Raw genomic sequence first — 72089 nt, 5'->3', positions numbered from 1 at the left:
TATCAGCCTGGAAACTGAAAACCATCTTCTCTTACTTTGGACCAAAAATTCCCCTAAAACATCCCGCAAAGAATGCTCGTGAGGATTAGATGAGGTAAGGGCTGTGCAGTGCTCGGCCAAGGGCCCGGGATGTGACTCTATTAAACACAGTCTAATTAAATCCATTACTGTCCCTCATTGTCATTTCATCCCTGGCTTTTTTGCCAGTATCTCAGCAAGTCGAACGAGGAACTAAGTTTAGCCTGAGCTGACCGCCTGGGCACTGTGCTTATATGTGTGTATGTGTGTGTGTGTGTGTGTGTGTGTGTGTGTGTGTGTGTGTGTGTGTGTGTGTGTGTGGTGGGGAGATAGGGGGAGGGCGTTGTCTGGGAAAGAGCCCTGTAGATGCCTGCAGGGTCAAGGTGTTTGTCTCTTGAGTCTGGGCAATATCAGACAAGAGAACCAAAGTGTTTCCCACAGTGCTCATCTTGTCAAGTCCACCTCCGGCCTGGCAGGACCTGTCTCGACATGGACTTGGAGGTCCTGCTGCTGAGAATGCTTTGAAGGAGTTTTGACATTTCCCATGTCAAGGCTTCTCTGCTCATCTCTATGCTATCAATCATTAGGCTCTTTTCCTAACAGGGCCAGAAGGAACCCCTCTTTAAATGTGTCGGAAAGTCCTTTTTCATCCAACTCTGCAGACAAACACCTGGAGGATTGTGCGTGTTACTTGTTACGAGCAAATGGAATAGGATATTGATTATTTTATTAATGCAATTTAGAGCTTTGAGAAGAGACTTACCATGAATGAGTTTTCTCTTTTTAAATAAGACAAATGTTTTCCTTCCCCCCCTTTTTTTTTAGAAACCCATATGGATCTGCCTTAAATCTTCTGGAGGTTAAGAATATTTGGGTTTGGATAGCAGAAAGCTATTTCCTACATATTGCTACTTATGAATATATTTTTGCCCATTGGGCTTCTTGCTTGAAAAGACCTGATTTTGTTGGTAGTAAGAAATATCCACTGTTTTTATGCTTGACCTCTGACATCTCAGTGTGCCTTCATCTACTGCAGGTCTGACTCATCCTGTGGGTTAGTATAAGAATATTTTTAAAGAGTAGAAACCACAAAAAGTCTACTTGGGGATAGTTTTGCTATATATCAGTGATACTTGAGGCAGCATCAATAGGAACAGGACAAGCTGCCTACCAGAATACTCCTACAGTCTAATGGCCCCCTCTTTTTCTTATAAAACTCACAAAAGCAATAGGGTTTGTTTTTTGGTTTTTTTTTTTCTTTTAATGGCAGTACCCCTGGAGCTAGGGGTCAAAGCAGACCTGTAGCTACAGGCCTATAGCTGCAGACCTATGCCACAATCACAACACCACCAGAAGCTTGCAGCAAGGCCAAGGATTGAACCCGCATCCTCACTGAACCACATCCTCCCAGACACTGTGTTGGCTCCTTAATCCCCTGAGCCACAGAAGGAACTCCATCAATGGGGTTTTCTTTTGCTTCAAGTGGTTCATTAGTTACACAGGCATCCTTGATATTTAAAATACAATCAAGTGAATTGTAATTTTAACTTATGCAATATGTATGTGAATGAGGATGTGACAATACGTTAGGCATATTTTTTTGTTTTGTTTTGACGGCCACACCTGTAGCACATGGAAGTTCCCAGGGTCAGGAGTCTCAATGGAGCTGCAGCTGCCAGCCTATACCACAGTAACACTGGATCTGAGCCACATCTGCGACCAATACCACAACTTGTGGCAATACCAGATCCTTAACCCACTAAGCGAGGCCAGGGATCAAACCTGCATCCTCATAAGACTACATCATATGGCCTTAACCCACTGAGCTACAACTGAAACTCCTGCCTTTTTTTTTTTTAAAAGGATCTAGTTATAATTTAGTCATCTCTCTTTTTCTAATATGTTAAAGCCAAAGATCCAGTGTCTCAATTCTACTCGTAAAAGTTCTCCCCACTGATGCAATTATTTTGCAGTTCCTATAACGTTGTCTCTTCATCACTCAAAAACAGTAATTATGCATGTGTATTCCATTCAGTGGAAATATTTTTTGAGCTAAGTCTTATGTTTCTTAATGCTAGATAGCCAGGAAATAAAATTGGCTAACCAGAATCATTTAGATACCATCAATCACAGAGATTAAGCAAGGCTAGAGAATTCTATTTTAACATTTTAAAACTGAGTTCCAAATAAATTGTTCAGTCTGCAGCCACAGCCTCCAAAATATGAACTGAATATGAAAACATTTTAACTTTCATGTTTTAATGATAAGAATGTTGTTGGCATTAATATTTGAACATTTCAGCGTACCTAGTTCTCAAAGCTATGTCATGGCAGGCTCAAAATCCACTGGCAGACTATAAATAAAATCTTTCTATAAATATACTTTATGCCAAACTACCAGCAGAATACATTTTTCATCTTCTAAACAGATGGTATAAGAGAAAAATCATGCATGTATATGATTAATCAAATGTGCTTTTGCTGATAGAATTTTCATTACCATTACCAGCATGGGTTTTGTGAAATTTCTGCATGTTATAATTTCTTTTGAGAGTCAGTTTATTTAAGGAAACGATTAATATAAATGAAGATGGAAAGATGAGAGGCCTTAATGTGTTTGGTTACTGGGTCTGAGATTTAAGGGTATTTTTCCTGCAAAAGTATAGCCAGGCAGCTCTTTCAGGCAGGTGGTTAATCCATGTGTTTAGACTTTCACCTTTTCATCCCAGCCCCTACCCCAATCCCTTATTGGTCATCTGTCAGAACTCCCATTCAGTTAAGAAGTTAGCTTTTCTCAAAGTCCTTACCCTCTCCATGCTTATAACCAGTATTCTGAAAGCAGAGAAGAAAGTTTACAGAAAAAAAAAAAAAGCCACAGCAAAGGCTTTTGGCCTATTATAAAACAGCAGAAGATTGCCTATGGTATAGCCACTAAGGAGTGGGGCAGTGCTTCTACATTCAGATCATCAGAGTTAACACGCATCCTACCACCATAGCAAAGAATAGTATTGCCCACCCAAACATGCATTCTTCTTTCTCCTTGTATAAAATACCACAAATTTTTATCTGGACATATTGTCATCTAGAAGAAAATACTATTTCTTCAAGCAACCCTAGTGGCTAGGTGAGGACATGGGACTGGTGCATGGCCTGGAACCAAATTTTAGCTAAGATTTAAGTATATTTTTTTTGCTCTCCTGACTTTAATCCTACTTTTGGATTGCAGTGTATGTGTATGTGATGGCTGGAACTCCAGCAGCCATTTTAGGCCAAGAAGTGACCAAGAGGATAAAAGTGATGCACTCAGATGATATATAGAAATTTAGAAGTGGAGTCCCTGAAATCACTGAGGAGCTAACATAACAGCTCTGGTCTACCTCCTGCTAGTCTTCTTTTATGTAAAAAACAAATAAAGAGCAATATTTTTTATTATACTGGCTATGGGCCTTTGGCAACTTACTAACTTCTCAACACCTCAGTTTCCATACCTACAAAATGGGATAATAATAGCACCTGACTCATAGGATCATTGTGAATGTCAAATGAGATGTTACATGCAAAGTACTTAGATGAGGAATCTATACATAATAAACACTCCACAAATACAAACTATTGCTCTTATTGAGGAAGCCTCACATTTTTATCTAACAGTCAGTTTGAACAATTGAAAAGTAACCTGGGAAGTTCCTTGGCATGTTATTATTTTTAAACACTCTAAAGTGTGAATTTGAATCATGACTTCTGAGGAGAAATGAGTCATCTAGCTAATTGAGGACTCTGGTATCCGCCTCCAGTACAACTTTGCTGTCCTCTGCTCACGCAGCACTCACGGTATGACTGAAATATTGTTTCTTAATCAAAACAACTCCGGGGGAAGAAAAGAGACAAATGCCAGTGCTAGTGACAGAAATGAAGAAAATATTAAGAAGGTTTAGAAGGGAATAAAATGAAATTTCCTAGTTGGAAGATGAACATCAGGGTAATGGTTCTGAACCAGGGCATGAATAGAACCACCACACGCTCTGTGCAGAGGAAGATATAGGTTAGAGAGGTTGTTTCAAATATGAGCATTTTGAAATGGCTTTCAGTGTATCATTTACAGATGTTAAAGACCTGCTATTGCATATGATGCACAAGCAAAGTCCACAGATAATAACAAAATTAAAAATAAAGAACCTTTGGGAAATAGAACCTACAGAATGATGACACTGGGCAGACATTTGCTTTAGAAGAGCTCAAAGAGTGAAGACTGTTTTTATTATATTCATACCCACATTCTCCTCGCAAATACTTAAGACTTTTTATAATAAAAGGCACAGAATTAACAGAGCCATCACTTTTGAGACATAGGGAGAAGAATAATGAAAAGTAGTTGGGAGGGAGGAATAATTGTAATCAGACAACCTGGCTCCCAGTCTGTGATTTCAGTTGGATCAGACATTATGCTTAGAGAAGATCCGCTAGGAACAGGAGGAGTGGCCCTTGAGCTGGCTCTCTCCCACTCACCCCTGCAGATGCTCTAGCCACCCTTTTCACCCATCCCCAAGCCCACAGAGGCTGACCTACTGGTTCATGTTCACAAGCTCCCCCGCCCTCTGATTCCTGGTTGGGTTCAGCCAGTGGGGAGCCCTGGCAAAAGATCAGAGGAAGAGGAGAGATTGAATTCACAGTATTTATGCTCTGATTTCCTCCCTGCAAGTTTGCTTGGAATTTCCTGAATCCCTAGACTGACGCTTATTCCTCCTCCAGAATAGCCTGTTCCATGTGATTCTTGGAGTTCCCTAATATTCTCTCTTTCTTTTAAGTCTAAGATAAGGATGCTACAGTTAACAAAGATAAATATAGAATGGTCAGTTAAAAGTGAATGTCAGACAAACAATGAACTTTTTTTCACTTTCATACAGCTGATTTATTTTTTATTAAAGTATAGTTGATTTATAATGTTTCTTCAAATTCTGTTGTACAGCAAGGTGACCCAATCACAATGAACTCTGAAATATAAATATGCCTCATGCAATATTTGGTATCATCCTTACACTAAGATTATTCCAATAGAACAGAGCATCCTGTATTTTGTCTGGCAGCCCTACCCTAGGGATACAGCCAGCTGCTAACCCAGGGCTCCTGCTGGTTTCCCTACATCCTGCCCACGTCTTTGGAATGAGTCCCTTTGTCTATAAGCCATCCTTGAATTATTCTGGTATGAGTGTGCCATCTGTTTTTCCTCAGGATCCTAATACAGCCATCATATGCCTTCGTCTCTCCCTGACAAGGTTATTTCTTCTCAACCACCTCTGTATGTTTTTCCTTTCAGAAGATTTTTCACAAGGATTCTATGGCAGTCAACCCAATGAGACTGAAAGGAGATCCTTACCCTCCAGAAAGGAGATGACACAGAAGTGGCAACACTGACATCTTAGTATGAAACTTAAAAAAGTTTAGATTCTTGTATCACTGTATCTAACCTTAACTTTCTCTGAAAGTAAAGTCTGAGACAAAGGCTTGCTTGCAGGTAGTTTATTTCTGAATGTGACCTCAGGAAGCAGGAGTGCAAGGCAGAGAAAGTGACACAGGGAAAGAAAGCAAGACAGTGTGAGGAAGTGCCATTGAATTGATTATAGGCCACCAGTGTTCGATCCTGAAGGTCCTCAGGAATGAGTCAGCCCATCTATCCAGGGACTCAAGAAAAAAGAATTTATCAATGGCCCCTGACCCCCCAGTGGCCAAGAGTGGCCTCATGCATGCCTGTATTATCAGAGCCTGTTTCTGAGATTTTCCGTGCTGCAAAATCAGAGATACCTCAAGGCCAAAAAAAAAAAAGTACTTGACACAGATTTAAAGGGCAGGGCAGTACTGTTCAGTTGCAACTCCCTGAAGATGGCCAAAGCCTTCACAGAACAAGGAACCTAGGGGATTTTGAAGGGGTGACTAAGATGTTGCACGTGCCCAAAGGAATGCCAGTCTGCTACTGCATGGGAATGAGCTACATGCTTATCCAGAGAAGTGCCAAGACTTTAATGAAGACATTCATAAGCTAATGCTACTGAAGAGACACATTCTTTCTAAGATAAGATGTCTGGAGGAGTTGGCCACAACTGGCAGCAACTTGAAGACAGACAATCTCAAGAACAGAATATGCTTCTCTGGAGCTTAATTGGGAGGAGCCAAGCTGAACTCCTTCTCAAGACCACTACCTGTCTGTTGTGAATGGTTACAGCATTCACGAAATGTCTCCAAGTGGCTAATGGGTAATTCATGGCTTCTCCAGTACAGCTGCAGTTAAGGAAAAATTTATTTCAGTTTGGGCACAATAAGAATTTCAAGACAGAATCTCTGTTAGTCCTGAGTATCTGAACTATTGCTTTGTATGGTAACAGGTGGTTTCTGGGTGGAAACTTGGCAGAGTCTATGCTTCTCTGCCCTGGTGGGCTTCTCATTCTACCCACACAGCCAAGACCACCAACTTCATGTTTCCATGATAAACATGGGGGAAATGGAAAATCATAGCCCATCACCACCATCTATCCCTTGCTTTGCTAAGAACATTTATGAAGATGATTTGAACTCAATCTAAGCCTTTGCCCTTACTCATCCTTGAACCTGAACCACTTTAATGGGCTAATGAAAAGACAAAGCACTCACTAGCGAGGCAAAATATTCAGTGGTTAGATATAGGTACAATTAGAGATCATCACCAAGGTAGTATCATTTATTAATAAGTCACACTCTAACTCCCAGGCCCATCCTATGGCTTGCAATGGGGAATAAACAAGTTCTAGTGTGATTCACTTTCTAGCATAGAATTAAAGGAGGACAGTAAATAACACTCATATTCTACTTTAGGAAATAACTGTTCTCATATAGTGAGCCAGAATTGGGCCCCTAATCATATACTGTGTAAGCTGTATGTTGGTTCAGACTAATATCTTCATGGGTATAACTCAACTCTTCACTTTGTGGCAAATAAAGAAAACTAAGCAGTATTTTCTTCTTCATGTGAAATGTGCTAACAGAAAATACAGCCATAGTCATTTTTAATGGCATCTCTGTTTCTGATAGTTTAGCGTTTCAAGCTTCATTCTTACCCAGACACACACAAAAAAATCCCTGAAAATAATTAAAGTTAGTCTTTTAAATTAAAAAGAGGGGGGGTCTGAAAAAACTGGGGCTTAAAAATACTACAAAATGGTTCTTCTCCACTTTTTTTCACCTCCTTCCAGCGTCAGTCTCACATTAACCACTGTAGTTAGTTGACAAGACTACAGTGATTAAGACTGTGTTTCATCTGCAGTGAATTCCAATTTAATCTCACCTTACCTTTTCACAAATATGTTGGCAATAGAGTTCTCTCTCAAAAACTGTACCTCCTATAAGGTGAATGAAGCATAAGTGAGGGCACCTGCATGGCCTAAGTGCTGAATACACCCTTGAATATGATTGACAGTTCATATCATTTCAAGGCATCCCAAGCATCATACTTCCTCCAAATCCTCTCAGGTCTTATATGCCTTGCAGATCAAACATGAAGGTAAAATATCCAGATAATTTGGCCACTCTGTGACCTGTGCTGCTGTATCTCTTTATAAGCCTAGACCTATGTACTAACAAAAATGGCAGACAAATTTACCAAACTGAAGATAGAAAGGAGTGATTTGGGGGTAAATTACCATCAGACAGAATTGGTAATATTATAAAAGATGTTTTGACTCATTAATAAGTGATGCAACTTGGAAAATGCTGAAGGAAATGTAAGAGATTGATGATGAGTTGGTTTATGCCTAGTGAGGACAGAATGTTGAGCTGAGAAGCAACACCTGACTGCTTCCACCAAAGAGTCTGGCTCCCAGGGACCCAGCAAGTCATTATAGTAGGATGTAAAAGTCGTAGCTATGTACCTTTCCTTCCTGCTTCCTGGTGACAAGAAAGAGACTACAAGTTGGAGGACCAAGAAGGAATTTGCAAATAGGAGTTTACTTGTGACTTCTGGACTCAGCTACAACATGCCCAGAGTTTGGAAGTCATTAGTATTATTCTTATGATAAATAGAGAAGAGGAAAGAATACAAATGCCATGTGTAATATGTAACTGGACATAAATCATAAGAATGTGTCTCCTGGGGCTGGAGGGGTTCTCTGGGTAGTCAATCCCATCTCTCATCCCTCCTACAAGGAAATTCTCCCTTGGCCTTGAACACCAAGTCTCTCTGAGGAGTATTCTGGGGTCTCTTTAGCAGCCCAAGTCCCAGTGTGTTGCTATGGGGTCCTGGGCACTGCCTTCAGAGTAGAAAACACAAATCCCTTACTAGATCCGGAGTTTCTCAGCTAGCATAACTCCTTAAAACTCTAGTGTGCTGTGAATGCAATCAATTCTGGAAAATTCCATTAGCTCAGAACCAGTGCCAGAAATCTTGGCTAGTAATAATTGATAAATCTGAGTCCTAATTTTCAGTTTCTATCTCTTAGCAACAAGCTTTGGTCCTCTGCCCAAGCCCCTAACTCTATTCTATGTGTTCATTTTGGTGTCTGCTTGTAAGACTATATGAGACAATTAACTGAAGCAAAGAGGCAGAGCTAATCCATCTCTGGCCATATCCCATTGGAGGAAGCCTTAGTATAGGGCTAGTTGTTACCTTTATTTAGCAGGAGTGACACAAACAGGAAGTATTCAGAAGAGGTTTTCATATTCTCTGGCCTTTCCCTGGTTCTTTATATGGAGAATGAGACAGATATTTTGGCATCTGCAATTACACAAAATACATGATGATCTGACTGTTAGTGGTCTTGGCTTTCTGGATATCCACATATAAACACTATACTTTCTCTTTTTTCAACCCACCAATGTGACCCTTTCTTTCAGGGCAATAATGAAGCCTGCAAAAGTAACCAATACCCTCCATCATTCTGATAATTCTCTAGCATATTCTCTGAGGCTCCAGGCTTGGAAGGTTCAGAGTCTGAGTCTCAAAATCTCCAAGCTGATCTTTGCTATGCACTGCTTGATCTTCCAGCCCAGGATGGGGAACTCGCCACAGTTCCTTACTCCACCTCAACTCAGGTAATTTCACATTGTGGGGTCCCTCACTGGCAATGACATACTTCTAGATGCCAATTTCTGTGCTGGCCAAACCCCTTTTGCTTCCAAGTAACAGAAATCTAATGCAAACTAGCCTAAGCCAAAAGGAGAATTTACTAGCTCACATAACATGAGTATAGAAAGCTTTGTCACAATCAGATCTGGGGAGCAAAGAGGTTCTTGGATCTCCACCTCTTAGCTCTGCTTCTCTCTGAGAATTGTTTTTATTCTCTTCTAGAAGTTGACCTTCCCCTGTGTGGTGGGGAGGAGAGACTTGGCAATCCCAAAGCCCTAGCATCTGGGAACCAATATCCCAGCAGAGGGAGAGCCAACTTTCTCAAAGCATCCAGGTATCTGTCCCATAAAAGTTATCTGGTTGACCCCTTCTGGTCATATTCCCAACTCATGAACTCATCCCTGTTGCCAGGTGAGTTGCTTACTATAAAGTGACAGGTCTGAGTGGTATATCCTGCCCATGGCTGGGGGTGAAAAAACAGGTGAAAAATGGGTGAAAAAACAGGAATTTGTGACTAGCAGCCCCCATCACCATACAGAATGGGGCAGGAGAGAGTGTCCTGTCTCTGGAATAAGCAGGAAGAGGACACAAGGAAGACAAAAATGACATTAATTCCACTACAATGACCTCCCTGCCTCCCTGGGGCTGAGAGTCCTAAACTCACTCATGCACTACCTTGATGGAAAACCCAAGACTCAGAATCCAAAGTATATCAGCTTCTTTAAAAAAAAAAAATCAAAAGAAAAAATGAGGGAGTTCTCATTGTGGCTCAGAGGTTTAACTACCTGACATAATAACCATGAGGATGCAGATTCGATCCTGGGTCTCACTCAGTGGGTTACGAATCCGGCATTGCCCCCAGCTGAGGCATAGGTCATAGATGTAGCTTGGATCTGGAGGTGCTGTGGCTGTGGTGTAGGCCGGCAGCTGCAGTTCAGATTAGACCCCTAGCCTGGGAATTTCCATATGCTTCAGGTGTGACTATTAAAAAAAAGAAAAAGAAAAGAAAAAATAGTCGTGTTACTCACAAAGATGTCTGATGCAGATATTTACATGTGAAGCCTTTGGGGAGATGATGCCACCAGGGAGCAAGACCTAGGAGTGTCTGGACACATTGCCACTGCAGGCTCTTGCCCTTCTCAGAGGTGGCCTTCTCTCTTAGTGCCAAGTTGGCAAAACACAGGTAATGCATTTCGATCCTTGAGTCCCTCAGGTCACTTTTGCACTGATCTTGTAACTCCTGAGGGGCCCGGGGAACCTGCACCAAGTGAAAGTTTCTATGGGCAGGATCAGATGGAAAGGAATATCACACTGGAGGCAGTATAGACAAAGGAGAGGCTTTACCCTAGCAAAGTTTACTCAAAGCTCATAGTGGGACAGATGACAGATTGCCAGATCAAAGGAGTTGGCAGGTGACAAGACATAGGTAAAGGCAAGTGGTTCAGGACAAAGGACATGAATGACCCACAAGTCTTGAGACCTGCTGTCTTGCGATTCCAGAAACCTCCTGGGAGGTTAGGCTTAAAGATATAGGGAATTGGAGGCAAAAGTAGGACAATGATTATGCATCGAAGTCATTTTCTAAGTGTCCATTTGCTTTGCACGTTAAAGGTTTTCATGCATACTTCATAGAATATGATTTTTAAATGAAGAAAATGTATTTTGCATAACAGTCTAGAATATTCTTGCCTTAAGTTTATATATTGCTTATTTTTAAGCAACTGACACTCTAAATTTCATAGAGGTAATTCTAGTTAGAGCGTAGAGGGCTTTATAGAGCACCTAATCCAGTGGTTTTTACACTCTTTTTTTTCCACTTTAAAAAAAAAAAAAAAAAAAAAAAAAAAAAAAAAAAAACCTTTTTTCCCCCTCAAATAAAGTATCACGAGAAATTCCAATCTGTAAGATAGTGTCATTCATTCAACAAATATCTACATTGCAGACACTGGGATAAGCACTAAAAACGGGGATCAAACAAACTGTCCCTGGTGGAGCCCACTGTCCAAGGAGTCCCCTCTCCTGACTCCCGTGCCCAGCCTGTCACCTCCTGCCACACCTTTGGTTCCCCCTGAGCAGATCCCTGATCTCAGCCAACTCCCTTATTCAGAACTAGGGCACTAAGGTCAGAGGGCAAAGCATTCTTGTGGCATTTTACAACTTAAGTATCAGAAGCTTTAATTACATCCATTACTTTCCTCTTGCTTTAGACTAAAAAAAAAATCACATTATCTACTTTCCTCTTTAAAAAAAAAGGAAGATTCCTCCTACATCTGCCTTCATAATTCTGTTGCTTCAAGTGGAGGCACACAATCCCTTTTTTTTTTTTTTCTTTTTTGTATTCTCTTCACGCTGTCACCTTGCTTCTGGAAGAAAATCTGTGTGGGAGAATGAGAGCAGAGTTAAGCTGGCAGAATGAAGAAAGCAAATAATGGTCCCTGGGGTGTAGCAGAAGACTTGGGGGCAAGAGTAAGAGATGCAGGAATGAAATTACAATAAAATTACCAAGAAAGAAACGCTAAGGGGTGAAGGTCAAGGGAAGAAGAAAAAGCCACTCACTGAGAGTTCTACATGGATAATCAGAACATAGGGCATCAGGAATGGAAGGGCACTGTCAATGAGGGCAAGCTAGAGAGGCTGTGGGATAATGGAAGGAAATATTTGAAATACAGACATGTCCATGGGAACACATTTTCTTCATGGATGGTCTCTTGTCTTGTCATCTTTATGATCAAAGAACAACATTTGCTAATCAAATTTGAGACTGTGACATTTAAATGGAATATGCGGAAATTTTAAATACATTAACTGAGCACCTACCATGTGCCAGTTACTATGGCACACACTGAGGGTCTAAAGGACTAAGAGCTACAGCTCTGCCTCCAAGGAGCTCTCTATCTGCAGAATGGAAGACCCATAAGCAAACAAATATGACATCAATGTTGACCATTACACACTCAGTGCCTACTCTGAGCCAGGCACTCTGCTGGACACCTGGGAATACAGGACAGCAACCCCAGACACATCTTTGCAAGTCCTGATATATTGGTACATGGGAGAGACAGCTAATCAGATAATCACAAAAGCAGTTATGGAATTTCCTCTATTACAGGGCTGTGACAGTGAGATCCAGAAACTAGGAGAGTTCTGCAAGGGGGCATTTGATCAAGTCAGGACTCAGGGAAAGCTCTCCCCAGCAAAAATCTTAAAGAAGACCAGGGATTGACTGGGCAAAGAGAGGTAAAAAGAGTCTTCCAAGCAGAAGAAATAGCTCCATCAAGGTCAGGGAGTGATGGGAGGCAGTTGAGTGCAAGATTGGTGAGGTGGGATGCGATCCATGCAAGAACTTGAAAGCCACACATAGATGTTTTGTCCTTATCCTGAGAGCAATGGGGAGCTGTAAATCCTTTATGAAAATTCTAGGTAAGAAGCACTGTAGGTACAGAGAGGATGGACTTAAGTCTTCCTAAGAGGTGGAGGGGTCTGAAAAAGCTACTGAGAAGATGTGAAACTTCGGTTGGACATTATCCAATGAATGGGTAGTTTTCTAGGTGATATAATTGGGTAAAACCATCCCAAAAAGTGCCAATGGTATGAGGAAAGGAGAAAGGCAATGGGAAACTTGGATACACTTGGGAAACATGGGGCAAGGCACATGATGTTCTGGTTGTGCTGCCATTTGGGGGGTCGTGGGGCTTGAGGGTTGATGAAGTGAGCATTATAAAGGACGGCAAGAAGCCAAACTTGGGCAGTTGAGGCATATGTCAGAAATATGAAGAAAGAAGAAGAGGTCTGAAGGGACAAACAAAACCAGTAGGCCCAAAGAGGCATTGAATGGGAGTCTTATTCGTTTTCTTATTCCTACCAAGAAGTGTCTTCTCTCTTTCCTCTAGGCATCCAGGTAGACAAAATTGACTCAGCAGAATTAGATGTCTGCATTCTGAGAATTTGGCTCTGGCTCTGGGCTAGGGTGGGGGTCAGGGGTAGGATCCTCAGAATGCCAAGTTCCTGGCTAACTACATTCTCATTTCTGTACCCTGTAGATCTTGTCTCATACTCTTTGCCTTGATCCCAATACTTGGTTGCCTGGGTTTTTAATCTAGGGTTCTCTTGATCCTGTGTCACATGGACTCTGGCTTCTTATTTTCATTGTCTATTTTCCTGTTCCTGGTTTGTTGATCTTTCTCCTTGACTTCCCAAATTCCTGGCCTGTCATTTTCTCACTACCAAATCTGACCTCTTTAGATATTTGGGGCCAGTCAGTACCCTCTGGATCCTTTCAATGCTCCCTCTACTACTTCCCCCACTAATTTCCCACTTTGGTTCCTTCTAGTCAATTTTCCCCTTTTTCTTCCAAGGACCCTGCCCTATGGTGCCATGCTTGAACCATATAATATAGGAGCCACCACAAATTCTTACTACTTTCCAGTGATCCCATAGCTACCCTATCCTGTCCTATACTAATCCATTCACCACTGCACCTGAAACATGTCAAATATGAATTGTCACCATGCACTATCATCCAGTTAATGACTAAATCAAAGAAACAGAAAGCTGATGCTGACGTACATAGCTCCACACCAGCTTCATGATTCTGGGAAACTGAGTTAGGCTGAATACTTTCTTTTTAAAATGGGCCCTGTTTCTTTTTTATGAAGTAATATCAGTAACATGCTCATTTTACTGGAAGTGCTCATTGAGGAATTGCTACTATTAAAAATTTTAGCAGTATTAGAAATTTACTAAAATTTTAGTAAATTTTAATATATATTAAAAATATGCTCAACCTACTTAATGTAACTAATGTCGTAAATGTAATGAAAGTACAGAAGAAGGCAATAAATGTGCTCTTTCGTTGTTTTTTCTTCCTGATTATTTGGAGTTGTGAGAAATAAAAATTCTGGTATTTTCTTGCCCCGCCCCCCCAAAAAACAAAAACAAAATAAAAATATATATTCACTTTTTTTGTTTTATATTTCCTGGGATCTTATGGCCACCAGCTAATAAGCCAAACAAGAAGTATATGGCAGATCAGAAGTCGGCAGCTTTTCTATAAAGGGCAAGAGAGTATTTTAGGGTTTGTGAGCCACATGCTCTCTGTCACAAATACTTGATGCTGCCTTAATAGAGCTAAATCAGCTATAGCAAATAGTGAATGTGTGTGGCCTTGTTCCCATGAATTTTTTTTCATATTACTTTTATTATTATTATTTTTGGCCACCCATGGCATATGGCATTCTGGATCCACAAGCCACAGTGTCATTGGCACCACAGCTACAGCGATGCTGGATCCTTAACCCACTGTGCCAGGCTGGGGATCAAACCTGTGTCCCAGTGCAGGTCCATGTTCAATCCTGTTGCACTACAGTAGGTACCCCCCATAAAACATTATTTACCAAAAAACAGGTGACAGTAGCAAGAGTCTGTTGATCTCTGATGTACACGGTGCCCTGTCATATTAACTAATGAATTCATGAATTTATTAATTTTACAAATAGTGATTGAGAACTTACTATGCTGGGTGCTGGGCACACAATGCTAAGACCAAAAAATACACTTCCTGTTCTACAGAGATGACAATTAAGTGGAGGAGATGGACATTAATCAAATAAACATGTGTATAAACATAAAGTGACAAATGTCAGCAGAACTATAAAGAAAAGATATATGGTGCTATTAGACAATTAGACAAAGAAACATCTGTTCACTTGTGTGTTTGGTGGATTTGGGTAGAGAAGTTTCTCGAAGGAAGTGTTGTTTGAACTGAAATCTGAAGGATGAGAATAATTTGGCTAGATTGCGGAATTGTGGAAAGTTTTCCCAGACAAAGGATAGAATATGTACAAAGCCCTGTGATGTGGGAAACATGGAATAGCTAAAGAATTGAGAGAAGACTGGTGTCGTTGAAGCACACACAACATAGGAATACAAGCTTTAAGACATGACTGGGGAGGTTTAATGAGGATTATGGCCATTAACCCAAAAGCATCGGAAGCCAATAACCAGCTTTAAAGCATGATCAGATTTGCATATTGGAAAAAACATTTTTTCACCCGAGGTGTTAAAAATGGCTAGAGGGGGACATACAACATTGCAAGGAGAGAAATTTCCAGTTACAGCTAGATCACTCTTTTTAAAAAGGGAGAATGGGTGGTTTGGTGATTTGTAAGTAAAAATGACTTCTCTGCATCATGGAAAAAACTTTTAAGCTCTTTATGGCCTATGGAAAATTAAGAAAAAAAAAGATTTTTATTTCATCAGTGCCAACGTTTTTATCTTCTTAATGTTTCTCTTTCAGCAGCAAAGTACTAGTGAATTTGCATAAAAGTTTACTCACACACAATTCTGGGGACCTACTGACTCAACTTGTTTTTCAACTTGACTTATTTTCCACACATGAAACATTTCAGTTCAGAGAGCAGCCAGGTTATAATAAAGCCTTCCTCCTGTAGTTTGTGCTAAAATATCATTAACCAAAAAAATTTGGAAGTAAATTAAATATTTTCAAAGATTAAAAACTGATAATCCAACTGTTGATGAGGTTAAAAACAAAAAGAGGAGTTCCTCTTGTGGCTCAGTGGGTTAAGAACCAACATAGTGTTGGTGAGGATCAAGGTTCAATCCCTGGCCTTGCTCAGTGGGTTAAGGATCTGGCATTGCCACAAGCTACAGATCTGCTGTTGCTATGGCTGTAGTGTAGACCAGCAGCTGTAGTTCTGATCAGACCCCTAGCTGGGGAACTTCCATATGCCACAAGTGTGGCCATAAAAAGGAAACAAACAAAAAGAAATGAAGTTAAAAACAAAAGAAATAATATTTTTAGGCTTCTTAAATTATCCATAGTCCTTTTAATAGCACAAAAAAAAACTTACTACTGTCTAGAACCGTAGTTCTCAATGGTGGGAGGTGGGGGTGTCCCTCGGGGGACATTTGGCTATATTTGGAGACATTTTTGGATGTCATAGCTTGGAAGCGAGGGAGGTTGCTACAGGCGTCTCGTGTTGAGAATCCAGGGATGCTGTTAAACATCCATGATACACAGGAGCTCCCCACTTCCCCAAAAAAACAGAGTTATCCATACCTAAATATTAACAATGATATAGATGGAGAAACCCTGGTCTAGAATAATTTTAATCCACAAACTTCCTTCAATTCTATTTGTTCCAGGTGATGCTATAAAATCTTTTCTTCCTTTCTTTTTCTTTCCTTCCTTCCCTCCTTCCTTAACCTGAAATGAGATGACTCAGCTTTTGCAGAAGTCATAAACTATCTCGTGGACACAGGTCATCTTTTCTATCCTGGTGTATCTTGAAATCCACACATGATCAAATTAGTTTCTATCACAGTGACTTGTCTTCTCAGCTTGTCAATCAATCTCATTCACTAGGACTTACTCATCTCCCTGGAGCCATTCCTATCCCCTCTCTGCCACAGCCTTTTAAACATGCAATATAACCTTTATGTTCTATGTATTAAAAAAAACTTCAACGACTTTCCACTAAGAAGGTCAAAATATTTTTGGCCTCTGAGACCCTGTATCATCTCTCTCTGCCCCACAACTTCCTACTTTTTCAATTTCATCTTGTGACAGTCCTGCTGCTCAAGTCAGCAAGGCTGGATTCTTTCAGCTTTGAGTATGCTATGCTCTCATCTGCCTCATAGCCTCTTCCCTGTCTGGAATGCTGTTCCCTTTATTTACTTACTTAACTCTTACTTAATCTTCAAGTCTCAATTTAATCGTGATTTCTCAAGGAAACCTTCTCCAACTCCCAGACTAAGTACATAGCATCAGCACACTTGGGAATATTTAATTAGTTATGTTGTACCTTTTGTTAATGTTAATAGTCTCCACCAGACTATAAAGAAAACCATGAGTGGGTGTTCAAAAAGAACCTTGCATTTCTAGCTGTTCCAAAGACTTCTGATCTTTTATTTATAACCACATGTCGTGGGCCTAATGTTCCCTCTAAGAAGATAGCGGACTTGGGCAAAATTTGCAAATAATCCTGACATCTCACTGTAGCACAACAAGCCATATTTATCCATTTCAATGCAGAGTATTAAGCCTCTAATATTAGCCTGGATGACTGTATTAGATACCTTTTATGACACATCTTGTGTTCTTCTGGACCACTCTTTAGCCATTGTGACAGCAACCAGTTGGTGTAACTGTACCTTAGCTGTTCACATATCTCTAGCTTTCAGCCCAAGGACTGATGTATCACAGGACACCCAGGGGAACTGGTCTGAACTCCAGCATTTGCAGCTTAGAAGTGTAAGGGATTTAGCACCCTATAGGGCAACTCTTTGTCAATGGTTGATGGAGCTAGTCTTCTCCCACCAGTCCTACTGTCTTGGGCCAATCATTCTGGAATACCCTCTAAGTCTTCTTCAGACAGTCTTGGCTGGGTCCTAGCTACCTACAGTAACATATAACATATGTTAAACATATGCCTAAATGTGATTCCTCTCCTTCCCTCTTTTCTCAATCCATCACTCATGCTCTCTGAAACTACTTCCAAAGTAAATTTTCTGCATATAAAACCTTGACTCAGGTCCTTATTTTGTGTGGAAACCAGTCTAAGATAATGACTTTGGGTATTATGGGAAGCATTTGGGAGCAGCCTTTTTTTCCTTTTTTTTTTTTTTTTTTTTTTGGCTTTTTAGGGCCACACTTGCAGCATATGGAAGTTCCCAGGCCATGGGTTGAATCAGAGTTACACCTGCCAGTCTACGCCACAGCAATGCAGAATCTGAGTCATGTCTGCGACATACACCATAGCTAATAGCAAGAGTGGATCCCTGACCCACTAAGCTAAGTCAGGGATCGAACCTTCATCCTCATGGATACTAGTCAGATTCATTTCTGCTGCACCACAAGAGTAACAGCTGTTTAATCACACAGCAAGTGAAATCCACCTAGTTCCAGAAATTTGTGATCCATCTGTGGTAAGCTAAATAATGACCCCCCAAATCCGTCCATGTCCTAATCTCCAGAACCTATGAACAATTTACCTCAACATGATAAAAGTGACTTTTGCATATATGATTAAGATAAAGATGAGTTATCTGCACATAATCCCTTGTAGGGAAATTATATTGGATTACCCAGGTGGTCCCTGAAGGTAATCAAGAGTCCTTATAAGAGAGAAGCAGGAGGGTCAAAGTCAAAGAGGAGGCCATGTGATGTTGGAAGCAGAGATTGGAAAGATGTATTTTGGAGATGGAGGAAGGTACCACAAGGCAAGAAATTCTGGCAGTCACCAGAAACTGGAAAAGGCAAGAAAATGGATTTTCCCCTGAGGCCTACAAAAGGAAGTTTTATTTTAGCCCAATGAAACTGACTTTGGACTTCTGACCTCTGTAATTCTAAGAGGTTTTGATAAATTTGTATTGTTTTAAGACACTAAGTTCATGGTAATTTCTTATAGCAGTGATAGAAAACTAATATTTTACCTCTTTGAAAGTGATACAATTCAATGCCTCTGTCAATAAAAATAATAGTAGCCAATGATCTTTATTAAGCCAAGTGCTTACTGTGAGTCAATTTCTGTGCTAACAAATTATTCTCTATTCTGCCCTAATTTTTGCAGCAACCTTCTAAGGTAGATACCTCTACTGTCCATCATGGTGGATATCATCCCATGACATTCCAATGTACTTCCTCCCTCCGCTATCCTGGAAGGTGGTCCATAGAGACTGCTGCAACTGACTGCCTTGATCTCTGGCTTCTGGTTGGGTTTGGCCAGCCAGAGGCAGCAGAAGAAAGTGTGGAAGGTGGGTAGACAGTGAGTTCTCCAGCCCTCTCCCTCCTAGATTATTGAAGGTTGACTGCATCCCTCTCCTAAGGTCATAGGGCATGACAGGTAACTTCTACATAGAGCTTGCTTGCAAGGTCCTGGCTCCTGTTACTGTGGGGATTGCCCCATCACTGTTGCTTTTCCTGAATCTTGCCCACACTTCTGTAAATAACCTTTCATTAAATGCTCCTTAAATCACCCAGTTTGCCTGCGCCATCTGATTTCTGCTAGGGCCTTCCCTGATATTTCCCTTAACTGTAAAATGAAGAGAGACTTTGAGTTATTCAGTAGTTCAAGAATTTCATCCAAGTACAAAATAATCAAAGAATGAGATGAATGGCAGAGGGTTCATCCACTTTTGCTGAAGTAGAGAACATTGCTGCTGTTCTCTCAAAGTTGAAGAAAACAAATAAATTCAATTGTTAATGTGGGCATTAATGTGGGCAAATATACTATTGATCACAAGTATATTTAATCTGCTTGCGCTTTTATCAGGCTGTCTCGTTTAAATGTCGTGTTCTTATTTCGTAGGTTCACCATCGGATATTTTTAATAATACATGCAAATTTTGTGAAAACATATCATTTTCTATCTTGTTTTGATCATCTTGACACCACATTTTCCTGTTACACAAACATTTTAGAGTGTGGTTTGTCCTCAAAGACCATGCCAATTGAGAGGAAACATTTCTATGAGTTGTCTGGGTTATGTGGGGCCATTTTTGATGAAGTCTGCAATTCTAGCAGCTGTGTCCCAAATTAAGAAGAAGATGGGCATTTCTCCAGAGATGAACCAATTCATCAAGAACCCATTTTGCACATAATATAAAACTTTAATAATTCAGGCCTATTGGGGGCGGAGGAGCTGGCCAGGCTGAAACATGTTGTTTAAAGAAATGCAGTTCAATGGCTTTAAAATGCAAACAAGAACTTGAACTAGGTAAATAGAATGTAGCCAAGCATAGTTCTTAGGAAATCTACTCAAATGAATAGCTAAGAAAGATTTATAATTGGTGTATCAATTATTTCTATGGGATTGGATGTTTTTATGATGCTTGAGGGTGCTTAAAAAGTTTGTTCTCATAAGTAATTTAAACATTCCTCTTGAAATACTGTTTGCACTATTAATTTATTTAGCAAATTAATCACGGGATCATAACATTTTAGAGCTGAAAGAGGCCTCAGAGAAAATCCAGTGCAGCTCTCTTTTTGCAGTTTCTTGCATCATTCTCAGTTCCATGCTCACAGTACAAGGGCCAGCCTTCCACATGCCCCCTCAATCCAGCTTGGACTCCTGAGGCACTGGCCCTTAGCTAGGGATCGAGCTAGGGTAAAGGGATCTGATCTCCCTTTACCTACAAAGAACAATGCTCCTCTCACTCATTCCCCCAAACAGAGACTTTGTTCCTCTATATTCTTTCCTACCTTTTTTTTCTTTTTTTTTTTTTTTGCCAGAAACTCAGTGTCCCCAGGCTTTATGTTCCATTTTCCCCAGTCACTTTCCCTGTGGAAGACTCCGAGGAAGACCAGCTTCTCACTGTCTTGCCTTGCTAATCTTCTCTCAATATGCACTCCCTCTCCAACCCTCTGAAATCTCATCCTCCAAAATGGTTTTTGCCAAGGTCATTAATAAAAGAGCTCAAGATTTATATGACCTGACCATTTCTTGGTAGCATTTGGAATGGTAGATGACTTGAAGCTCTTTCCTCCCTTGGCTTCTAGTACAGTGGCTCCCTCCCTTGTTCACCCCACCACTCTGACTATTTCTTCCCAGTACCTTTTGTTGAAGCTCTGGTTTGCTGTCATCTTCTGGTCTCACGCTACAGTGCTTCCTGAGAAATCGCAATCAACCCACCACTTCGTCAACTACTTAGAGGCTGTTTACTCTCAGATTTAAATCCCTGGGGCAGACCTTTCTCCTGAACTCCTAATTGCCTGCTGAATGCCTTCTGAAGTTCCACAGGCCCTCCAAACTCAACAGATCCAAAACAGAGCCATTTTTTCCCTCAAATGTCCTCCCTACTCGTGTTTATCCCTCTGTGAACAGCACTATCATTGGGAGTTACTAAAACAGTCCATCGAATGTACCTCATTGCTCTCGAGAAAAAATTCAAACTTCTTAGCACAATGTGAAAGGAAGACCTGTGAGATCTTGAGTGACTGCCCACTGCAACAACTTCATCTCTAATAACTCCCTATCAGCCCTCACATCCGCTCCAGCTAGACAGTCCTTCTCATAACCCTCAGACAAACACTGACTCATATTTAGCGTCAGTTCAAGAATTATCTCCTCTATAGACCTTTCTGTCACCAATTGCCCCCCTTCTCTGGAAGATTCAGTCACTCCATGTGTGCCTTGTCTATGACACTTAACAAGGCATTGTCCTAAGATAAGATTCTGAATAAAGTTATTGCCATTGGGAATAGGAAGAAAGAAGAGGAAGTTCAAAGTCACAAAGAAGAAACAATAGTGTTGGGGAAATGAAAGTTGCCTCAATTAGGATGAACTAAGTAACCTTCCTCAAAAACAGGAGATATTCAGAACTTTTCCCTCACTGATACTTTATTGTACAGGATGATTTCCTGAAAGTGAAATGACTCAATGACTCTGTTTACAAAACAAGTTTTCTGTGGGTTTTTCCCCCCCTTTTGGCTACTGAATTCTAGAAACTGACATCTTTGAGTGCTGCTAATCACAACTCTGTTAGTAAGGAGTAAGTAGGGCAAGGATGTAGATAGGGGAGAATAAAGATGCATGTCCTTATCTGATATCTTTAATCTCTTAAGGCTAGACATGGGGGAAGAAACAAGCAGAATGATACAAGATGCCAAGAACTCAGGTTGTAAAAGAGGATTTCACAGAATTAACAGCCCACTGATTGATGGAGGATGGTGTGGTAAGATGAGGCAAAGGATTTGTCTCAGTTAATTTAGTCTCCTTAGAGCTAGGATGGAGTTTCCATGACCCATGTACCTGTGCTCTCTAGCCAAAAATCTAGAAATCAATAAGATCTCCAAAGATTCTGTGAGTCACACCAGTCTTTTTTTTTTTTTTTTTTTTTTCTTTCTTCCAAATGACTTCTAAGACCTCAGATGATATGGCTACAGAAATCAGAGCTCTGGTAGCAAAAACAAATAAGCATTGATATGGCAGTAAGTCCCCCTACCATGTGTATGTGTTGATTTTACTTTATCCTTGAGGATTTAAATGTCCACATGTTTCTATACAACTTGTCTGAACTCCTGAATAAAAATTATGAAGTAGGTCTCTCTCATCTAAAGGTACTTAATAAATGATTTATGGGTTAGAACTATAAATGTAGGAAAATTCTGGGTGTTCCAGTTGGGGAGTAGCAGAAACGAATCCGACTAAGAACCACGAGGTTGTGGCTTCGATCCCTGGCCTCGCTCAGTGGGTTAAGGATCGTGTTGCCATGAGCTGTAGTGTAGGTCACAGACGTGGCTTGTATCTGGCTTGGATCTGTGGCTGTGGTGTAGGCCAGCAGCTGCAGCTCCGATTCAGCCCCTAGCCTGGGAACCTCCATATGCCACAGGTGCACACCCTCTCCCACCAAAAAAATTGTGAAATCTAAGCTGAAGAAGTAAAATCTTCATTATCATGTTCTCAGATGAACTCTTTTGTCAATTTCTTCCATTACGTAGCAAGATAAATTATCTACAATAAATCAACAAAAGCTGGTGGCTCTTTTGGTATTTTACTGAGGAAAAGGGAGAAGGCTTCATATATGATTAACTTTGGTTGAATCGAGAGTTTTCTGAATGATTAAGAAACTAGAACTTGACTAAGCCAGAAACCATGTGGCCTATAACAGAACACCTTCTAAAGAAAAACAACATAAATTTCCAAGTGAAGCAAACAAATGATTTGTGTAACTTCATAATCAGGACAAGAACACGATTTTTGGATAAAATCCCAGTACCGAGGCCACTCCAGGACAAGGGGGTAAAATGTGTTCGCAGTGACTTTGTGGAAAGAGAAAAATTCTTTTTTTGAAGATGAACCCTTTGGTTTATTTTAATAATGTCTCCATTTCACTCGGGTGAATGGAGGAGAGGAGAGTGAGTTTTGAATTGCTTGCATGGCTAATATAAATGATTTGTATTTATATTTTTTAATGAAAAGGAAAAGAACACAATTCTCACTAGTGGAAAGTGTACTAGCATTTTATGGACTCTGGTGTGGGCTAGACACTGTGTGAAAGGTCCTTTCATATACACTCTCACTTTTAGAAATAGTAACAATAATGGAGTTTCCCTCGTGGCTCAGCAGAAACGAATCTGACTAGTATGCAGGTTCGATCCCTGGCCTCCATCAGTGGGCTAAGAATCTGGCATTACTGTGAGCTGTGGTGTAGGTTGCAGACGCAGCTTGGATTCCACATTGCTGTGGCTGTGGTGTAGGCTGGCAGCTATAGCTCCAATTTGACCCCTAGACTGGGAAACTCTATATGCCATGGGTGCAGCCCTAAAAAGACAAAAATAAAATAAATAAAATAAAATAAAATAAAATAAAATAAAATAAAATAAAATAAAATAAAACAAAATAAATAGTAACGATAATGATGAATTCTACTGGCATAGCCACCATTAACTGAAAACTTCAATGTGCCGGAGAGTGCTAAGCATTTTATACAGTTCACCTCATTTTCAAGGTTTCCAAGGTTCAGCCGTCTTGAAGCATATATTAGCACTTTATTCCTTATTGTATTATCTTAAGATAAAATTAATTCAACTTATAAAAGATAACTTCTGTGCCCATTGAATTCCCTCTTCTTCTGTAGTCATAATTAGCTCCCTCATAGATAATGACTTCCACACAGTCTCAGCATCCCCCATGTGAAGACAGCCCATTTTGTATTTTTGAGGAGACAGGTAGCATGTGCATCCTCTGTTACCTTCTTTTTGGGCTCTTAGGCCCATTGGCTTGGGACTATACCACCCGTTTGTAAAACAAAAGCAAAAGAACTCAAAGATCCCAGGCTGTGAGATCACGTTGGAAGACAAATCCAGATTAGGAGAAAGTAGGTTGTTTAAAGTCTGCTAGCCCTTGAGAATTTATCACCATCTAATTATTTATTTTACTGCTCCAGGTTTGGGGCTTCCCATGAATTCCCTCTTTTGAGTCTTTTGTATCATAGTGTGACCTCAATGGTACATTTAGGTGGAGTGACCACAATAGGATTGGACACACCATTTCTCCCTAGCATTTGGATTTTCCCCCATTCCTTTATTAGATAGTATGAAAGACTCATGGTTTTGGAAGAAACCTTTTGGTAGCTTTTTTAAGAGGCCTCTCAAGGTCACATAGCCAGTTAGTAGCAGAGCTGGAGTTAGAGCCCAGGGAGCAGGTATTTTTCTTGGTGAACAAAACATATTATGGATGTACTTCAGAATCAAAAAGTCTAGCTGGGAATCTCCACTCTGCCACTTCTTAGCTTTGGGATCTCTTGTAATTTACTTAATCTCCCCAAGACATTTCCTCATGGAGCTATGAAAATTCAATGAGATAATGTGTGTAAAGTACCCAACATTACACTTCTGTGTAGTCTAAGTGATTGATAAATGTCAATTGCCATCCTTTCCAGGTCAAAGCTTCATGTTTTGGGCTTTGAGAAATTCCTCCATGGAGTTGACCAAAACCCATAGTTTTCCATTGCCTCTTCCACTTCTAGAGCAAGGAGACTAAGGAGACTAGTGGTAACCTGACTGCCCAGGGTAGTGCCCTTTGATGGATAGTAACCTGAGTGTAAGTTATCACAATGTCAGAACAGAATAGGAGACTGTGCCTTGCCGGGCTTTTGTCCTGAAGCCAGAAATCATCTCAATCTCTGTTAAGGCTGTCCTATCCTAAGAAGTTCTGGTAAATTCCAGGGAAGTATTTTGGATGGCAAGTAAAAGTTTACTGTTCCTGCTTGATAGTTCCCAAGGGTGAGAATGAACCCAGAATATAGTCTGAACTCCCTCTTTGGCCCTAAACCCACTACACTCTCAAATGCAACAAACTACTTGTAATTGAATCCTATTACTTGCAGTCATGGTTTTCCCACTACAAAATATTGTCTTAATTTTAACTAGCAAGCTTACTCCTCAAAATCTAACTGAAAACTTTCCATGCTACCCAAATGTCCTAGCTGAACAAACATATAAGCTTGCAGTAAGCTTATTCTAAACTTTTTCTTTTTCCATAGGCTATTGACCCAGGGTACTTTCACATTGTGTTACTTTCCCAGATGTGAGTCTAACTGGATTCTAAAACATATTTTCCTCATCTTACAATCTTTCACCCTGTACTGGAAGACCTACTCTTTGACTACTAACTCCCCTTAAATCTTCTCCAGGCTGTTCCGGAGTCCACCCTAAAATTCCACATTCCCAATATTTTTGCTTCAGCAACTTGGAGGAAAGGAAAAAAAAATGTTGAATTAATTAATTTTGCAGGAGTCTGCTATATGTAAACACTGAGGAAAATTCTGTCACTTTGTAGCTGACCTAATGCAAACTACTTAATATTTCTGAGCTTCATTTTTGCATCTTAAGAATGGTAATAGCACCCATTACCTAGGGTGGTTTTGAGAAATAAGAGAGAAAATGAATATAAAGGGTTTGGTGTAGTGTTTAGGACATATGTGTAATCAACTAATGTCGGCTCTTAATATTATTGTTATTATCATTGTCAGACAACAGAGAATATGATGATATATAAGACACATTCCCCACCCTTAAGGAGCTTCTGGGATACTTGAGATGACAAGACACAACCATGTGATAAGACAACAGCATTAGCAATATCCTAATAAAGTATGCGATGCTATTATTTGTCAGAAGAGTGAGGGAAGGAATACTGTGGACTAAAATAGAACCTTGAAAGACTTCAGATTGATGGAGTAACAAACTAGAATTCGACCGATGAAGTACCCTTAGGTAGATAGTGAGGCGGAAGAGCATTCCACGTAGGACCAACAATCATAAGCAACATCCTGAGACAGGAAGTTGCAAGTGTTTAGAAGGCCATGAGTAGCAGGTTAAGTACAGCATTTATCCAGTGTGGGTCGGAGTCAGATTAAGAAAAGCATTGAGCATAAATGTACATTGTAGACACTTGAGGGTTTTAGCCCCAAAATTATGGAAACTTAACATGGTAGTAGTAGATGGAGTGGGTTTGAGAGGGAGAGACTACAACAGAAAGTGTTAAAATCCCCTAAATTGAAGGTGAAGTGCAGAGATTCAGGTGACCTTGGAGATGAAAGGGAAGCCAGATCTGAAAGGGAAGAATTGTGTCCTGATTGAATAGGCAAAGGCAAAGTAGAGTTGGATGTTATGCAAGAAGAAGGAAGGCACAGAGCACTCTAAGTTTTTTTTGTTTTTTTATTTTGTCTTTTTGCCATTTCTTGGGCCACTCCTGCAGCATATGGAAGTTCCAAGGCTAGGGGTTGAGTCGGTGCTGTAGCCACCGGCCTACACCAGAGCCACAGCAACGTGGGATCCGAGTGAGCCGCGTCTGCAACCTACACTACAGCTCACGGCAACGCTGAATCCTTAACCCACTTAGCAAGGCCAGGGATAGAACCCTCAACCTCATGGTTCTTAGTCGGATTTGTTAACCACTGCGCTACGACGGGAACTCCAGCACTCTAAGTTTTTAACCCCGAGAGGCAGAGAGAATAGGGTCTAGTATCATTCATGAAAAAAGAAAGTCATGCATTCAGTCACTTGTTCAATAATATTAATTCTGCACTCTCTGTGTCAGACCCTGTGCCAGATCACTGGCATCCAGAGATGAACACAGGACTCCTTGCCTTCCAGGAAATGACAGTCTAGTCTGAAGGGAAAAGTAGCTTAGGGGAGAAAGATGGATATTTACTCAGAAGGTGATAGATTTGAGAAAACTTAAATGCCATCTAGAGTACTCCTCCCTCAGCCCCACCTGAAGCAAACTGGAAAGATAAGAAAACTGAAGTCCAAAGAAAATGAAATTCACACCTCTTGTTACTGGCAGATCAAACCCAGAATTGAGCTTAGGATTCTTTTGTTTTTTGAAGGGGAAGTGGTTGGTGAAAGGAAGTGGGAAGGAGGAGTTGTAATCCAGCATGTGACCTTCATGCTCATGTGCTTCCAAAGTAGAGCTGGACTTTGATTTGGACTTGAGCTTGACATGTGGAAGGGTCAGAGCTTGAATAAGAGAGTCTCACTGGGATATGCTGGGAGTAGGAAGAAGGGCTTGGGAATCCTCTTTTCCAGCTCCATTCTCTCAGAAACTTCTTTTTAACAAGTTACAGTCTTAAAATGGCAGGTATTTGCAGGTGTGAGGTGATATCTCATTGTGGTTTTGACTTGCATTTCCCTGGTGATTATTGATGTTAGAAACCTTTTCCTGTATCTTTTGGCTATTCATAAGTCTTTGGTAAAAAGTTTATTCATATTCCTTGCCCTTGTTTTAATCAGATTGTTTGTTTATTTTTTTTTTTTGTATTGTGTTGTCTGACTTCTCTATATATTTTGGATATTAACCCCTTACCAGATATATGATCTGCAAATATTTTCTCCCATTCTATTTGTCGACTTTTCATTTTGTTGATGGTTTCCTTTGCTGGACAGAAGAATTTTAGTTTGATGTGATCCCACTTGTTTGCTTTTGCTTTTATTGCCTTTGCTTCTGATATCAAATCCAAAAAATCCTTTACAAGAGCTATGTCAAGGAGCTTACCCTCTGTTTTTGTCTAGTTTTGTGGTTTCAGGTTTTATGTTCAAATCTTTATGTTCAAATTGCTTGTGGTATAAGATAGTGGTCCAGTTTCATTCTATTGCATATACCTGTCCAGTTTTCCCAGCACCATTTATTAAGAGACCCCATTGTATTTTCTTGGCTCCATTGTCATAAATTAATTGAACATACATTCTTGGACTTGTTTCTGTATTCTGTTCCATTGATTTTTGTGTCTGTTTTTTATGGCAATACTAAACTGTTTTGGTCAGCATAGCTGTGTAATGTAGTTTGAAATCAGGAAGTGTGATGTTGCCCACTTCGTTATTCTCAAGATTGCTTTGGCTATTCAGGGTCTTTTGTAGTTTATACAAATTTTAGGATTATTTGTTCTATGCCTCTGAAAAAGTTATTGGAATATTGATATGGATTACATTACATATGTATATTACTTTGGATAGTATAGACATTTTAACAATATTATATCTTCTAATCCATAAGTATGGAATATCTTTTAATTTATTTGCATCTTCTTAAATTTCTTTCATCATTGTCTCATGGTTTTCAGTGTACAGATCTTTGACCTCCTTGATTAAATATATTCCTAGGTTTTTTTCTTTTTGATGCAATTGTGAATGGAATTGTTTTCTTAATTTCTCTTTCTGATGGTTCAATATTAATGAATAGAAATATAACTGATTTTTGTAAATTGATTTTATATCCTGCAATTTTACTGAACTTGTTTATTAGTTGTAAAAGTTTTTGGTGGAGTTACTAGGGTTTTCTAAATGTAATATCATGTCATCTTCAAATAGAGATAGTTTAACTTCTCTATTTCCAGTTTGGATGCTTTTTATTTCTTTCTCCTCCCTAATTGCTGTGGCTGGAACTTCCATTATTAGGCTGAAACAGAGTGGGCATCTTTGTCTCATTGTTGATCTTGGAGGAAAAGCTTTCATCTTTTCAGCATTGAGTATGATGTTTGCTGTGGGCTTATTGTATATGACTTTTAGTATGTCAGTGTGTGTTCCCTCTACACCCACTTTGTTTAGTGTTTTTATCATGAATAGATGTTGAACTTTGTCGAATGCTTTTTCTGTCTTTATGGAGATGATCATATGATTTTTATTTTTCATTTATTAATGCAGTGTATCACATTGATTTTGTGAATGATGAACCATTTTCTTACATCCTTGGAATAAATCCCATTTGATCATGTTGTATGATCCTTTTAATGTATTGTCAAATACAGTTCGCTAATATTTTGCTGAGGATTTTTACATCTATATTCATCAGGGATAGGAACCTACAACTTTCCTTGTAGTGTCCTTGTTTGATGTTGGTATCAAGGTAATACTGGCCTCATAAAATGAGTTCGGAAGTGTTCTTGCTCTACTATTTTTTTTGGAAGAATTTGAGAAGGATTGATATGAGCTATCCTTTAAGTGAAGCCGTCTGGTCTTGGACTTTTGTTTGTTGTTAGGTTTTTGATTACCGATTCAATCTCCTTACTAGTAATCTGTCTGTTCAGATACTCTATTTCTTCACTATTTAGTCTTAGTAAGCTGCACATTTCTATGAATTTATTTATCGCTTCTAGATTGTCCAATTTGTTGGTGTAATTGTTCATAGCAGTCTCTTAGACTTTGTATTTCTGTGGTATCAATTGTAATTTCTCCTCTTTCACTTATGATTTTATATTTTTGAGTCTTCTTTTTTCTTGTTAGGTCTAGCTAAAAATGTGTCTTTTTTTGATCTTAAAAAAACAACTCTTCAAAAAATGAGTTTCACTGATCTTTTCTATTCTCTTTTAACCTCCGTTTTATTCATTTCCACTCTGATCTTTGTTATTTCCTTCTTTCTACTAATTTTGGCCTTAATGTGCTTTTTTTCTAGTTCCTTGAGTTATAAAACTGGGTATTTGTCTTATTTCTTACTGTATGCATTTACCACTATGAACTTTCCTCTTAGAACCACTTTGCTATATCTCATAATTTTGTTCTGTTTTGTTTCAACTTTTATTTTTCTCAAGATATTTTTTGATTCTCTTTTGATTTTTCTCTATCCCATTGTTTTTTTTTTTTTTTTCAGTAGCATGTTGTTTAATCTCCATATATATATGGATTGTCCAGTTTTTTCTCTTAATTGATTTCTAATTTTATGCCATTCAGGTAGGAATATATGCATGATATGATTTTTAATCTTCTTAAATTTATTAAGATTTGTTCTGTGGCCTAACATATGATCTATCCTGGAGAATATTCCATGCACATTTGAGGAAAATGTGTGTTCTTATTTTTGTATGGAATATTCTATGAATGTTTATTAAGTCCAGCTGCTCTAATGTGTCACTTAAGTTCAATGTTTTCTTACAGATTTTCTGTCTGGATGATCTGTCTGTTGATGAAAATGAGATATTCAAATCCCTCACAATTGCCATATTGCTGTTAATTCTCCCTTTATGTCCATTAATATTTTCTTTATATATTTAGGTTTTCCTATGTTTGGTACATAAACATTTTCAAATGTTATATCTTCATGTTGGGTGGCCTAGAATTCTTTATGTCATATGGTTCCACCATCTAGTCCTCACTCTTGGGACCACATGCTTGACTGCTTGACATTCACCTTGTGACATCATTCTCAGATTATCAAACAAGGAAATTAACTTGATGGCAATTTGTAAACCTTTAGGGAAAGTAAATTCTTGGTAACTCACTTCTCATGTACTGTTGATTTTTTGCCTCCAAAAGATTCTAAGTTACTTTCAATGACCATGTATTCAATATCTGTGAGAATGAAAACTTCGTCCACCATCCAGATGAAAATCTGCCTCTCCTCTCTTCCATGCTGGCTATACATAAATATTCTCCAAGCCATGTCACTCTGAATTCTGCAATATTGCTCAAATTGGTAAATAGGAAGAACGAGGAGTTAATAGCTATTAATGCTCAGGCTCTGCAAGTTCTTCTTGAGTCAGATATGTTTTGCATCCCCTCTGCCCTTTATAGAGTAGGTGCTGAATAAACAGTCATGTCAGAAGTTGGACAGAGAAAATTTTAAGTTCCAAGTCAGAAGCACAGCAAGGTGAGTGTCTTCCTTGTCCTCAGATTTAGTTTGTGCCCTCATGTGAACACAACTTCATATTCTTTTTTTTTTTTTTTTGTCTTTTTGCCTTTTCTAGGGCTGCACCCACAGCATATGGAGGTTCCCAGGCTAGGGGTCTAATCAGAGCTGTAGCCGCCAGCCTACGCCAGAGCCACAGCAATGCCAGATCCGAGCTGCGTCTGCAACCTACACCACAATTCATGGCAACGCCGGATTTTAACCCACTGAGCAAGGCCAGGGATCAAACCCGCAACCTCATGGTTCCTAGTCGGATTCGTTAACCACTGAGCCACGACGGGAACTCCCATAACTTCGCATTCTTTTTCTCTATTTATATTTACATCAGCTTTAACCACTTCTGGAAACCCTTTTCCTCTGTACTCTAGAGCTGTCTGAAACAACCCCTTTATCTACATTTACCCACCCTTGTTGTTAACTTGGGAATAGGCACTCCAGATCTCAGCTGATTTCTGCATCTGCCTAGGTATTTCTGACTTCCTGATGCCCTAGAATGTAATCAGTGGGTCCTCCAATGCAATACTGGGTAATCTCTCCTAACTCCAAATGTTCATATAGCAACCTGGGCAATTACACGGTTCAGAAACTCTCATCTTCTTCCCCATTCCCAACCCTAACCTCTCTTGGCTCTGACTCAGAGATTAAAATGTTCTTTGTCTCTTGCACTAAGTTTTTGAATTTGCTAAAAAGGAAAACTATGTCAGTTTTTTTTTTTTTTTTCCAATATAGCTTTACTTAAAATCACTGTAAATCCTTAAAAGACTGACATCTGGTAACAAAAGACAGTGATTACATTGAAATACTCTATAACATCTCTACAATGTCTTGTGAGAAATTTCATCCAAATATTTCTGATTTTGAAATTGCTTACTTGTAATTGCTATATAAATCCAGGAAGCATTTCAACTGCCATTTTTAAAGTTTTTTTTCCCTTGAAATCACTTAAAAGAAGCTTATACCACATATATTCATCTTCTGTAAATCTAAGAATTAGGTGATTGCTAATTCAAACATATTCCCCATGTAGAATTGCCACAAATAAAACTGCTTATTTTAGTTTGCAAAATCATTACTTTCCACCCATTCTGATACAGGCAATCCTTTTCTCTCCATCTAACTTTCAAAGGGGAAAAAGTCACAATACTAAAAATCCAGAAAATGGACACTTTCAGACTGAAGAAAAACACACTACCTCCTCAAGTTATCAAAGAGCAGAAGATGGAAGTAGAAAATATCTTGTGATTTAGGTTAGTTCCACATTTAGGTTAGGAGGTTTCAGAGTTTCCCAGAAATTAGAGAAGTAAATTGCAGAATGCCTAATGGTGCAGCTTTAAGAAATATAAGACCTTACCCCCCCCCAAAAAAAAAGAATTCATCTTGCCAATGTAATTTATGATACTTTTATACACAAGTATTGTTATCTCACCTACCTGAGGGAAAATAAGGGCTGAAGTATATGTTTTTAGCAGTGAATTGATAGACTCTGATAGCCTTCAAAATTATCACCCCATAAGGATTTTAAGAAAACCTAAAATTCAAGTGCTGGGGATAGAGATAATGATTCTAAAATGCTGGAATAGTAAAAATTACAGGAGTAGAAGAAACTTTAGAAACTATTTTGTAAATGGGGAAAATGAGACCTTGAGTGTGTTTGACTGACAGTGAAATGACTAGTCAGTCACTGTGAAGATAAGTGCACAGACAAAAGGCAACATGCTCTGAATAATAGGAAAAATTATGTGTGAAGGTTAAAACTAAATGGGATTGGGTATAATTGGGATGGGATACAGTGGCTTCATCTGCAAAAACCCCAGACTTCAGTCCAGGCTCAACTACAGCACAGGAGCAGCTTCCTCCCCCATGAGTACAAAGAAGTTGGCAACAATGAAAGTGGTAATATAAAGAAACTGAAAAATTCAAAGCTAGTGATAACTATGGGAAAATGAAGAGGTGTGAGGTGTGAAAGCCAAAAAGCTCACAATAATTATGAGAATAGAAAATTGACTAATTTTAAACAAATTATTAGTGAAAATTGTATCATCATATTATAAACTTTCTTTCAAGCATGTAATTAAAAAAATGTGCCCTAACGTCTTTTTTTAAGTGTCACTTTTGAATTCAAGTTTGTCTTTTTTAAAGATTCGTATGTTAATTTATCTACAGCAACGCTAAGTACCACTTCCTTAGGAAAGCAAATTATACCATGAAAAAAGTCCTTAGCAAGAGCTTTTGTTTTGTTCTTTGTGGAAATGGCAACATTTCTAGATTGTAGGTCTCATTTTATCTCTGAACACTGTGTCCTACCTTTGTTATGCCTCTAAGTAAATGTGGCTTGCCTTGGTGCAAGGTGCTTCTCAAGTGAGTTGGGTGGGGTGCTTGAAATTATAATATTCAGTGCCTCCTGGCACTAGAGATTGCTGTTGATAAAAAAAAAGATAATTAAAGGAGGGGAAAACCCAGATGACTTCAAATAAGCCTAAACTTCAAAAGTTTCAAAACTCAGAGTCTGGTAATATGAGATAAGGATCTTTTGTGGGTTGAACTTGACTTAATTAATGCCCCATCCCTGCCTTTACCTATAATGCTTTCAAAAAAGAAAAAGGAAATTGTCTTTTGGAAATTGGATAAAGGAAACAATTAGGTCCATTTTGGCCTAAAGAAAAGAAGGTAGAGAAGATGTTTAAGAATATAACATGATATCATGTGAAAGTTGGTGGACTTGTCCTATCAGGCATTCAGTAGTAGTTACGGAATAGCTATTTTCATTAATGGCAGTAAGAAATTAGTTTAAATTTCAACAAGTAAGAAATATATTTGAGTGAAAAATAATGAAAAATAGCTATATGGGAAACATCTACCACTGAATATTTTAAGAATTGAATGGAAGGCAGGAGAATAGATAATACTTCTTCTCAAGATCATATCACCTTTGAAGTAGGTCAAAGTCCATCTCACATGTCAGGTGCTCTTATAATATTTCTAAGATTATTTCAAGGGAAATTAATATATTTGTTCTTATATGCTCTCAAATTTCTACAAATACATTTTTCATAAAGAAAGAAGAAAATCTTTCTGTGACTACAAGCTTCTCTTGCTGAACCTGTGAGCAGCAGAGGATGGAGGAGGTGGGATGAGAAGCCAGGGAGAAAAGGAGAGATGAAAGTGTCCAGAATCAAAGAGGATCATCATAAACACAAGGAAACATGTGACCATGGAGTTACAGTAGAAATCATGGACTCCACTTCCACCAGAGCCCAAGATGCTCCATCAGGGGGATAGGATTTCTGGGGACACAAATTATAAGATGGAGATGGTAGCTAGCTACCAGTTCTGACTGTTCTATATCATGTTATCTGAACCCAAGTTTTAGAGCTCCTAACATGCCTAAAGAGATCACCCTTCCTTGCAAAATCACAAGTCCAAACAGAAAACACAGTTTTTAGAGTTGATTCCTTATTAAATTGGCCAAAATATATTTTCCAGATCTTTGCTTTTCCCCTGAAGTTTCCAAAATGTGGGAAGAATAATGACATCTGGTGGAAACTCTCATCTCTTAATTCTCTAGAAGATCACCAGAAAAACCTGTCAGTCAAGCAAATCCAAGTCTATTAAACTTATTGAAGTAAGGGAGGACACCATCTTGGCAGCCTCAAAATAGAAAATTCAGACAGGTTAAGCATAGTGTTTTAGGCCCTAGACTGTGTGACTTTAAGACAGGTCTTCCAAAGCAGGAAACTGACTGGGAATCAGCAGAGTTTATGACAAAATAAGTTGATTTGGTGGATACAGCAGGTAGGTTGTTAAAGCAAGTTTTGATGAGCATGCTGTCAGGTATAAGCTATGGAATTGACATTATAGGTTGGGTTCTCTGTGAGGCAGATTCTGGGGCAATTTAGTATTCAGGATTATCATTAGGGTATGCCCTTAAGATCAACACTTGTGCAATAGCAGGGCAATAAGCCAGACTGGAGGAGGAGAAGTCAAACTGTGATGCAGGCTCCATAATTTCAGCTAGTCTCCCATAGGAAGCTCTATGTTTTTAAAACGACTCATCTGAAGCATCCCCCATTGGGCCATGTCACTGAACATAGGCCACCCCTGGACAGAAGTAGTGGTCAAGGCTACTTTCTGCAGCTGAGGCAATCTTGGACAAAGACATTCAGCCAACAGCATTCCTCAGCAACCAGGGCAGAAGTCTGTCTTTAAAGAGGTATCTGGAAAATGTGGGACATGGTCTCATCATACATGAGCACACATTCCCTGAATAAGCAGCTATTATTAGTGCTTAGTCCCAGCACTGTTTAGCAAAGGAATATGAGAATTCATCTTGTCCCATTATTGTTTAACACGGGAACAAGGAATTAGGATAGTTTTCATTTTCAAAACTAGTTCAGCTTCTCTCCTACCCACATGAAATTTGTCTGATTTCAGAGAAGGAGTTGTCTTTCCTCTGTATCAGTTGGGTTCTATTTCCTAACCCTCCTCTCACAGTTTTCTCCACTCCTGTATTACATGTGTTGTTCCTCTTTCCTACAAGTATCCCACTGCCCCTCACTGCTGTCTTAAAGTTTTTCTTAGAAATAAATAAATAAGGAATTCCCTTGTGGTGCAGCAGGTTAAGGATCCAGCATTGTCACTGCAGTGGCTTGGGTTGCTTCAATGGTGCAGGTTCGACCCCTGGCCTGGGAATTTCCACATGCTGCAGGCATGGCCAAAACAACTAAATAAGTAAGTAAGTAAGTAAACAAGTAAATACATAAAATTGTATTAATTTGGGTTTGTAGATTTCTATCCATCTTCCTTTTACAATTGTCTTCACTCAAAAAAAGATTGCTCTTACTGGCTTCATTTCTTTTAACAACCCTTCCAACTCTAATTTGCTATTCTGTTATCCTATGGGAAGTCATTGGTCATCTCCCTTGATATTTACAGGATTTTCTCATATTGACCACCTTCTTCTTAAATCTTACTCTTTTCTTGGCCTCTGGTATTCTGAAAGTTTTCCTTCCACCTCTGACACAAGAATTTCTTTGTCTTGTCTTTTCTTCCTCTTCATTATTTCTCTCAAAAATGAAGGATTTCCCATTTTTATCTTCTCCACTCTAGTTATACTTTCCTAATTATTGACCTCTACTCATATAAATATACTTTCATGTGAATGCTATATTCCTGAATTTTTTCAGTATCCAATTTTTGGCTAGAAACCTAGAAATGATTAATTTGTCAGTATTTCAAACTCATCATTTCTAAAGGTAGACTAAACATAAACATTTTCAAGACTACACTTCTTATATTTCCTATCTGTATCCCTATATATAGCCCTATTCTATATAGAATATAGTTCTGTACTGATCAGGGTTCTGTGAGGGAAACAGAAACCTCACCAGTTATTCCAATAGAGAGAATCTAATACAGGAAATAATTTAAATAGATATTGGAGAATTGAAAGGACAAAGCAAAAAGGAATTCTGAGGTAACACAAGGAAAGTAACTTCAGGAGGCAGATACCACTCATAGGGCTATTGGAACAGAGGTAAGAGGTTAGAGTTACCAGAACTCTTGGATCTGGGAAGAATGCTCTGCTAGGCTGGAACTGAGGCCTCAGAAGCTCAAAGGAAGATCCTCTTGATGCCAAGACTCAAACCCATGTGGAAGGGGTGCAAGTGGCACTGCTGATATCACTGAGGTAGCTCTATTAGACGCTGGTCCTAGGAGTGTGGGAAGAAACTGGAAATCAGAACCCACTGCAGCTTCCAGGGTAGAGAACCATTATAATGACAGAGATGGGAAGAGCAAGCCAAACAGAAAGTAGTGCGTCCCTTCCCTACTTGCCCCAGACCATATAGGGAGCAGCAGGCAAAACAGAGAAGTGTTTGCAGAGTCTCAGCCCCAGCATCCAAGACCAAGATATAGGAGAGCAAGTTTGTAGCTCAGAGGTGATAGCTTAATACCAGCCCTGATGCCATAAATTTCTAAACCAGGGATCAGCAAACCACAGCCTGCAGGCCGGATGTTTTAATAAATAAAGTTTTACTGGAAGACAGCCCTGTTTGTTCATGTATGTATTGTCTATGGAGGTTTTCATGCACCACTGGCTGAGTTGAATAGTTGCCATGAACACTGTATGGACCACAAAGCCTAAAATATGAATCTGGCCATTTAGAGAAAAAAATTTGCCAACCTCTGTGCTAAATTTCCTAAGTTGAACAACTATATTATCTTGACAACTGATCTTCCTTCACCCTTAATAGAGAATCATATGTCAAGCTACACTTCTGTATTATTCTTCTGTCTTGCCTCTTTTTCCTCAGTCATCATCTTTCCTTTTGGTCATCTTCTTTCACGTCTTCAGTCTATTTACATACAGATTATTCTTTGGAAAGTTCATCTCTGGAAGTGTTTCTGCCCTACTAAAACACTTTAATGCATCCCCTTTTGCAAAAAAAAAAAAAAAAAATTAATCTAAAGCTGTAACCGGAGTTCCCATCGTGGCGCAGTGGTTGACGAATCCGACTGGGAGCCATGGGGTTGCGGGTTCGATCCCTGCTCTTGCTCAGTGGGTTGACAATCCGGCGTTGCCGTGAGCTGTGGTGTAGGTTGCAGACGCGGCTCGGCTCCCGTGTTGCTGTGGCTCTGGCGTAGGCCGGTGGCTACAGCTCCGATTCGACCCCTAGACTGGGAACCTCCATATGCCGCAGGAGCGGCCCAAGAAATAGCAAAAAGACAAAAAATAAATAAATAAATAAATAAATAAAGCTGTACCCATATTTGGCCCCAAACTCCATTTCCTGGCTTGTTTCCCACACACACACTCAGATCACTGGTTGGTATCTAATAAACTCTACTCAACTATCTTTATGATTTTGCACTGACACCTTTGGTTTAAGAGAATCCAAAAATATATTAAAACCATATAAAAATATATATAGCACCTCTACTCTGCACCTGAGTTAAAAACCAGTTGAGAAAGAGACTTTCAATTGAAGTCAGGAAAAATGAGATCAAAATGTTAGATGTGAAAGCTAGGGTGGAGTATGTGGTTTATTTATGCAATAAAAAGTGTGCCCTGATACTCTCTACCTTCCATTCATACCCTACTCAAAAGGGAAATAAAACAATGTCTAGGATCTGTGCCTCACACTGATTCAGGATGGAGAGAAAATAATAAAAATTAGCACCCCTATGCTTGGAGTCTTGTGATAAATCAGTTCCATTAAATGGATCAATGTGGACCAATAGACGTCTCCAGGAAGAGTGGAGTAAGAAAAAAAGTGGATAAAAGCCAAGGATGTTAGTTTAGGACTCTCACAAAAATTTTTAAAAGACAAATTAAGAAAGGGAGGGGTTTAGTTCCCCCAATTATTTCCCATGATTTTTTTTTTCTCTTATCCTTTGGGATTCACCATGAATTATATCAACCAAAGGACTGGGTTTCCTCCAAAAGGCAGAAGCCAGCTGTTCATCGAGACAGTCTCATTTCCATTTTCATGGGTTGCTTCCTTAAGACCTCTACTGCTCCTTTGGTATCTTCCTGTGGAAGCATTAAAAATGCTCCCAGAGAGTGTATTGATTAGATTAACTCCAAATCTATGGTATTTCCAAGGCTAATAAAACTTTGCTCCCTCTTCTATTTCCCATGCCAAATGATGCCAAATTACAGTGCCCACTATAGCTCACCAGAGGTTAGGCAATGTGATTAAATGTCTGTGCAAATGTATTCTACTCATAAATCTCTAACAACATAAAGATACCCAAACTCTACATAGAAACTCTCTCTCATTGTGAAATTCCCGGAAGAAACTGAAGTCAAAAGGTTAAATTCTCTTGGCAAGTTAAGGTCCAAACAACTTAACATGCAAAAGAATTAACATCTTTAATTCTTCTTCTCCAAGTTCTAATTCTACTGAGACTCAGCTAAAGGACTTAAGCGCAGATATCTGGTGGGGTCTGGGTCCTCTCAACCACTGCTGCCTGGGATTTTTATCACCAAAGTGAGCATAATTTTATTCTTCCTCCACATTTAAAGAATCTAAAGACACTAAGATTAGTGCAATAGTAGCACTGCACTCATGCAATTTAAAACAAGGCAAAACTCACCCCCTAGAAATCTCATCTAAGGCAAAACTATTCCCTGAACATAATACTAAGTCTAGACCCACATTCATATGGCCAAAGACCATGGCAATGAATCTGTGGTATGGAAAGGCAGTCAGAGGGAAAAAGCTCTCAATCTTAATTTTGCCAGGATGCCAGTCAGCTAAAGTTCATTACAATGGATTTAAGCTCAACTGCAATAAATTTCCCATAGGAGGTTAATATCACATCTGAAGAAAAATCCCACAGCAACTCCCTCTTTTCTTAGAGAGAGGGGTTGAAGACACTGTTTCCTTCTTGGAAAGTGTAGAAGTGTCTAATGGTTAGAGGACCAGTCACAGGTCTTATTTCCGTTTCTCTTTGAGCCTCATATTTCTGGTGCCACGTTTCCATACCTGATGGGTTACCTCTTTAGACCATAATTTCCACACCCATTTGTGAGCAAGCATTTTCATTCTTATGACACCATGGTGGCTGTTACCCCTACTTCTTAAAAGAAAAATGCTTGGTCCTGTGAGAAAAGGTAGTTTCCCTACTTTCTACTTTTTTTTTTTTTTTTTTTTTTTTTGCCAGAGTCTTAATCTCAGTAGATCTCTGAAATAAAACTCCTGTAGATGTTTCAGAATGTTTTCCTCCAAAAGGTCTGGTGAAGGCTGATTTCTCCACCCCATATCCCCAAATTATGCTCTCTTCCTTCAGCTTTTAGATAATCCAGACTTTGAGAAGAATTTCATTATGTGCCCTCTTTTTCTTCAATAGTAAGATATGTCTCCAGCAGTTCATTTTTCTCTCCTGTTCTGTAAATTCTTTCCTGAAAGTTCAGTTGAGAGCCTAATGATTAAACCTAATACTTATATAGATCCTTTATTTTTCACAAATAGGGCTGCCATGATTTTTGGATCCGAGTATCACCAGTTAATGGACATTTGTGTTGTTTTCAGTGTTTAGTTATGAATATGAATAATGTTGCTAATATGATATACATACAAGTTTTTGTGAGGACCTATATCTTCATTTCTTTTGAGGAGATTCCTACTAGTGAAATTGCTAACTCATGTGGTACCTTTATTTTTAAAAAGCCCAAACTGTTTTTTAAAGTGGCTTTATCTTTTTGCACTCCCACTAACAATGAATGAGAATTCCAATTGCTCCCTATCTGGCCACTCTTTAATCTTAACCATTTCAGTGGGCAGGTGGTGCTATCTTGTGGTAGTTTTGATTTGCATTGCTCTGATAAATAGTGATGCTGAACCTTGTTTTCATTGCATTATAAATATATAATTATATTTCATATCTTCAAAACAGCAGCAGGTCCAGAGCCTGAAGATGGTCCATCTTACAATTAGCAGTTAGATAAATGGATTATACCTATATTTTACTCCACCCTTATAGGTCCTGATAAGGAGATAGTAGGGCTCTGAAACTTTAGAGACTGGCAGTAACCACTTCGCTTACTCAGAATGCTTACCTGAAGAAACCATAGAGACAAAGATTAGTGCCGGTAAGTTATTTCTTGCTGAAATGATGAGGTAATTACATAACTCCCAGGTTTTTGGCAAAGATAATGATGAACAGAGCCTCAAATAAACGGAAAGAATTTAGCAGGTAGTAAAGGGACAGGGTTGAGTCCCAGAAGTCAGGGATCTAGCCCTCATTTTCGCTGACCTCTTCATTCAAAAATAATTTTTATCCAGACTTCTTATGTGTGGTTAGAAGGAAGGGGGTTCTTAGAGAAGGAAGAGGCTTACCCCCAGTGTCTCTTAGGCCAGGAGCAGAGTGGGGCATTGGAAGAACACTGGTCCTAGAGGGCAGGCAGGGGGCTTGGAGGTGAGGACAAGTCTTGGCGAAGAAAAAGAAGAATGAAAAGGAAGCTGGAATTGACAAAACTGCCCCCATAGAGGCTTTCCATGCACTGCCCACCCATCCTCTTTATTTGCTCTCTTTAGTCTCCCTGGGTGGGGGAGGTGGGGTAGAGAAGATGGGAGAATAAGAGGAGTGAATGAATGTTTGGAGAGAGGCTATAGTGTATGTGAAGTTGTGTTGGGAAGATAAAGCAAGTGGGAAAATGGATAAGCAATGACGAAAAGTATAGTTTCTAGTCTTCTCGGATACTCACTAGAAATGTAACAGTAGGAAATCATTTTATTTCTTTTTTTTTTCTGTCTTTTGTCATTTTAGGTCTGCATCCACCACATATGGAGATTCCCAGGCTAGGGGTTGAATTAGAGCTGTAGCTATGAACTACACCACAGCACACGACAAGGCCAGATCCACTGAGCAAGGCCAGGGATCGAACCTGTGTCCTCATGGATACTAGTCAGTTTCATTAACCACTGAACCATGACAGGAAGGCCCCATTTTACTTCTTTTGACTACTACAAAGTTCTACCATGGATCTTTAGAGACTTTGTGGTTGCAGAACCTGTGGAGAGCCAGGTTGTTCTGCCGAGTCTTATAAATACCTTTTCTTGTGATCAGATTTGCTATCGCAGACCTTGCCTTCACACACATAAAATTGATTATTCTAGATATTTGAAAATCTGAACGGTTGGATTTATGTAACAGTTTGCTTGAAATCCAGAATTTAACATAAAGTAATTGTTCCTTTACATGAGGGAGTGGGATTAGGCAGGGAAGAAAAGGTTGGAGAGGCATTTTGGTTATTTTAAATCACACTTTTACTCCTCACATACCAATAGGATTTACTCTCAATGTCTTGTTTGGGAAATATTGGGCTGAATTCAAGCTTCAATTGGCAGGCAATCAATGGTTTCCATATTTCTCATGTTCATTTACTTGGATTTTTTTATATTAAAAGAGGAGTGCTTCCCAGAAATCACCATTTTTTCTGGACTGTTGCTAGGAAATAAATTCAGACCCCTCATCATGTAATACATACCATGGGATGGAGGAAAATAAAAGATCCCCACCCAGATTTCCATTACAGGGGAAACTCTGACCCAAAATAATTTAATTAAGTCTAGCGCACTTCCCACATTAATAAAATGAACAGACATTAAAAATTAATATCGGCTTGCTTTAGGATTCTGGCAGTCCCTGCCAGAGGAAACAAGATAAAAACTTTGAGTGTGATGGGGACCCTGTGACCCAAAGGACAGGACAGACAGACTCCTGGCTAAGTAAGGCAATCGAGTCTTTCCTTTTTTTTTTTTTTTTTTTTTTTTTTTTTCTTCTCTTTTTAGGGCTCCATTCATGGCATATGGAAGTTCCCAGGCTGGGGGTTGAATCAGAGCTACAGCTGCCAGCCTACACCACAGCCACAGCCACAGCCACATGGGATCCAAGTGAAGCCAGATCCTTAACCCACTGAGTGAAGCCAGTGATCAAACCCCTATCCTCATGGATTCTAGTCAGGTTTGTTACTGCTGAGCCACAGCAGGAGCTCCAATTGAATTTTTTTAACTCCTGGATTTCAACATATTCATATATAGGTATGGAAATAAATATAGATGGTAATGTGTACATGTATACATATATATGTACCTAGGTATATGGGTATATACATGTATTTACATCTATACTTAAATATATGTATTACATGAACATATGTATTTGTATACACACACATACACATATGCACACACATTTACATCTATATTTGTGTATATATGGGTTGTGTGTCCCAGTTCTGTACACTGAGGGTCCTGGAACAGGGAAATCTCAGTCTTAATGAGCGTTTACTAATGCTTAAATCTTGGCTTCTAAAATCCATTGCCCACTCAAAGAAACCCAAGATCCTTGGAGGAACAACTGATTCTAGGACTGAGGCTAGAAAAACCCGAGCTGAGCCTGGAATGTCTATTCTGCCAGCAAGTAAGGAAGTGCTGAAAGAATAAGGAGACATGGTTGAAGGAATGGGGTGCCAGTCTGAATCCCTAGCCAAGGATAGAACAATTTAAGCATCAAAATAAAATAAAAAATATAACAAACACTTGCCTACTGAATAAAATAAGAAACCATACACTTAAAAATTGAAAAATGAATAAATTGAAACTTTGAAGAGGAACAGATGGCTTATAAGATATCAAAGTACCTCCCCATGAACAATTTTTTATTGCTAAAGTGGAAAAGCATTACAGAAGAGAAGCTTGACAGACAGCACCTTAGTCAGGTAATCAAAATGGATGTTATCAGTAATCCAACTGATAGATTTGAGCCACCTAGTAAGATGCAATTAAAAGAACATAACATCACCTCTGTGTTATCTTTGCTGAAGATCAATAAAATGATTTAATTGTGAAAAAACATTAGACTGACCCAAATCAAGGGATATTCTACAAAATAATTGCTTGTAATCTTCAAAAGAGTCAAGACCATACAAGTCTAGACTGAGGAACTGTCCAGACTGAAGTTCAGAATAGAGATGTGACAACTAAAGGCAAAGGGAGATTCTGGAAGGAATCTTTTGCATAAAAGATATTATAAGGACACTTGGAAACTGCAGCCTGATGATTAGGGGCAGCAGTGTGTCCGTGATAATTTTCTGATGTTGACGATTATATTACGGTTATGGAAGAGAATGTACTTGTTCAAAGGAAATGCATACTATTCAGATATGATAGGGTATTAGGTCAGAAAATTAGAAAAATAAAAGTCCTTTTGCTAGCCTTCCAACTTTTTTGTGTTAGTGATTGTTTCAAATTTTTTTAAATGGAAATGAAAAGAGCAACTGTTCCAAGCAGTGTTAACAGTCTTTAAGAACAAGGTCAAATTTGCAAGTGCTAGGGTGATAATCATTCCCCACCCCCCCAAAGAAAACAGAGATATTTTGGTTGCTGAATAGCAAATATTTATTCTTTAGCTTCTTACCATGGCTAAAATCTATTTTATAATCAACTTTTCTTAAAATCAGTCTTTATTTCATAGAAATTGTATCCTTTAGTAATTCACTCTGAAATGTCCAGTGCTAAGAATAAGGATGCTTCAGGGCACAACTTGGACAACCAGGAGAGGTGGGCCATGTGAGGGCTGTTCTTCCCCACTTGACACCCCATGCAGAAGGCTGCAAACAACCCAGAGAACACCTCTGCAGAGCCAGCCAGTTTGTCCAAGTCAGCTGAAAACAGAACACCGTACTTGATTCAAATTACATATTCAGTACTGTACTGTACACATCCGGTATTACACATGCTTAAAATAATATAAGTATGCATAATGACACATCAGGTCTTATTTTTAAAGTAAACTATAAGCGGACAACTACAAATTTTAAAACTACTACATAATCCCATTTAATCAAACTCGAAAATGTTGTCACATTCACATTGGCTGCTTCCAAAGCCTTGGGCATGCAGAATAGGAAGGGGAGAGAATATTTCAGCTAGGAGTAATTACATGTTACATATACTTAAGAATCTTTCTGACCAAATCAAATTCAAATGAAGACTGTCTTAATGGGCCAGGACCAGTTTCCAGGCTGAGTGGCTTCTAGGAAAGGGAATTATACAGATGTTTTCTGACACATCTGGGCTTTTTCATAGATCCTGGAGGTCCAAACAGCAGGCAGACCCATTCTGGTCCCCAGCAACTTCAGCCTCTGGGTGCGAGAGCACCTGGTTATCTTGGCTTAGCAGAGTCTCCCAACTCTGGGAATTCCATCCAGGACCGGATGGCTGCTCCAGGCTGATGGGGGCCATTTCAACCTGTCAGGCCCAGAGGTAGCATGGCTCTAGTTTGGCAGTGACTTCCAGGAACTGCAGCCTTCAAGCTGAAAGGATCAGGGGCTTTACCCAACCCAGGTCAAGGCTTGACAGGGAAAGATGGACTTCTTTGTTTGTTTGCAATTTGAACATCTACAAAAATAGCCTAACTCGTAATTAATAGCACCATGTAAACATAGATAATGATGGGAAAGTATCATAAAATGAATTCGCTTTTGATTCTGAGCAATGTCTCCTACCACTGATGTCAACGAGTCAGCAAAGAAAACCATTTCGACTGAACTGGGGAAAAATAAGATACCTTTCTGGAGCAAAAATATGCTTGTTCAGGGAGAATAGAGGGAAGTTATAGTCATTAGGCTGCAACTCTACAGATAACTGAGTCACAAAAGGAAAAACAGTAGGCATAGCTCCTAACTCAGGGTGTCTGTCAAGTAGTTATGTGGAAGTATTTTGAAAAAGGAAAATTGAGAGCACGCAAAGGCATCTAAACTCCTGGTGGAGGGGCCAAGTGGACTTCAGAAGTTGGGGAAGAGCGCTGTGCACTAGTGCAATGATACGCTCTGGTTACACAACCACACCTCAGAAATAAACTAACTACAGTTTGGAAGCATCTCCTCCTATCATCTGATTTGAAAAGGAGAGATCATCCCTACGAGAAGGAGAGGTAGTTTGTTATTGAAATGCAGACAGATTCTGGCCCTTGGTGGCCCATTTGCTTTACAGATTCGGTACCCTTGGCATCTTGAAAACATTTTTGTAGACATGTTCATTTTACTGGCTGGTGCATTGCTAGAAGCAGATATGAAGACAGGAATTCCATCCCAGTGAGGTCTGTTTGTTGAGAACACATGAGCTGGGCTTTCTCTAAATCTACTTGCAGGAGGGTATTTGAGAGAATTCAGCAGTACTGAGGCTGACTGTTAAAATCCGTGTTGATGGATAGAGTCACGGGTTGAGACTGAACAAAATGCCAGCAGAAGATGGAGTCAAATCAAGTCCAGGAAATAAGGGAATCTTGCACTTCGAGTTGGAGAGAACTGGCCGACTTGGTTCATGCCCGTGTGCCAGAGCGTACCAAATTGCGGGTCACATCTATAACAAAAACTTAAAAACTTAGAATAAATTCTTTAAAGCTCTCCACATGCCAATCCCCTTCAACAAGGTTTGCCCTTTCCTCTGCCTCTTGTAAACACACACACACACACACACACACACACGAACACACACACACACACACACACACACACACACACACCATCCAAACACTTCCTTATGCAAGACTGAGCACTAATTCCCTATTTTCCATGGACTTACACCCATGGAAATATCACCCAGTCTTAGTAACATTTTCCCTTCCTATAAAATAAAAAACTAAAATGCTAGGCTTTGTGTAAAGAATACTCTTCCCTTCCCAAACCCCAACTTGTTGCTGTACCTGTTGGTCCAGCCTTTTTAGTGGTGTTCACTGCTGCCATGAACATGTATTCACTATTAGGGTCATGCACGCTGGGGCGATATTTCTGCAAGAAAAGTCAGAAACGTGGTTTGGCATCTGTTCTTCCCCATCTCCATTCCTGGGGCAGGGGGTATTTGTTTTTACTGTTTTCTATTTCCTTGTTGAAACAGTATATGACAGTGTTATAAGGTGACTTCAGCTCCTAACTTGAGGCTAAGTAGGAGAACACTGTGAAAAGGGCTTTAAGTTAAAAAAAAAAAAAAAAAAAAAACTTTCTGCTAAATGTCTTTTCTCATTTATGCCTGTACTGTTCCTTCCTCAATAGAGCTGGACTTGGAGAGTATCTTATTCTCCTCCTTCTTTATTCCTCTTTTCAAATTTTCTTCTGGTGTAGATATACACACTGCCTGGCCAATGATCATACTGTGGATATACTAAGGATGGTAATATCTTTGCATAATATGCAGAGCCTTGTAAGTTCTTTGACTGAGAACCCATATTGTAAAAGACTAAAGAGAATATCCCCAGCACAGAGAGATTTTTGTTATGCTGTTGTTTTCTCTTTCTGCATAGCTTTTCATTGGTTTTCTGTAAAAACAAGGAGTCCTAATAACTTACCACAGTTATTGACTACCTGAGGAAAACTTACAATTAATAAGTTGTTTCATCTGAAGTTTCATCTGCCCTGACTCTGGAAAATTAGAATCAAATTTTCAGCCCAACTGTAATAATTTTTATAAGTTGAAAGCACCTATTTTTATGTTTTAACCTTCCTCCTTCCTTTTTGTCTTTCCATGCCACAATTTGCTTATATTTTTTGAATAATAAAGATGACATAACTCTCTGTAAGCCACTGAATTATTTTTGGAATGAAGCATCTATAAAGCAAATAAGACTCTGTTCCAAGTTAGCAGTCTAATTAGTAGGCTTATCTGGAGGAAAATAAATCATCTAGTTGTTTATCAAATTACTCTGGCAATAGTAATAGGTACCTTGATGAGTAACAACTTTCCTCAGTAAAGACAGACAATGCTCACCTTTTTTGTAAGCCAACATGTAAGAACACATCCAATAATGTAGACTACAACAAAGGCTGCACATCCTAGAAGTAACCAGAACTTCAGTTGGCAACAAAGCTGTGATTCTGGGTTGGAAAAAAAGATACAGTAAGCAAAACTGTCAGAATCAAATCTCCTTTTCAGTGCTGAATCACAAGTTCATTCACTAAATTTAAACAAATGAAGTTTGTCTTCATTACAATCATGAAATCTAGTAAGAAATAAATCAATAACATCATCTCAGTATGACAGCAAAGAGCCAAAAACTAAAACCTAAAAGATTCCATGCACATATGTGTTTACAAATGTGATTAGTAGAAAAGACTTTGCTATCTTTGTTTTTGCAAAACAGTAAGTAGGAGAAGTAATAATATAAAACTACAAATCCCAGCATAAAACCAAAACCTTAAACTTTAGGTGAATAGAGGAAATAACTATTAAACCATGGTTTTGGATATTTGTCCTAATTTTTTCCTGATTTTTAATGGCATAGGTGTTTTAAAAAACAACATGACCTATTTCAAATTCAGCAGTCCATATGATTAAATTACCTATTACTAATTCATACTAATTAGGAATAAACATTCTTGCATATTTCATCATAAATTATTGCCAACAATTGCCCTAAAATGAACTCAACATGAAAGATAATTATTTTTTAATTGTTTTCATTAATGAGAAAAACCTGTTAAAATACATATGTACTCCTAGGTCTGGCAGATGAAAACAATGTCTTACCATAAATATTCAAATATTCTTTGCTTAGAATATCTACTTGAAAAGGTGGAGGATCAAAAATTGATAATTCACAGATGTAATAGCTGGCATAAGAACTGTCCAAGTTATACAGAAAAAAAGAGACACTGTTATTGGATAACTGAAACTGGCATAAATTCACGTTGGTAATGGACACCGTGTTTCCACTTCCCTTTGTCTTCGTAAGGTCACAGAGTATATTCTTCCCTTTCAGCAACTGCATCTTAAATTGTCGGACAGTATCAGGATATTTGCATACAATCTGTAGACCTCCATCATGAAACATAAACATCTCAGACTTGGCAGAGTCATTGACTTCTCCTGGATTAAAAAAAAGAAGAAGAAGAAAAGAAAACAAATTAAAAGTGACATTTTATGACTTTGTTGCCCTATATTTGAACACAAAAGTAATATCTTCCCTTCATAAAGTCACTTTTTTTGCACCATAATCAAAGAACTTCACAACCAAAAAACAGAACTTGATGTTAAAACTGAAAAAACAAGAAAAATCCTAGCCAGGAGACTTGTTTGTCATATATTAATATATAATATGCAATATATTAAATACCATATTTACATAGTATGAATCAAACAAATGGTTCCTGCCCTCTGGCAGATTTCATTCTGGAGACAGATTAGATAAACAACTAAATATGTAATGAGGCACATAATTCATGCTGAGAATGGAGTACTATTTAAATAAGAGTTGATAGGTTCTATTTTTTTTTTTTTTTTCTTTTTAGGGCTGTACCTACAGCATATGGAAGTTCCCAGGCCAGTGGTCAAATCAGAGCTGCAGCTGACAGCTTACACCACAGCCACAGCAAGACCAGATCCGAGCCACATCTGCAATCTAGTCATAGCTTGTGGCAACACCGGATTTTTAACCCACTGAGCGAGGCCAGGGATCAAACCCACATCCTCAAAGAGACAACGTTGGGTCTTTAACTGGCTGAGCCACAGCAAGAACCCCTTAGATTGGTTTTAATTTTGATTGGAGAATCAGATAATGCCACTTTGAGAAAGTGACTTTGAAAATTGAAATTGAAGAAGCGTTAGCACTTTCATGCTAATTTAGAGGATAAACCTCTCCAAAACAATAAGGAATTTTGGGAAAGACATAATATAGGGGAGAAAAACTTTTAAAAGCATGAAATAGCTTAAACTAAAAATGAATAATGATATATAAATATACACTGTACCCTCCTGCTAGGGAGTAAAAGAATCATTTCCAAATGATAGAAATGTGTCTTCTCTGAACCTCATCCATTGAAAACTGAATCAAAGTCTGATGATAAAGGTAAAACCCCACATATTTGTTTACTTTTTCATTTTTTAAAAGTGTTAAGCTTATAGGAAGTCAAGGTTATTTTTGTGAGCTATACGGAGAACACAGAAGAAAGAAACCTGACTGGCTTTGGCCTGGTTCCAGATTCTGAGTTATTCAGATCTTAAGTTCAAACTACTCTTTGCCTGCCTTTTTTCTTTTTATTTCTTCTTCTTTTTTTATTATGACAAAGCTTCATGCTGAAATTGTTTAGTAAAAATTATTCGCATTACAGTTTTTAGCTTAAATTTTGAAATCCCAGTTTTTATTCTTCAGAAAACTATGTAACAAATGCAAAGAAATTATTAAGGAAAAAAATTGCCTTGCCCTCCTACTCTAGTGAAATAGAAATACTATTTGTGCACTATTGCTCTTTGTTTTCCAGACATGTACTTATTTTATTTAGCAAACCTATTACTTTGCATTCTTCTATTGTCACTAAATGTTATGCCATAAACATTCCATTTTATATAGTTACCGTAATTATCATTTTTAATGATTATAAAAGGCCATAATATTAATGTATCATAATTTGTTAGAGCATTCCACTAATGATAACTGTTAGGGTTGTTTTCAGCATTTTGACTTTATGTAAATATTTTGACATGTGGTCAAAATGTTTAAATACTGTGATAACACTGTGTATTGTCATGATGCTTTCTGAAAGAAGTGTTCCACTTTATAACAGGGCTAGCATTATGCAGGAAAGTTCACTTGCCACAACTCTGCTTATACCAGGGCATTAATGTTATATAAGATTCACCAGTTACTTATTTTTCTTAATTATTTCTAGACTTTAATTTATATCTCTCATACTACTGAGAAATAGATTTTAAACTTTGGGATTTGATTGTAAAAATACACAAAGTGTTCTAGTTTTCACCTATAGCAATTCAGATTATTCAAACTAATTTCCACCCCAAAACACCCAAAATTATTGAATGAAATGTCTGGAAATATTAATCTAAGAATTTAAGAGCTGGGAAAAAAAAGAAGAAGAAGAAGATAAATTACTAGGTTAAATTTGAAGAGTCAGAATCCAGAGAGATAAGCAGAGCTTAGAAGTTTTTACTCCGAAGGTATGTGCTGTTTTCCCAAATTCAAACTTTTATTTTCACATCTCAACTATCAGAGCCTACAAGTGAGAAATCTGGTAAAAGACACTCACAATAAGTTGAGATCCCAAAGGGTACATCCTTAGAACACAAGTAAACCAGAAGTAAACCAGCCTTCATGCAGATCGTAGCCCACTTTCAAATCACTTTGATGGTCCAGATAATCCCAATACTTGAACTTTGTTTAAGGTGATTTGGGATTATTATTACCCGTAGGTTTTTTAAAGTAAAAATGCAAACTATTCCAGGAAGAAAAGATTTATATCCTAGGCCTCAAATTATCACTCAAATAATATTTAATTACAATGACAAGTACCAGCATAAAAAAATCAGGCACACAAGGAAACAAGACAATAACAGAAACAACAGACTACAAAGACAAATACACGGAGTTCCTATTGTGGCGCAGTGGAAACGAATCTAACTAGGAACATTGAGGTTGCATGTTCCATCCCTGGCCTCCACAGTGGGTTAAGGATCTGGCATGTAGGTTGCAGACGTGGCTCAGATCTGGCATTGCTGTGGCTGTGCCATAGGCCGGCAGCTGTAGCTCTGATTGAACCCCTAGCCTGGGAACCTGCTTGTGATTTCTTGGGATTCTTGAATCTGTGGATTATGACTGCAATCTGAATAATTTTTAACTGAATTTTCCAGTTATCAATTCTCTGTCTAATATTCTCTTAACCTAGCCATTGAGTTTTTAATCTCAGTTAGTATGGTTTTTTTGCCAGTTAGTTCTTTTTCAAATTAATTGATTTTTTTTCCTTAGTTTTCTCTGCTCTACAAATATTATTATAAGTTTGTCTTTTATTTAGTTAAACATAGTAAGCTCAATTGTTTTATTTTGGGGACCTGATAATTCGAACATATAATAGCTTATTTGTTTTTTTGTTTTCTTTCTTAGGGCCGCACCCGTGGCATATGGAAAGTTCCCCCACTTATTTATTAAATTGTACCTTTATATTTGTTCATTTTTCTGAAGAGGTGTTTTGTTTTAGAATGAAATAGTTTTAAATGTATACAGAAGAAAAACAATGCTTGATTTATTTCATTATTATTGTTACTGTTTTTGTTATTACTCTCCTCTTATGACAGTGTCCACAGCATATGGAAGTTCCCAGAATAGGGGTCAAATTGGAGCTACAGTTTCTGGCTTACACCAGAGCCACCAAAACGCAAGATCCGAGCTGCATCTGTAACCTACACCACAGCTCATGGCAATACTTGATCCTTAACCCACTGAGCAAGGCCAGGGATCGAACCTGCGTCCTCAGTTGGAATAGTTGCCACTGAGCCACGATGGGAACTCCCAATGCTTGATTTACTTTAAAAATATAGGGAACACCATAAGCAAAAGGAAGGGGGAAAAACTGATTACACGAGAATAGATGAGATCTTTATAAGATTAAAATGAAAGGTGTTTTGCATAGGACTTATTTGTCTGAGAGTACATTACATTGCATTACTATTGCTTTGATGCTAATGTCTTTATTGTCTGCTGCATAAGATAAAATCAATGGGCTGGTTCACAGTTCCTTTAGAAATGCAGAGAGCAACTTTCCTAAGGACTTTATAATGGCAGCCGATAAACCACAAAGAGATCTTGGAGCAAGGGTGTCTGCGGCCACCTTGTGCACACAAAGATGTAGATGTGTTGTCTTCTATTTCTGAAGATGATTTTGTCAGCAGTTTTTTTCTCCTTTCGTGCCCACACTATGACCTATGACCCAATGCAAGACAAAATAAAATGGTTGGCGGTACAGGGTAATGGAAAGGCAACGCTCAGTTTCCCAAGGAAACCAGAGGAAACCACTGGCTTGGCCATTAGCAAGTCTCTGTGACAAGGGTACCTCTCTAGAGTTTGTCTCTTCACCTGTGAAATAAGGAAGTGAGACCAAGACATCTTAAAATTCTTTCCGACATTCAGTCTCTATGGATTCAGGATGAGAACCTATCCGAATGAGACCAGGAACTACCAAAAGAGCAATTACTTTTCTGTTAGGTTCTTCAGAGGAGAAACCATGTTTCCTTAGTACTCTCTCTGTCTCAGCATCTTACTAGGCTATTCCAGGAAGTCAGGTGAAATGAAGATTGATGAGACTATCTTCCTGTTCATAAAAGCACTTAGGTATAAGTAAAATTACCCAAGTTTTTCTTGATTGACAGTGTCAAGCATGCGTGCCATTGACATCAGAGGGGTAACCAGGGCTTCCAAAGTGTCATTTCTACAAGAACTTCTTAATTATTCATTTTATCATTTTTAATCTAAAAACTACCTTGGTTATTTTTTTTATTATTATTAAATGTGGTTATAGACCCGACTTAAGTTTCCAGATACCCAGTCCTTAAGGTTTTCATCTGGAAAACCATTTGGCAACTCTAAGTCTGCTATTTGAATGTTTTCAACTGGAGGAATCAGTTATGGCATTTCAACAATTGCTTCATAACTACCTTAGAGAACAGATAAGCTCAAATAACTATTGACAAAATTTTCTTAGTCTCTGGTGCTATTTGAAAAATAAATTCAAAAGGAGCTCATCCCTCTAACCATGACTAAAGCATTTAATGGATAGACAGACAATTTAAGGAAATCAGAATATATTAGTTTCTTATAACTGCAGAAGCATCTAGAATCTTTTCTGTACCTTCCCTGGATATTCTTATCTCCAAGTCTAATATTCAACCAGGAATAGTGGTGTGATAGGACCAGTTTTCATAGCCAGTGGCTCTTTTGATGGGATGTCAAATCTGTTTGGTCAGTTCCCCTACCATCACAGAAGTAGTTGAAAACTGTGAGGGTCCCCCCCCCATCCATCTCTTTCTTCTTGCTCTCCTTCCTTTCTATCAAGCTAAAGTTTTCTTTACATACCACATGTTAATGTAAAATCACCCTCCAAAATATTCTCTCTCACACTATCTTGGATTTGTCCCTCATTCTCCCTAATACACCATTTCCATCTCCAATCCCCATAAGTTCTCATATACACTGTCTGTTCATGTTTCAGACATCCTGTAAACACCCCCACCATCACACTCGTGTTTCCTGTAACATGATTCAACCTGTGCCCAGCATCCTACACAGTCAAACCTGGCAAACGTAGAAATCATACCGCAAGTTCCTATTTTCCATGTAAGGAGAACTGATGGCCCCAGACAGTTTAGATTATTTGTCTAAAGTCACACCACTTCTTGGGCATATGAAGGATTTTGAGTCTTTGAAGGACCACTAGCAACAACCCAAAGAAGTATAATGGAAGCAGGCAACCTTGTGTGAAGCTAGAGAGTGGTCCCTACAGATTGAGTCTCACAGGATCACTGTTAAAAATTTGTCTGCATGAAGAAGGTCTAATTTCCTGAACCTGTATGCCCTTTAGAATCTAACCATTTCTCCATCTAAACTGCAATTGGTCCAAACCAGCATGATCTCGCTCTGGGTTGACAAGAACTTCCTAACTTTCTGCTCTCATTCATGGCCATTCACCACTCACTCTCCTCAAAGAAGCCATATACATCTTAGATACATAATCAGACAGTGTTATTGCCCAGCTTATAAAATATTTGTGGCTTTCCCAACTCAGAAGAAATTATAGCTCCTTATTCCATGACCTACTCTACCTTGCTAACACTGTTTTATAGAAGTCACTCACTACACTGCAGTCATACTGCTTTTCTTTCTATTTCTCAAAGCAAGAATCTGGTCCCCAAGGCTTTATATTTGTTGTTTCTTTGCCTGGGATGTTATCTCTGATTTTCATATGGTTGCTTCTTACTTGCCCAGCAACCACAGACCACTCAATTCAAAGTGCACCCTAAGTACCTCTCTGTCATATTACTTGAGATAAAGTATCATTGTCTGATTTGTTTGTTTATTTGCTTATTGTCTGGGTATCCCACTACAATATAAGCTTTAAAATCAGGAACCGCTTTGATTTTATTTACTGATCCATTACAAGTATATACAATAGCACCTGGTATGTAGCAAGTCACAATAAATATTTATTGGATGGATGGATGGATGGATGAATGTAGCTCTCAGTGATGTTATAAATCTGGAGACATAAAGCATAGAATATATTATATAAGAATCAGAAAGTGTTTAAGAAATAATCCAGTTAAGCCTTTCATTTTGAATTTTACATTTAAATTTACCAAGTTAACCTGACGCCAGAAAAATGAATATCTTGCCCAGGATTACATAGCCCATAACTGGGACATAATCCCAGGGTTAGCAATGACATGTTGCCTTTCTTCTGCAAATAAGTACATGCAAATATACAATCAAACACATATGACACCTCCTCAACAAGGATGTCAGATTCTAATGAATATTAATCCATCTGAGCTTTAAAGAAGCAGGTTGTTTAACTATTATAAATATCTACCAGGTTCGTAAAGACGTGTTTAGATGATTGACTCTTCTCTTGGCTCTTTGGTATCTACAGAGGGGAAGACAGGTTTAAAGCTGGTTATTATCTGTATCCTTCATAGTAAAGAATTATTAAATTTGCCCAATATATGTCAGGACTGGTGCACCTGGACCAAGGATTGTTCTAATACATCCAAAACTTTCATAACCAGAGCATGTTAATGATTTGTAACAGAAACACCATGCTATAACACTGAGCATTTAAAGCATTGTTAAAAACACAAATAGAAATATGTTCTCTGGAATCTTGGTGATGGGTCTTAAAATCTGAATAGTAAGACTTACTTTTGGGGAGTTCCTTTTGTGGCTCAGCAGGTTAAGAACCCAACTAGTATCCATGAGGATGTGGGTTCAAACCCTGGCCTCGCTCAGTGGAATTAAGGATCTGGCATTGCCACAAGATGCGGTATAGGTTGGGGATGCAGCTCAGATCCCAAGTTGCTGTGGCTATGGCTGTGGCATAGCCTGGCAGCTACAGCTCCAATTCAACCCTTAGCCTGGGAACTTCCATATGCCTTAAAAAAATTTTTTTTAACTTTTAATAAGACTTACTTTTGGTTTTGCTACCATATATTTTTACTTCTTGTTGGTAGTCCTAGACTATAAAGACTCTAAAGAACAGGTACTGTATCTAAATCACACTAACTACCAGGTCTAAAGGGTGCAATCCTTCCAAAAGAAGTTCAAAACTATTAACAACTGCTAGCTATGGTTTTTATAACATTACTGTTGATATCAATAGACTAATATTTCAAGAATGAAATCAAAATCTTTATATTAGATGATTTATTTAGATCTTCAAAAAAATTTAAAGATAAAAACATTTGCGTCTTCTTTTGGGGGATCTGTTAGGAAAAATCTCTAAAGAAAAGGGTCATTCACCTGAGAATTGCACTATGGTTCAGAAGTTTATTTGCCTATTGATTTTCTTAATACCTAAACTATTTCATTTGTTCAGTGTAAGATTGTCTTGCTAACATCCATCCTGCCAGGACTCTTTATAAGCAGTTGCATTAGGCCTGGTTGAAAATCTTTTGGCAAAAACACTTAGAGAACCCACACAGTGCAGGGGGTGCGAGACAATTCAGCAATTTGACTTTATTCTCCTTAACTCAGACTTTAACCACAAACCTCCACAAAGGTCTCAGAGCAATAGAAAGATAAGCGCTCCTGAGTTTGCAATTATTAATAATGCTTATTAAAAATATTTTCTGTAATCCAACAATGATAAGCTTTAGCTTAACATAGCACATAAATAACAGGCAAAGTTGTAAATATTGAAATGTGTATATTAGGGTTTTGTTTACTTAAAAATGTTGGCATTTAAAAAAATATGCTCTCTACTACTTTTTTCACCTTTCATAAAAGCACTGTCATTTCTTATGCATCTACCAGCTACAACTTTTAGAATCCCAATTAGAAGATTTTTATATAAGCATCATTTCTATATTTACATTATTATTCAGAGGCATTCATAGTCTAAAGCAGTGATTGAAATCAGTAGCAAAGGGAGGCAAAATAACCCAATCCAAAGTTTTAACACTTGTGGAAAAGAAAGCCAAAAAAATGTGAAGAAGAAACATAAGCATAAAGTCAAAAAGCCAAAAGATTATACACACATACACACACATGTGTGAATTGTTTTTATTCCCTGAGGAATTCTGTAGAGAGAGTAAAACAAGCTTTGGTGCTCTAAAATGTATAATTTTTTTTGTAAATGAAAGATTGATTTTCTTCTCATAAAAACCAACTTGCTTTGTGAAAATGGAAAAATCCAGAGGTGTTGTAAGACTCTCTAGCAATATTTACAAAATAATTAAAATAAACTCTACTCCAGTAACCCCCACTTTTTTCTCCAGCCCTTCCCTTGACTTCAGTCAGTCCCTTATTTCCAGTTTCCTTTTAACACCTCTATCTGGACACCTCCGGCACATCAAGAGTAACATTCCCCAACTGAACTTAGTATTCACTCACCAAACCCAAGTCCTGTCCTTTAAGTCAGGAGACACCTCAGAACCCCAGAGTCTTCCTCATTTTTCCTTTTCTGACTGTCCTGATAGAATTGATCACCAAGTCCAGTTGACTCTAAGTCTTGAATTCAATTGATTTTCTCCATTCCCATTGCCAATCCAGGACCTTTCACACTTTCCCTCATCTGTGGAGGCATCTTCTTGACTGGCCTGCTCAATAGTAGTCTCTCCCTCTGAATCCATCCTCCATGCTGTTTCCAAAATTGTGTTTCTAAAAAGCATTTCACTCTCCAGCATACAAGCTTCTATTACATTTTTGCATATGAGGTTAAAAAAAAATCAGTTTTCTTAGCATGACACAAAACCCTTTCACAATCTCAGGGGCTATAAACCTTCAAGCTACACTGAAGTTTTTGGTCATTCTTTTCAGAGTGTTACTTCTGTTCCCATAGACCAGAATATCCTACTACTCCTTTATCTGCTTGGAAATCCTCACTCTTTCTTTAGGAACTATTTTAATTGTTCCCTGAGACCCCTATCTCTATGTTCTCAATAAAGCTTTATTTACGCCAATATATTTATAATGTCTAAGCTTAGACCATAATCATTTTTCTATCATTTAATCACAAGCTTCTGAAGGATAAAGATTGTATCTTGGTCACTTAACTAGTCCCAGGACTTGCAATATAGTAGACACTCAATAATAATAAATGAAAGAATGAGTAGAAGAATACGGAAGCTGGTAACCAGCATTTACCAGCTATGGCTGGTAAATGTTCTGGAATGGGGTGATGGGATGAGCAAGAAAAACAGAGCAAGAGATCCTATTTACTGGATAATGGAGATTAATTATTTCTAGGTCTAAAGGCAAAGACTCAAACTGAATGTGATACCCCCAATGGTTCTCTGAAGCCTAATAAGTCTGGAGTTATATAAACATCTAAGCTTTCAAAAGCTTCCAAATAATAATTGCAACTTATAAACATTGTGTGCTTCCCATATATTAAGGGTTTTAAATGCATTGCATACAATATATCATTTGATGTTCACAGCAGCTTTTTACATCATACTTTCTATTTTTAATCCTTATTTTACAGATGAGGAAACTGAGGCTTGACTAACTAGCCCAAGGTTATAGAGGTAAAATGTAGCAGAGCCATAATTTGAACCTAGACAATTTGAGACCAGAGTCCACATACATAAGGAGCCCCTTAGTCCAATAATCTAGTCCAATCTCCTAGTTTTACAGACACTGAATCACAGAAGCTAAAGAGACTTGCTGAGAAAAAAAAAAAAAAAAAAGTCAGAATGAAAGGAAGAAAGGACTTTTCACATTAAGCTAGATTTGGAAGTTTGTTTCAATTTCTTTTCCTTTGAGATATATTGAGTATGAAATTGTCCCAAATATTTAAAGTAATATTCACATTGGAGACACCTATGTATTCTATGATTTAAGAGGTCATCATATACCATATAATTAAATAAGTGCCAACAGGGACTACTTGGAAAGTTTGCTTCAGTTCCAGATAGTACAAAATAAACAGAACTTGAACTGTGAGTGCAGTAGAGGTTTTGTTTGCTTGTTGTTGTTGTTTTTCATGAATGGATTTGGGGGGGACTGAACCATAGGAGAATATAAATGTTGGCTATAAAAAGTCTGATTTCTCACATTCAAAAAAGTTCCATTTAAAGGATACTTCATTGCTTGTCTAAAGTGCCATATCTATGGCATCATAGCTCAGACAAACAAAAGTCTGAACAGAAGTTCAGACTCTATCAGAACCAGTAGTTGACTAGTCAAATGCTTGAATCCATAATCTTCCTTGCTGACAACCTGTTTTTTCTTAGCTTTCCCTCAAGCAAAGCAGATCCAGGCATCAATATGTTATGCATGAGCCAGAAGAGGTTCATATTCTAATTTCTGACTATCTCTTTAAACTCAGTCTCAATCTGTTTCAATCAATCATGCAAGCCAAACTAATGAAAAAAAAATTACACTTTGACTAACAGCTTTCATTTGTGTTACATATTTTCTCCATACTTAAGTTCTACTTTCCAAAACATAATTCTGAATTTTCCTAAGAGGGTATTGAATGTCACATTCTTACTTTACTTGGAATGACCAAAACGTGACATTTGATAGACTCAATTCATTAGACTAGCAGTAGCACAGAGATGCCATTTATGGAGTTAAAGTGGCCTTTTCTTTGGATATTGAAGGCTGCAAATGATACACGTTTGTGTTTGCAAATCTTAGTAAGTCTTTTTACATAAAATTCATTCTTAAGGTTAGGGAAACAGCATAAACTGTGGCTTTTGGTCAGTTTACAACTGCAGATACTGAGGCCAATTTTTTTAAGTCAAAGAAATCTATGGATATTACAGTGAGGAAAACTTTGATGAGAATTTATGTCCACTCTACACACCCATAGTTTGTTTCTACCAAGAAATGGGAATATGCCACTAGTAATTTAAGAACTATAACATTCCATTTCATCTGAGGGAGTTGTAAACAGCGATGGAAAGTTATTAAAGCCATTTTGTTCACTAATGATGAAAAAACAAGGGTCTCGAGATCTTATATGAGAATAATACGCATTTCTAAAAAGAAGGAAAAAAGACAAAGATAGGACTAAACAACTACTAGGAGGGAAATATCCCTGAAATTAAATTTAAAAAAGAAAAACTGAAGTCTGCAGGTTGAAAAGGTTCACCCAGTCCAAAGCAATGTTAATGAAAATACACAGAACTTGGCATATCCTAATGGAATTTCTGAATTCCAATATCCAACAGAATAGCCTACAAGATTCTAGAGAATTTTTCAAGTTCTTTGCAAAGGAATGAGAGTTGGACTAGCATGGAACTATTCACCCGCAACCCTAAAAGCCAGTAGGCATGGATGAATATCCAAAGACTATTAAGAGAAAAGGCTGCAGTCCAGGAATCTCATTCCTGGAAAAGATATTAGTCATCCATCAGAGTAAAAGGAAGACATCTTTATATATGCTGGACTTCGGAGAGTTCAAGGGATCCGAAGAAAATAATGGAAGTCTTCTGATCACTGAGTCAGAACAGGAAAGACAAGACAGGAACAGATGATAAGAATGATGCTGCCCCTGAAAAGAAGGGAAGTGAGTGTAAAGAAAGAACTCTTGAACTAGAAGAGAAATACTGTCTGAGGAAATTTAGCAATGATCTGCAACTACAAGTTTTTCATTTTTTCAACAAAACCCACGTATGTGGCAGGGGTATACTAACAGGAAAGCCTGAGAGTGGGACAAAAACACTCCAAAGTTCTTGACATGTTGAAGGAGGGGGAGATAAACACACCAAGCAAGGCCATTGTCATTATCTCCTTTACTGCAATAATAAACAAACAGACATTCAAGTAAGATGCTCTGAACATGATAAAGACTTGGCCAACCAAGAAATGTAGTCGCCCTCCCAAATTACAGAGGAAAGAGGGGAGTTAAAAGAAACCTCCTCATACCAACAAAAATAAAAGAGACTATGACAACAGAGGAAAATAAATAGAAATGAAACATAATATTGAAGGAATAAAATCAATATGGTGTTACTGTGCTGAAGGAATATGGCCTAAATTAATCTATTGAAAGCAAAGACAGGCAATTTGGATTTTTTTAATTCAACATGTGCCCTGGAAGGACATGCTGTGAGGGGCTCAAAGGTCAGCTTATATCCACAGATCTCTGTGCTCTGGGAGGAGGAGAAGGGAGATGCCAAAGGGCTGTTTTCTTGAGGTGACAGAATTCAGGAATCACTGCTTTGATGCCTAGGTGACAAGAGCAAGGTTCAAAATAAGCCTGTTACCCTCCTAGCTTCTGTCCTGAATACAGCATGCGACATGCATTATTAAGCACCATCTGACATTGGTCATTCCCTCTCCACTGCTTTCAAAGTAGTCTTTCCAAAACCAGAATTCATCAGGTCATCCAGATGGTCCCCATTGCCCAGAAGATCCAGAAGCTGCTACTGAGAACCACCAAGCTTTCTGACCTCTTAACTCACCAATCAAATAACAAAACTAGTGAGGATGTATCCGTTTTGAGATTTATGGTCTATTTCATTTCCTCAATTTGATGCGAAAAGAATGTGAATCTTGGCGTCAGACATCTGACTTCTAATCTTGGTTCTGCCACGAATCACTAGGTAACCAATCACTTAGCCTTTCCTGATCTGAGATTCTCCAAACATAAACTGAAAATAAGAACGCCTTCTACCTCTCTATGGGATGAAAAGGCTGACATAATGAGGAAATTAAAAATATGCCAAAGGAAAGGACCTGCAAGAGCTTCATTTATTTTAGTTTGACTCTTTGCTTTGCATTGAAAGCCTTTAAAATGGCAGTTGCTGAATAAATGCATTGTGATGATATTTTAAACGTAAAGGTTGCTAGCAATGTCCTCTCTCTGTCTAGCCATTCATGCCCCAATTTTGCCTCATGTCACACAGGAAAACAGCTTGTCACATGGCATGGTTTTCTGTGTGATAAAGGAGAACAACAGTTTTATTCCATCAGAATCCAAGATAAATATCATTCCAGAAGTACAATTTATTCATCTTAGTCTGGCAACTAAAAACAATTTCTAGTTATTAGGCCAGATCCACTCTTTCACAGCAGAAACACCACATTGCACATTGGAATGCTTTTTAGCAGCACAAACGAACACTTCAATGACTTGAACCGGTGTTCTTGGAAGATAATCTGAAATCCTTCACATGGCACATAGAGTCTAACCTTTTCTTTCCTTTCCAGCCTCATCTAGCACCGTCCCCAGCCTCTGCTCTTTCTGTACTCAGGCACATCCACCTTCTTCCAGCCTCCAGACTGACTTCCTTTCTTTCTACCACAGGTCCTTTGCACTTACTCTTCTCATGATATGGAATATTCTTGCCTACCTTCCAATCACTCTCCCATTTACTCCCATTTGTCCTTCAATTTCTTTTATTTCTTCTTTTTATGGCCTCACCTACAGCATATGGAAGCTCTCAGGCTAGGCGTCAAATCAGAGCTGCAGCTGCCAGCCTACACCTACACCACAGCCACAGCAACACCAGATCCAAGCCACATCTGTGACCTATACCACAGCTCATGGCAATGCCAGATCCTTAACTCAGTGAAAAAGGCCAGGGATCTAACCCACATGCTCATGGATACTAGCCGGGTTCTTTACTGCTGAGCCACAATGAGAACTCCTGTCCTTCAAATTTCAACTGAAGTGTCACATTCAGAGGAAAGACTTGGATGAAACACAGCCCCAACCGCACCTCCATACCCACCCACGCTACTCAGGACTTTTCCTGACATCCTCTAATAGAACTGCCTATAAATGTCATGCACTCATGGGATTATGATAATCTATTTTTTATAATGATTTTTATTTTTTCATTTTACCTGATTTACAGTGTTCTGTCAATTTTTCTGCTGCACAGTCACACATACATATATACATTCTTTCTTCTCCATTATCATGTCCCATCCATTCATGGGATTATGATTCATGTCTCTCTCCCAACCACTCAAGTAGCTTCCTGGGGGTAAGGACTGACCTGGTTTTTCTCATCATTGTACACACAGTGGCCAGCACAGAACCTCCTGCATGGCAGGTGTTTGGTGCTGAAGTAATGAATTAGTGTATGAGTGAATGAATTAATATCAATTCCAAAGCGATTCCTCTGTTACTCATGCTGCTGGAGGATTTCATTGGGTTGTAGAAAAGGCACAGTTTAATAAACAAGCAGCCCCAACCTGCCCTTGGGACTTACAAGTAGACTCTAGTTCCTCATTCCTCTTTCCTCTTTATTTATGCACATTGAAGCCACCTTGAGCCACCACAAGATTGAATATTTGACCATTACATTTTTTTTAATTATTTGGAGAGAAAAATAAAGTCTATCTTTTTGTGCCATTGCAAAAATTCTTTCTAAATAAGATGATACCTACTAAAAGTTTTGCTTTCGCTTCTAGTGTTAATAGAACTTCACGATTTAATATAATTTCACTTGCTTTTTCCCAGCCTTAAGAACATGGCTCCAAGTTAAAGATAAAACAAAAATAATAGGAAATGTACCAAGTAAGAAACAGCAGCAACACATGTATTAATTTCATCATAGGTATCATTATTTATATTGCTCAAATAGATTCTGATATATACCACCTAAGAGAAAGGATCGAGGACTTCAGAGTAATTTTTCTGATGTCTACAGAGGCTAGGGAGTGGTTTAACATTGGTCCACTACTTCTTGACCTTTAAGAAGGACACATTAATGTCAAAAAAAAGAAAAAGAAAAAGAAAAAGAAAAAAAAAAAACAGCAGCAGCCTGGGCATTTCAGACAAAAGACCGTCCAGATAAGATTAAAATCAAAATCCTTCTTTTCAAAGCCTTTCCATTTTATTTTCTCCTTCAGAAAGAATTCCCAGTTCAAATGCCAGGACTACTTAATTTTCATTCTGTTGACACAAGTCATTTTGCCTTTCATCTTTCTCTGAGAATAGTAAGCCACTCTTCTACTTTAACCGCTAAAAGGTAACTTCAAGTAGGTAATTTAAAATTTTAATGATCTGATGAGACATTTTTCTTCATCTTAAAACAATGACATAAACTCCCTTCACTGTGGGCTTGGGCTCTTCTATAATCGTTCTTACTTTCTTAAAAAAAATTCTATTTGAGGCTTCAGTTTTCTACCTTTGATTTTTCTTAATGTTCACTTGAATTATAACTTAATAATAAATATTCAATAGGCCACTTACCCATTAGAACTTCAACTTGGAAGCAGAAGAGAAAGAAATACCAGAGATCTGACTTCATGTTTGCCAGAAACAAATTCGATTCTCTCCTTCAGTGTTCAAAGCTGACAAAGAATTCATATTCTCAGCTGTTTTCTATTTTCTGGAAAGGAAGTGGGTTTTGTGGCGGTTGATGTAGTGTCACACTTACCATCAAGGCAAGGAGGTGGCTCTTAATTGATGTCAGTGGCTATATGGCATTATTACTCATGGGCATTAAGCTTAATCCATGGATTATTGATGATTTTGAAGACAGAGGATAACTTTACCCTCATTCTAGTTCCAATAAACAAATGAAAGAGATAATCCCTATACTTTATAGAACCATTCTATTCCTCTGAATCAATAGTTATTGGGGAATAATATGATCTAAAATTAACCACATGATAAATAACATATATTTTGACACATTTCTGTCTTATGGTATTTGCCCCACAGATAGAAAGCCTTTGAAAGAGGACAAGAAATAAATGCAAGTATTACGGAACTTGAAATGAAGAGATCTGAGAGAGGAGCAACATAGGTATCTGAGAAAGAATATTTACAAAGTATTCATTGAGGATTGTAATTTTCCAAAGGATGGAGTCAGTTTTAATTTAACTTAAACCCTGCTTTGCATAGTAGAGCAAAGTCTGTCAAAACCAAGGATTCTGCCCCTATAGCCTCAGATGAAAGTAAGAAAGTTGAAGAGCCTACCCATGGTCTCTCTGTCCTTGCAGAGAGAGTAGGCAAACACAACAGTAATAATAATATAAATAATTACATTTATATATAATTATGTATATAATGCTTCACGTGAAATAATACATGTTAATGCAAAGCATATATAAAATTAAATGTAAAATAACATATCTATTGCATATAAGATATGGATATAGAAGTTCCCACTGTGGTGCAGGGGAAATGAATCCAACTAGTATCCATGAGGATTCAGGTTCAATCCCTGGCATCACTCAGTGGGTTAAGGATCAGCATTGCAATGAGCTGTGGCGTAGGTTGAAGACACGGCTCAGATCCTGCATTGCTGTGGCTGTAGTGCAGGACAGCAGCTGTCGCTCCAATTCAACCCCTAGCCCTGGAATCTCCATATGCCATGAGTGTGGCCCTAAAAAGCAAAAAAAAAAAAGATGAATACAGCTAATATTATATTTATATTATTTCACATTATTTTGATAGATTATTTATATATTTATATAATGTTTTATATATATGTATTAATTCATTTAGGTTTAAAAAAAATTGTCTTTTTATGGCTGCATCCTTGGCATATGGAATTTCCTAGGCTAGGGGTCCAATCAGAGCTATAGCCACCGGCCTACACTGTAGCCTCAGCAACACCAGATCTGAGCCATAGTTCATGGCAATGCTAGATCTTTAGCCCACTGAGCAAGGCCAGGGATGGAAACTGCATCCTCATGGATGCTAGTTGGATTCTTAACCCACTGAGCCACAGGGGAACTCCTGTATTAATTCATTGAATCCTCTTAAGCATCCTATGATGGGACTACTAGTATCTCCATTGTACAGATGAGGAAAACTGAGGCACAGAGAGGTAAAGTGCCTGACCCAAGCCACTTAGTAAGTAGCAGTGCTAGGATTTGGAGAGTGGGGCTCCAGAATCCTTACTCTGAACCAAGCAGGCAGAACAATTCATGCCAAGGCCTGCGGAGCCTACTAACCAGAGGTCAGAACCAGCTTCTAGGATGATGGACCTAGGCTGGTTTCTGGGACATAACAGGGCAAGGTCAACTCTCAGCTTGCAGTACTTATATTCAGGTGAGAAGCTGAAATCAGCAGGGCAGGGCAACCAAGGGTTCAGCCTAAAATGTCCAGTCTCCAAAGCAGAATTCAGGGTTGGGGCTATAAGGGAGCAATTAAAGATTCTGGACCAGAGCCAAAAGGTTCCAAAGGTAGGAGTCTGATCCTGCAGTAATTTCTAAAATGCTGAGGCTTCCTAGGTACTTTTTTAGGGTTCCTGGGCCTCTAAAGTGGGTATAAAATAAGGTATTTGAAGTTTGGAACCTGAGCAATATAGACCTGCTACCCCTACTTCCTTCCTTTCCTTCCTCTGTGCTCCCTGACCCCCAGCATCAAGAAGAAATGCTTCCAGACCCACTGTCACTGGACTGAAGTCCTTTCTCAGAAGAGACAGGAAGGAGAGAATAACTGAATTTTTCTAACCCAGTTGTGGCCTCACTCTGGAACTAAGTGTGGTGAGATTTTACTTTGTTTGATAGAAGCGGCTACAAATTCTAGAGCCCAGGTGCAGTTATGCTGAGGAAAACTGGGAGGAGTCTAACAGCGACTGTTTTTCGAGTATATACTGTGTGCCAGACACCGTGCCTCACAAGCATCATCTCATCCAGTTCTCACAACTGCTCTATGAGGTAAATCTTATCATCATCCCCATTTCCCAGATGAGGAAACTGAGATTTAGAGAGATGAAGTACTTAGCCCAGGATGGCATGGCCGACGAGTGATGGAGCCAGGTCCAACACAGGCAATGAAGCTCTGAGTTCCATACTCTTAGTCACCACAATATACTCACACGATAGTCTTCAATGATCTAGCCAGAAATTACTGGTAATATATGGGGGAGTTTGCCTCAGATTTTGGTGGGAGACACTTAGGTCCTAGATGAAGCTCCAAAGGATTTGAATGCAAAAGAGACTTCCTAAGAAAATGTAGGTGCAAGGTTTCTATCCCAAGAGGAGAAAAGTTACACAAATAATGGCAGGGTTTCACTTTAGTTCTATTGGCAATGCATGTTTCTATTTGATTGGAATCTGTTTACTTTTCCCAACCGACTTCTCTGTGTAAGACACTTGGTAGAAACGGATCTAAAAGCGGAGCAGGCCCTGCCTCTCTGGAGATGGAGCCTTATGTCAAAGACCCTTCTAAGGGATTCTTCCTGTGCCTCCTCTTCTCAAAAATCTTACTTCAGAATACAATTACTGTGGTTTTCATTATTCAGAACTACTTTTCATGTGCCTGGAACTGGGCAGAAATTTCCATTCACCCCACAGGAAGCACTTTTTGTTTGCTTTAATTTTTTTTCAATTTTTCATTCCATGACTTAAGAGAGTTTTGATTTGTATGTGCAGATGCCTGGGGTGAGGGTGGAAATGGAAAGTCTGTTACATTAAAGGTGCTGTGTTTATTATTACTTGCCTTGTGGGGAGGCTGGGGAGAGGGTGTGCTTGCTTTTCTGAAGTTCCACAGGTGAGTATCTTTCTTTTGCTTTGCTTGAAACTTATTAAAAGCAACAGTTACATGTGTGGGGAAGACCACACACCATGGCCACCTTTGAGTACAAACAAAAAGGCCAAAAGGGACCCCAGGGCATCTCTGTTTCGCCTGAACTTGGCTTGCCCATCTGAAATAGAAAAGCATTGGAAGAGAAGCGTTCTTCCTAATCAAAATTTTTCTCTTCCTCTGTCCCCTGTTGTTCAGTGATAGATACCATTGCCCAGCCAGCCAGTAACCTGCACATCAGCCCTCTCTGCTTTCGACTACTTCACCAATAAGCCCTAGTATTCTTCCTAGCTGACTGCCAGGTCATTTTTCTTTCTCTCTTGCCTCCAGCATCTCTCTCCTGATCTTTCTGTCCTCACTCTTGCCTGCTTTCCATCTGGCTCCACACTACAACCAGGTAAATCATCTTTGTAAAATGTAAATCTGATATATCTGCTCCCCTGCTTAGCACCCTCCCCTAGCTTCCCACTAGCCTTGGATAAGGCCCAAACTTCTTACAAGACCCTCTACAACAGCTTTCCAGTGCAATCCCATCTCTAACCCCACCTGTTCTTTCTTATTCCTGCACCCAGTGCTTCAGCCACATCGTATAACATATCATTCTCCAAAGACCCAGAGCCAACTCTTCCTCTAACCACCAGGAGCCCCCTTGTCCCCTGCTGCCTTCCCCACCACCTCAGCCTCCCTTCCTCTGCAGAAATCCTACCATTCTTTACAGCTTTGCTTACACACCCATCAAATCATCAAAGAAAACTTTCCTGATCCATTTACCCCAGAGCCAGAGTCCATTAAGTGGTTTTTCTTCATCTTTCTAAAGTCACTCTGTATCCTTCATCCTAAAACTCATCACACTATTGCAATGCCTATTTGGTTTCCCTAGTGGATTGTGAGCAGAGTCAGGACAAGAATGAAGATGGCTTCTCTGCAGCCATGTCTTCCATACCCCACACAGAGCCTTGGGCATAGTAGAGTCTTCCATAACTATTTCTTGAATGAATGAGAGTGTGAAGAATCTTTGACTTTTGAAAGAACCACATTACCTCAGGAACACTCACCAATTAACACCTTGCTCTTTGAATGATAATCTGAGAGCAGAAAATTATCAAAATGTATTTTTTGTGAGCCACATTTGAATGGATAAGCAATGAGATCCTGCTGTATAGCACTGGGAACTATATCTAGTCACTTATGGTGGAGCATGATGGAGGATAATGTGAAAAAAAGAAAGGATATATGTATGTGTGACTGGACCTCTTTGCTATACAGTAGAAAATTGACAGAACACTGTAAACCAGCTATAGGAAAAAAATAAAAATCATTTAAAAAATATTTGTATTTCACATTGAATTAATTCAGTCATATAATAATCATCCTGATTTATCTCTTCTCTGCTCATTCTTTTTTCTTTTTTTTAATATTTTTTTTTTATTTTCCCACTGTATAGCAAGGGGGTCAGGTTATCCTTACATGTATACATTACAATTACATTTTTCCCCCACCCTTTCTTCTGTTACAGCATGAGTATCTAGACAAAGTTCTCAATGCTATTCAGCAGAATCTCCTTGTAAATCTATTCTAAGTTGTGTCTGATAAGCCCAAGCTCCCGATCCCTCCCACTCCCTCCCCCTCCCATCAGGCAGCCACAAGTCTCTTCTCCAAGTCCAGGATTTTCTTTTCTGAGGAGATGTTCATTTGTGCTGGATATTAGATTCCAGTTATAAGTGATATCATATGGTGTTTGTCTTTGTCTTTCTGGCTCATTTCACTCAGGATGAGATTCTCTAGTTCCATCCATGTTGCTGCAAATGGCATTATGTCATTCTTTTTTATGGCTGAGTAGTATTCCATTGTGTATATATACCACATCTTCCGAATCCAATCATCTGTCGATGGACGTTTGGGTTGTTTCCATGTCCTGGCTATTGTGAATAGTGCTTCAATGAACATTTCTCTGTTCATTCTTAATCATCAAAAGAACATTCCATTTTAACAGCCAAATAATATTTCCTCATTTAAAAGTTACTCATTCATCCATAAAGCCCAGAAAAAATAATTGCACATTTCCATTAATGGTGAAAAAAATCACAGTGTAAGATGTGACTATAAGGTAGTATTATTGATATTTTTAACAAAAATACCCCAACTTTGGCAGGAAGGTCTTCATTCTGATGATGATTCCATTGTTCAAAACATCATAAAGCGGGAGTTCCCCAGTGGCTCAACAGGTTAAGGGTTTGGCATTGTCACTGCTGTGGCATGGGTTGCTGCTGAGGTGCAGATTCCATCCCTGAGCTGGGAAATTCCACATGCTGTGGGTGTGGCCAAAATCATAGAGCTTCTCTCTGGATCCCATTCCCTCCAGAATCTCCAGGATTCTGGTCCCTCGGTCCGACCTTTTGCTCCTGGACTGCCTTTCTATAGCTCTTTCCCTTCCGTTATAAACATGCTAAATCATTAACACATACACCGTATCTCTTCAGATCCTGTAACCATCTGCATCAACTTCTCTCCTTTCTTAGTAAAGAGAGGACCACACTCAGTCTCTACCCTTCACTGTTTCCTAGGTGTTCCTCAACCCACTGTATATTGGTTTCTGTCTCTATCATTTCAATGGGACTGCTATCCCTAAGCCCACCCATGACCTGCACATTGCCAACTCCAACCATCACTCTCCATCCTTCCCTTCCTTGACCTCTCTGAATTATGATTACTTTATGTTATTTTTTTAAATAGTAAATTAAAGTAAATTCAATATGCTTTAATTTGTAGTAAATTTACAATGCTGTGTTAGTTTCAGGTGTACAGTAAAGTGATTCAGATATATCTATATCTATTTATATAGATATATAGGTATATAGATAGGTAGAGATATGCCTATTCTTTTTCAGATTCTTCTCCATTACAGGTTATTACAAGATATTGAGAATAGTTCCCAGTGTTATACAGCAGGTCTTTGTAGTATTAGTTACCTGTTTTATATATAGCAGTGTATATATGTTAATACCAAACTCCTAATTTATCCTTCCTCACACCTTTCCCCTTTAGTAACCATAATTTGTTTTCTATGTCTGTGAGTCTATTTCTGTTTTGTAAATAGGTTCATTTGTATCATATTTTTAGATTGCATTTATAAGCAATATCATATATTTGACTTTGTTTGACTTTCTTCACTTAGTATGATAACCTCTAGATCCATCCACGTCACTGTAAATGGCATTGTTAACATTATTTTTTTCCCACCAGTTTCCAACTTGTTTATTTTATTTATTTATTTTTTAATGACCACATCCAAGACATATGGAAGTTCCGGGGCCAGGGACTGAATCCAAGCCATAGCTTCAACCCACTGTGCTGGGCCTGGGATCCAACCCACACCTCCACATTGACTCAAACTTCTACAGTCGGATTCTTAACCCACTATGTCCTGGCAGGAATTCCCCATTGCATTCTTTTCTGAGTATTCTTCCATTGCATATATACTTACTTAATCTTGGAAACAGATTAAGAAGAAACTCTTGATTGAGTTATTGGAACTAAGAGCTGTTCTGCTCCTTTAGGTTACTTCGCTGCCTCTACTCTGATCTATTGTGTTGAATAAGGGCTAACTCTCAGAAGGGAACCTTTATCCTCCTAACTTCAAACATTTCATCAAAGCCCCTCTGTGGTCTACATCACAGTGACTGGCCAGAATCGTTCTCTCCTTAACCTCCGTCTCTCAGATCCGTTTCTTCCTTGCCAGTTCTAATTCCTCTCTCCTCCCAAATGGTGATGTTGACATTCCCCAGAATGTGAGCTTCAATCCTATGCTTTCTTCTTTATATATGCTCACCTAAGTAACCAAGCAGATCACACCACTATTAAACAATTAAATGGGCTGACATACCAGCACCATTTTTCTCATATGTGACATTTTTTTGGATCAGCTTAAAAAATAGAAATTTATTGGCTTACAGTTCCAGAGGCTAGAAGTCCAAAATTATGAGGTTGGCAAGGCTCCCTCTGAGACTCTGAGTAGAATCCTTCTTTGCCTCTTTCTAGCTTCTGAAAGTTACCTGAAATGCTTGATATTCCTTAGTTTGCAGCTACATTGCTCCTTTCTCTGCCCCTGTCCTCACTGTGCATTCTTATGTGACTTTTAGCCTGATTATGAAAGCTATCCAAAGAATATTTTCTTTCAAACATCCATTCATAATAACAACTCTTAGCAAAGTGTGTATAGAGGGAACATACCTTAACATAATAAAAGCCATTTACGACAAACCCACAGCAAATACAATACTCAATGGAGAAAAGCTGAAAGCCTTCCCACTAAATTCTGGAACAAGACAAGGAGGCCCACTCTCACTACTGTTATTCAACTTAATACTGGAAGTCCTAGCCTCAGCAATCAGACATACAAAAGAAATAAAAGGTATCCAAATTGGAAGAGAAGAGGTAAAATTGTCACTGTATGCAGATGACATTATACTATATATAGAAAACCCTAAGAACTCAACCCAAAAATTACTTGAACTGATCAACAAATTCAGCAAAGTAGCAGGATATAAGATTAACATTCAGAAATCAATCACATTTCTGTATACTAACAATGAAATATTAGAAAAGGAATATAAAAATACAATACCTTTTAAAATTATACCCCAAAAAATCAAATACCTGGGAATAAACCTGACCAAGGAGGTGAAAGACCTATATGCTGAAAACTGTAAAGCATTAATCAAGGAAATTAAAGAGGTTTCAAAGAAATGGAAAGATATTCCATGCTCCTGGGTTGGAAAGATTAATATTATAAAAATGGCCATACTACCCAAAGCAATCTACAGATTCAATGCAATGCCTATCAAATTACCCATGACATTTTTCACAGAACTAGAACAAACAATCTGAAAATTTATTTGGAACCTCAAAAGACCCAGAATTGCCAAAGCAATCCTGAGGAACAAAAACCAAGCAGGAGGCATAACTCTCCCAGACTGCAGTCAATATTACAAAGCTACAGTCATCAAGACAGTGTGGTACTGGCACCAAAACAGACATGCAGACCAATGGAACAGAAAAGAGAACCCAGACACCTACAGTCAATTAATCTTCAACAAAAAAGCAAGAATATAAAATGGGAAAAAGACAGTCTTTTCAGCAAGTGACGCTGGGAAAACTGGACAACTGATGTTAATCAATGAAACTGGAACACACCCTCACACTATGCACAAAAATAAATTCAAAATGGCTGAAAGACTTAAATGTAAGACAAGACACCATTAAACTCCTAGAAGAGAACATAGGCAAAACATTCTCTGATATCAACCTTACAAACGTTTTCTCAGGTCAGTCTCCCAAAGCAACAGAAATAAAAGCAAAAATAAACCAATGGGACTTAATCAAACTGAAA

General features: G+C 38.6%; 1 protein-coding gene across 1 annotated transcript; it reads right to left on the bottom strand.

Moving 5' to 3' along the window:
• Positions 43632-63502, bottom strand: ICOS (inducible T-cell costimulator). The gene is given in 5 exon segments (NM_001044546.2): positions 43632-45620; positions 45964-46048; positions 47022-47128; positions 47781-48119; positions 63410-63502. Coding segments are annotated over 5 exon segments (630 nt in total). The 5' UTR covers positions 63468-63502; the 3' UTR covers positions 43632-45579.

The sequence above is a fragment of the Sus scrofa genome, chromosome 15 (assembly GCF_000003025.6).
Source record: "Sus scrofa isolate TJ Tabasco breed Duroc chromosome 15, Sscrofa11.1, whole genome shotgun sequence".
Lineage (NCBI taxonomy): Eukaryota > Metazoa > Chordata > Mammalia > Artiodactyla > Suidae > Sus > Sus scrofa.
This window is presented reverse-complemented; position numbering and strand designations above follow the sequence as displayed.